At 37.9% G+C, this 72,089-nt stretch overlaps 1 protein-coding gene across 5 annotated transcripts; it reads right to left on the minus strand.

Annotated features, from left to right (window-relative positions):
- Positions 1-1,418: 1,418 nt before the first annotated feature.
- Positions 1,419-54,568, minus strand: BCHE (butyrylcholinesterase). 5 transcript variants are annotated; one of them, XM_030495704.1, is made up of 5 exons: positions 54,367-54,568; positions 29,131-30,649; positions 12,348-12,514; positions 11,865-12,059; positions 4,010-4,095 (listed from the first exon to the last, which is right to left on the minus strand). In XM_030495704.1, exons 2-4 carry the CDS (start codon positions 30,642-30,644, stop codon positions 11,881-11,883), a joined length of 1,860 nt encoding a protein of 619 aa, XP_030351564.1. In that variant the 5' UTR covers positions 30,645-30,649; positions 54,367-54,568; the 3' UTR covers positions 4,010-4,095; positions 11,865-11,880. The 5 variants fall into 5 exon arrangements, with proteins under 5 accessions (XP_030351563.1, XP_030351564.1, XP_030351566.1 ...); XM_030495706.1 differs by lacking the exon at positions 54,367-54,568 and adding an exon at positions 39,118-39,183; XM_030495702.1 differs by lacking the exon at positions 54,367-54,568 and adding an exon at positions 36,801-36,870.
- Positions 54,569-72,089: the final 17,521 nt, after the last annotated feature.

The following is a 72,089-nucleotide window of genomic DNA, read 5'->3' on the forward strand; positions in this document are numbered from 1 at the left end:
TACAGAGGTTATATTAAGCTTACGCATCATGAAATATATATATGATTTTCAGACAGTTCCGTCAGTTTTTCCATAATCTAACATAATTTTCTCTCCAATATTCTACTTCATAACATTCTACTCAGTAATAATAAAAAAGGACTTGTAGTCCTTGTGTTGCAAAGATACCTTTCCAGCTATGAGGTGAGAGGTTTACCTCTACTCCTTGCTATTAAGAGGGGCATATAAGTTGTCTACTTGTGAAGATCTAAACTGGGCGCATATATCTATGTGTGTATACAGAAGTAATCTCTGTTCTATAAATAGCCTAAGCTTCTAATGACTAAAAAGGGCCAAAAAATCAGGCTTACACTTAAACAGAAATCTGGCTTTATCAGTATGATAAACCTAGAGAGATGGCCAGGGCTTAGGATAGCAAGGCCTGAGCACTTGTCCCAAAAATCCAATCTATGAGTGTAAAATCTGCAAGTGGGAGGAAACCTGGAAACCTTGGAGGATGTGGGTGTGTGTCTTAGTTGTGCTAGAGAGAACTTTTGGGGTCTGAAGGCCCCTATTCAGAGCCAGGAAGCTTCAACCTTGGTTGGTTCAGTTACTCAGACCAGCCCTAGACCTAGACCAGGTACCTTGAACTTCCCAACTTCTTCAGTTGTTGATACTCCAACAGGAGCAAAGATTATGTTTCACTCAATCTTTCAGCAAAGTATTATTTATCTAACCTAAATTCCTTTAGAAGATACTTTTAAAATGCAAAACTTGTTGGTTTTATTTTTTGCTGGGAAATTTCTGACTTCGGTCATCTTATGACTATCTCTAAAATATGTGTGAAATGTCTGTAATTTACTCAGTGTGCTGTTAGCTTATAAACCTAATGACAACTGATTTAATGCCAACATTTTTGTTGACACTGCAGTTCATTTTATTATAGTCTTTCAGCGACTCTGGGACTAAATTCAGAATTCTTGCTTTGGATATCAAGAATGGTAAGAAAGAATCAACACCTTTTCTCTGTTTTCATAGAGAAACCTTGGTTTCTTGCCTCTTTTGAGTAAAAGGAAAACATTAATTTACAACAGTACATCTTCAGTGAGGTCTGGGTGAGATATCCCTCTAATGTGTAATCATCACTTTAAGCAATAGCACTGTATCCTCAAACGCTTTCCAGTATAAGTTTGTTTGACTTTTAGTTTAAAACTACCCACAATGGGGACTGGTCTTTTTTCACTCTTCATTATCTTAGCCACTTATATCCAAGTACTTAAGGCTTTCCTATTTTTGCATGTGTGGGATATGAATATATGACTACATGATATATTGATTTCATATGAATAATAAATGAAGACATTATTTCCCAGCATATAAAAAAATGTAATAAATAAATAAAACAAAGCTAGCAATTTATTCATGAAAATCAGTAAAACCACACTTAAAAAATTGGTTTAATATTTATTTTCTTCTGCTTTTCATTCCTCTTCCCTCCATCCTTATTCCTTCTTGAAATGTCACAAGCATGGTATGCATACTGTGGAAAGGATAATAGTCTTCAAATAAACCTTATCCAGCCTTGCTCACAGCACATACAGACAAAGCACACCTTCCCAGCAAAATAAACTGCTTTGCAACCAACCCTTCCAAAAGCATGTTTGTGCATTTTAATTACTCAGATTTTTTTCCTTCCCATTGATTAAGCTGATTAGAGAGATAGTGAAATACAGGTAAGAAGAGTATATCAAAATAAAAAAAATGATGGTTTTAAATGTACTTAGGTGATATGAGTGCTGTCAAGGCTCACTGTGTCAGATCAGCACCCATTATGTCTATGAAGCATACCACATAAATGAAATCGTGAGTGGCAGGACTGGCTCAATGAAGGACAGGACGTTCATTCTTCTGTGTTTTTTTTCAGTAGCTCATCACTGGTGTGAAAAATATTTGATAAATACCCAATACACTGTAGACTGACACAGCTCTCAATGCAACTATTAATAGTAGTAACTGTGCTAGTGTACATAATGAGCTAATTACCTGTGGTATAAACATGAAGTGCTGAATAAAGAGAGCTTTTTAACCCCAGACAACTTCAAGTTTTAATCAGCTTCCTCAAAAATAACCATCTTTTTTGACTGTACTGGTTTGATTGTAGTTTTGGAAATACCATGCTAAAAAGTGGTTTTCCATAATTTAGTCAGGAAATAATTGTATTATCTTAGAAATAACTGAGAAGTTGATAAGCCATCATGTCTTGCAGTATTGGGCCATTCTGCAAAAAAAAGCCTTTTCAGTGTAAGGTCAAATTCTGGTCAAACTGATTGCCAGAAAGAGAAAACTGTGCATTATCTAGATCTCTTCAGTCTACTCGGATAAGAAATTTTGCAAGAGCTTTCAATCGCTAGAACAGAAAATAGATGCACTGAAATGCTATTACATTTACAGAAAGCTTCAGGATAATTTATTTATGAGACGGATTGTTGCTTTTGCATACTCCTTATGTTTATCATTTTTTTGGCATTTATTCTTCCCAGCTGGGCCAGTGAAAACCAGCCAATTAAGGTGTTATTCAGGCATACAACTTGCAACCCCATCCAGAAATACGGAAATAAGAAGATGAATTATCCAAAGGTTTGGGGTTTTTGTGTGTTTGGGGGTTTTTTATTTTGTTTTGGGTTTTTTGTGGTTTGGGGTTTGGTTTTTTGTGTGTGTGTGTGTGTGTATGTGGTAGGTTTTGTGGGGTTTTTTCTTTCCTTTTTTTTTTTGCTTGGGTTTTTTTGTTTTGTGGGGGTTTTTTTGATTTGGTTTGGTTTTTGGGGGGTGGTTTTCCTTTTGGTTTTTTTTTTTTTTAGAAGCTTTTAAGAGGTTCACATCAAGTAGGTAGAAAGGGGTCCAGGAGATGCCTACTTGCATGGCAACTAGAGCTTAGTTGACCATGTCGAGGAGCTGGCTCCTTCCCACCAAGTTCACAATGTCCCTCTGCAGTGGTATCCTTCCCAGCCTTCCTGAAGGGGAGCAAGGGCTTTGTTTCACTCTCCTGCAGAGAGCTGGCAGCTGAGGAGGGCTTTCATGGCTGATTTCTGATGAACCTCTTGACACGCAGATTGCTGCTGCTTTTCAGCTATAAAAACTTGTCTGTCATGCTCCAATAAATGTCAAATTGGTGGACCAAAAAAAAATTTAAAAAAACATAATTGGAGCCTACCTCCATAGCAGAGACATTTACCGGTTGAAGATGGTGGGTGCATGAGCAAGGAAAGCAGTGAGTTCGTTGTCTGTGAATCTGTAGCTCTTTACTCCTTGAAAAATAAGGATAGCAGAAGCAGAGGCATCAGTTTTTCTGATTTGTTTCACCATTGCACTTGCACACAGAGCTCCGATGATTTAGGCCTTCAATACACAGTTTGAATATTCTCCTACTATGGCTTTGTCCTGCAGATTTGTCCATAAATAAGCAATTATTCAGCCTTTAATAGCAGTTTTAAAACTTTTTGGTCTAGCAAGAAAATACCATTTGGTGTGTCCAGCAAAGTTATGATATTTTTATGTTTATATCAATTAAATTATGTCTGAAGCAAGCTTTAAGTGCTGTGGCATTGCAGTTAAAGATCAGAAGTGATTGTGTTTTGCATGCCAATACTGTAAAACAATGCTATTTCTATTAAAAAAAATCTGTTTTTTCTATAACAGATTCCATTGTTTCTTTGAAGTGTGAATTCAAGCAGCTAGTGTTTATAATATGTACATCATTAATCTTCAGACTTTAATCTCTATAGTCCTATTTAACCCAGTGATGTATGGGTGCCTAATATTGTTTATTGAGATATGAGGTAAAATATAAATTAAATATCTGGGGAACCAAAATTATGTTCATAACACTTTCTTAATCTGCATAACATATTTAATGCTAGATGTGTTAGAAAGCTACTTGTATATTTCCCTTATGAACAGTAATATGGACATACTGGAAAGGGTAAACATATTAATTAGAGCCTGCACATCTCTCCTTCTTGCTAGTGTAATCATTAAATTGATTTTTCCAGTCTGACATGTAATTGTTCCAGCGATGGAATCCTGCTTTCCATTCTCGTTCTGCTTCATCAATATTTCCTGTAAAACATGAAATGGGTTACATTAATCTAAATTTGAATCTCTTTATATGCTAATTGAAAAATAATTTTGATTATCAATGTCATTTGCTCCAGATACATTGTAGGATGGTCTTTTGTTGCTTAAACCTGAAATGACTGAAAACTCAGTGATTAACACTTTGTCTTTACATCAGGAATGAAGGATATCATTCTGGCACACTACAGGATATATAAAAATACTTATATATAGCCTTGTTGCTTTTGGATAATACTTCTGTCCATCAAATTTATCATTTTAAAACCACATTTATTTTTTTTTTTAATCCTCAAAATATTACTTTGGTTCAGCACAGTCTACACCGGCATATCCCTAAGACTGTGTTATGCAACCAGAGACAGGAGCTTGTAAAGATACAGTGAAATCACAGCTTTGTTCAAGCCAACAACAGTATTGCTGTTAGTTTTAATGGATTTCAATGGATGGCCAGGATTTCACCCTACCGTGGAATAAATCTGCAAGTTTCAAGAGTAAAGGGGCACAAGTTTGGAGAAGGATACTGTAAAATGCACATTATGTCAACATGGAACCATCTTCTCTTTTTCATTCTAGCCTATAAAATGTTTGCCAACTAATCCTGTGTCCCAAGGCAATATTTATTGCCAAATTTGTTATAGGCGTTAGGGCAGAGTGTGAGAATGACAAGAGTAATAAGAATATGTCATTGTACAAGGTTCCCAGAGTATTTTACGGACAGGGATCGCTTCCTCCAGTCCCAAACGGTAATTAACACTAAATGCAGTGACCTTGCAGGAACAATCCATACAACAACTAAAGGAAAGATAATGTATGTAGGCTCCGTCACATACTGTGGCTTATTATTTTAGATCAGTTGTAGACTTTAAGGAAAAGTTTAGAAACTATTTATGATCTGTGAATGCTTTATTCATTCTGGACCTAATTATCTCAGTCTCCCATATTGTCATAGCTCACTTCCAAAAAAATTGGTAATTGTGTTCATGAGAAATGAATTCCATGGTTTCTTTATGCTTTTTTGACTTTATGTTCTTCTGCTGCAGTAGAGCATAGGCCCTTTTCCTCCATAAATACACCCTTTTTTATGATCTGCCAGCATTGCAAGTTCAACTGGTTACATGAAAATGAAATATTTTTGTGTTTTGCACATCAGATGAGAAAATATTCTGGAAAGAAAGTTAGCCGATTCAGAGATTTACTTTGGAGAAGCATCCAGTATTTTGGTTGCTTATTTGCAGTTTAGCTCAACATTTGCAAACCTTTTTGGTCTGGAAATCCAGATGGCAATTTAATGAGACTTTGAAATGAGATTTACATTGCTCCTTGGTTTCAGTGAGACCAGAAATAAAACCAAGATATTTTTTCTTGGGGAGGTTTTGTACTGCTGCTTGTAGTTGAAAGGGAAATTGTGAAGAACAAATATAGGAAAAAATATTAAAAAATAAACCACACTCCTCTCCCTCAGTTCAAAGATGTAAATAAGCCTGGTTACATTGGCGATCAAAGAAAAGTTCAGATAATTTTTAATTATAATTGCAGCCTAAAGAAAAAAATTAAAGAGGATGTGTAAATGCAGCTGACAATAAAACCACATTTTGATTAGTAAGCTATGCAGGTATCAGAATTATGGGGAGAAGACACGCACAATTTATTACTTTCCTGACTCTAAGAACTTGCCTTTGCATGTTTCTTAATTTAAAAATGTAGCCAGGGTCTCTGGTAAAGACAGATTTTCCACATATTTCAACTAGATCAGTATTTTACTGTACGAACCAGTACTAGTGTTACTTGGAGAAAAATGCCTCATCTGTATTTCTTGTCTTGATTATGGGTATGCAGTTTTGTTTATCCAGGCAATGCTTCTACTTATGAATTAAACACCCTTGTTCCTCCTTTAATTTTTCAGGTTTAGATGTGTTTGAAGTCTGCCCAAGGACTTTAGAAACTGAAATACTTCTACCATACACACATCTTCACTAAAAATCACTGTTCAAGAGTGTAAATTATAAAATATTTTGGTGCTTCTGAAAGATCACAGTGAGGAAGTGAGTCAGCTAGAGAAAGCAGACAACAAGAAATTCGGAGTAGCCACCATTATGAATCTAAAAGACAAAAGGGGAAGTAAAACCCTGAAATAAGAACTTGGATTCCGCTTTGTTTGCGTTTTCCAATGATAAGATCCAAATTGAAGTCACAAGTCAATGCATACCATTATCACCAACAGCATCAATCTCTTTGAAGCAACCACCCATGACTTAGGTGATCTGACATCTGTAAGGCAAAAAAAAACCAACTAAAGAAAAACCCCCAAACCCAACAGGATTAGAGAATTCAACTTGACTGATAATGACAGTGCTCAGAACACTGAGTTACTACAGTGCGCTGCAGCACTACAGAAGTCAGTTAATAATACAGTGAGGTTATTTTGCTATATGCAGTCATTTAGGCAATCCCAAACTTCACACTAATACTGATTAGCCTAGTGCAAAGGCCAGTGAAGTTTACAAGAAGAAAAGGAGATATTTCAGTAGTCAATGAATCATACCTCAGTCCTCAGAAAGGTCCCAGTTTAACAGACCAAAAAATGAAAGTTGTTTTTTTTTTTTTAATCTGTGGCCGTGTCAGTGCAGACAGCTGGCATTTCTTTTATTTCCACAAAGGCATACAACCTTTACTTTAATGGCATTATAGCAAAGTTAAATTTATCTCCATACATCATTTGCCAAACTGCTAAATGTGCCAATAAAGTGGTAATCTTAAATGTATTTTTGTGTATTAATATTAAGATTGGGACAAAGGCCATATAGCTGTTATGATATAGCATAATTAATAAGGGATGACAAGCTAGAATTAATTTTTATGTCTTCAACAGTCCATAAATGTGGGTACCTGCAAACTTCTTGATTCATTAGTATGATTAATGCTAGAAGTTTATGCTGTAGATTCTCATGGTGATAGTTTCTACATAAATGTTCAGAAAGAAGAAAACAAATAGTATCTATACTTCAGTATATCTATTCAGTGTTCTTTAATCACACACTCAGAATATCAATGCTTTTTTTTTAATCACAACATGTGTATTTCATATGTATTTTTAAGGACTTCAGGTTTTTAAAGTTTTATTTCTTTTTTTCTTCCAAAAGTCAATAGAGCTCTCTGGGAGATGAAATGTTGTAAGGGCTTTCATATGATCCAGGATAAAAGGTACTGGAGTTAGAAAGAAATCAGATTAAGGTACGTAGCTTATTGCCCATAGGTGTACTGAGTGAAATCTTTGTCGGTAGGTGTGATAATATGGGTGAGGTTACTTTTGACTCGTCCACTTTTCTGGATGCATACTAAGTGTAGCATCTATCTCTGTGGAAGAGACAGATTCTGATGGTGAATTTTCTAAATAGTCACATTTTTAATATTCTTACTACCCTGAGTGTTTAGCTCTATAGAATCCAGGTACTGTTTGGAGTACCATAGCAAATATATTGTTTTGTTATTCACTGGTTGAATTTTTCAAAAAAGTTCAAAGGTTGAACTTTTCTCTGCCTCCTCATTCAAAATCTTTTTAGGGTAGTTTGAGCAACCTGCTCCAGTAGAAGTTGTCTCTGCCCATGGCAGGGTGGTTGGAACTAGATGATCTTTAAGGTCCCTTCTAACTCAAACCATTCTATGATACAGTAATAAAATACATATAATACATATTTTTCTATTTTGTTAGGCACACAAAAATAGTAATGGAACAATAAATGGAAAGGTTGGCTGCCTGCAGCTTTCTATAATCAAGAGGAAACAGGCATATATAAATAGTTAGGGCTCTAGATGCATTAAAAATTGTGTTAAGGAGGTAGAGTCTAACATAGATGATTTTACAATTAACATATGATTGCTTTAAAAGCTACTTAAGAGTCACTTACTGTTTACTGTCCTTCTGTGTGTTTCTTTTAGAAGCACTCATTAGAAAAATTTCTGGTGATTGCCCCAGCGCTCATGCCCTCAAATGAAATATTAAATTCTGAATGTTCCCGGCTTGTCTTGGGGTGCGTAGGAACAGAGGGTATTCTTGGTGCCTCTGCAATAAGGTTGAAACCTGTGTAGAAATTGTGTCCAGTTGGAACTGAGAGCCCACGCAAGACATGTACAGGTCTGGCTTACCTGTCTAGTGATTGTTATCAAGCTGGACACAAACCCACAAATTTTAACTTGTCTTCAATTATACTTTTATGTATTGAAATTAAAGGAGAAGATATTGAGAAATCATAGAATCATAGAATAGTAAGGGTTGGAAAGGACATTAAGATCATCTAGTTCCAACCCCCCTGCCATGGGCAGGGACACCTTGCACTAAACCATGTGGCCCAAGGCTGTGTCCAACCTGGCCTTGAACACCGCCAGGGATGGAGCATCCACAACCTCCCTGGGCAACCCATTCCAGTGCTTCACCACCCTCACTGTAAAGAACTTCTTCCTTATATCTAATCTAAACTTCCCCTGTTGAAGTTTGAAGCCATTACCCCTTGTCCTACCACTACAGTCCCTAAGGAAGAGTCCCTCCTCAGCATCCTTTAGACTCCCTTCAGATACTGGAAGGCTGCTATGAGGTCTCCACGCAGCCTTCTCTTCTCCAGGCTGAACAGCCCCAACTTTCTCAGCCTGTCTTCATATGGGAGGTGCTCCAGCCCTCTTATCATCCTCGTGGCCCTCCTCTGGGCTTGCTCCAACAGCTCCATGTCCTTTTTATGTTGAGGACACCAGAACTGTACACAGTACTCCAAGTGAGGTCTCACAAGAGCAGAGTAGAGGGGCAGGATCACCTCCTTCGACCTGCTGGTCACGCTTCTTTGGATGCAGCCCAGGATACGCTTGGCACTCTGGGCTGCAAGAACACACTGCCGGCTCATGTTAAGCTTCTCATCAACCAACACCCTCCAGTCCTTCTCTGCAGGGCTGCTCTGAATCTCTTCTCTGCCCAACCTGTAGCAGTGCCTGGGATTGCCCCTACCCAGGTGTAGGACCTTGCACTTGGCTTGGTTAAACTTCATAAGGTTGGCATCGGCCCACCTCACAAGCCTGTCAAGGTCCCTCTGGATGGCATCCCCTCCCTCCAGCGTGTCAACCAAACCACACAGCTTGGTGTCGTCGGCAAACTTGCTAAGGGCGCACTCAATTCCACTGTCCATGTCGCCGACAAAGATGTTGAACAGGACCGGTCCCAACACCGATCCCTGAGGGACATCACTCATTACAGGTTTCCAACTGGCCAGCGAGCCATTTACCACAACTCTTTGCGTGCGGCTATTGAGCCAGTTCTTTATCCACTGAGTGGTCCATCCATCAAATTGATGTCTCCAATTTAGAGACAAGGATGTCGTGCGGGACAGTGTCGAACGCTTTGCACAACTCCAGGTAGATGACGTCAACTGCTCTGCCGCTGTCCATCAGTTCCGTGGCTCCATCATAGAAGGCCACCAAATTGGTCAGGCAGGATTTCCCCTTAGTGAAGCCATGTTGGCTGTCACCAACCACCTCGTTGTTTTTCATGTGCCTTAGCATGCTTTCCAAGAGAACGTGCTCCAAGATTTTGCCAGGCACAGAGGTGAGGCTGACTGGTCTGTAGTTCCCCGGGTCTTCCACCTTCCCCTTCTTGAAAATGGGGGTTATATTTCCCTTCTTCCAGTCATCAGGAACTTCACCTGACTCCTAAATTCGTACAAAGTACTCTAGAAATATAAAAGCCAGTACTTTATAATAATGACTGTTACTGTTGCATTAATGTGTAAAGCTTATTTTTTTTTTTTTTTTTAATTAGTTTTCTCAATCCATAACCATGACAATTTTTTTGGAACATGTCTAATTTGGTTGCTTAAGGAAAATGAAAAATATCCAACCATAAAGATGGCAGGGACTGAATATTTTCCTCTCTCATATATTTAAATGCCTCAAGGAACTTGTCTTACCCTGCCTGTCATGGTAACAGGCTTACTCAGGTGCTGAACACGTTTGGAGCTGGCCATTGCATGCCAAGAAGACCTCAAGGGTGTAGCAAAGCTTGTTCTAGGAAAGGATCAGTAACTAAATGTGTGGTTCATTACCAAGCACATTCACGCCAAATTCTGACCACTTGGCATGAGAAATTCCCTTGCAATTTCTCCAAAATAAGTTCGATTGTCTTCTTCAAGTTCTACCTGATATAATTCCACTTTGTCTATCTGAACCCTACTTGCGATAATGATAGCATAAGTTTGCCTTACTTCTTGTTCTCTGTCATCTTATATCATATCATGTTAAAGCAGCCTTCTTTTTCTAAGAATATTTCAATGGAAGAAGTAACAGAAAAGATAGAACCTCAGAAAATTAGGAAATACATATATTTATAGCGTGCACTGTCCTTTGTGCATAAAAGGAGATAGGAAATGCAAAATAATATTTCAGTGAAGAGAATTATTAAAATATAAGATATTATATGATTATTATAAGCAGAATCTTAAAGGTTTCTTTGTTAGAATTGTATAAGATTGTATACAGAACATAAATAGAAACAGATAATATGTCCGTTACAATATTTCAAGGACTGACAGATGTAGATACATGACAAAGCAGCGCTACTTCTCGACAATATTCTTGTCTCACTTCTATGTTAGGATCCAGGCATGATGATTCTTTCGTTTTGCTAAAAATATGCTCAGGAATTTCTTAAATTATGTAATTTTATGTGGTAAATTACTGAATCTGGCAAAGTGCTGTATTTGTCTCCTGGCATCTCCGGAGTGTTGCTTTGTTGCCTTGCACCACAGAACCATGTAAAGCAACTCTGCAGTCCTGCCAAGATGTGTTCAGCTGTGTCTGGTGATGTGCTCTCTGTGTTCCACCACAGAGCATTTGGGTATGCACAGTCCATTTGTACGATGCACGTTAATCAGTGGGGGTTCACAGACAGGTCAAAGAAATATGTAACATATTCCAGTTCTCCTGGCTCAGCATAAAGGGATTGTCAGAATTTTTGAAATCTCCCTAAAATGTATCCATAATTTGGCATGTTGTGTTTTTAAAATAACTGGGTAAGCTTTATAAATTATTTATTTTACCTACTGATTTTGCTTCCCTTGACTTAATTGAAAAACATTTATTGAGTTGAGAGGCACTAAAAGTTGAGCCATAATACAGTTACAGGCTCAAATCAGGAAGGAATAAATTATTTCAGAAATAATCATCTGTGCACCATGAAAGTTTATATATTTTTAAGACTAACAGTCAAACTGAATCTTACAGAAAGCTTGTAAATTACTGATTAACATTTAAAAAGTGTATCTTATTTTTGAAATGAGATTTTCCCTTCTTACCCCCCAGTCAAACAGCAGAATGCTGTTCCAGAGCTGCAAAATCACTTTATAAAACCAATTCCTTTTGAAGTCCAGAAGCACAGAGGCTTGGTCTGTTCGCTGGGCTTTGCAAAAACAGTGGCTTCAGGCTTCTAAAGAAAATCTGAGACTTTTGTCTTCAACTGAGCTTAAAGTTTCAGAGAACATGTTATATTTTTTTACGTAGTGGAATCTCATAATTTTATTGTGTACAAGGTCAGGCACAAATATGTCATCAATGGTTGACACTCTAGAAATAAAACACAATGCACTCTCCTATGAGGTGTAGAACAGAATCCCCTCTTGACAGCAGCTATGTACTTAATATCTTCTGTGTATTAGTTTCATAATAATATAAGCCCATAAATAATAGATAATATCCCAATATAACATCCCACAACCTACCTCAGATGCATGAAGTTTACACAGAGCATCTAAAGCCTCCAGAAATCCCAGGGCAAGCTCCCCCTTCTGAAATGTCTTTCTTCCTCTCTCCAGTATCCCAGGAATCCAGAGCCAGGCAGTGTCCAGACCCTTGCATAGGGTAGCTTGAGGACGGATCATCTGAAGCACTTTTGATGTCTCCTATTGTGGCTGCATCTGCATTTTGAGGCAGAGAAGCTCTATGCTGCAGAAGTCCTGGGCCTTGGCCTGTCCTCAGGTTTTGCCCTAATATACAACGGGGTGCTACAGGGTAGTGAGCTGCTGGCCTGAAGCATAGGACACATTACACGCCACCCCCCTACCACAGCATGGGCAGTTTTGTCCAACATCTGAACACCTCATGGAAGTTAACTCACAAACAGGAACGTAAAGATTTAAACTCAAGTATCACATTAATATCAAGCAAGTGATGCTTGTATGAAAGTTATATAAAAGTATTTTTACCTGTCGTTTCCAGAACTTTGGGAAAAAAATTATTCCAGAATCGACACTGCTGAGCATGTAATTTTGTCAGTATCTCTGAAGTGTCAGTATTTAATGTCAAATATTTTTGTTCAGTACTAGTGAAGACTGGCCATCTTGTTCCATTTATCAGGGTCCCGTTTGGAGTTCTAAATGAGAAAAGAAACATTTCATTTGTAATGAGAAATAACCTCAGCACATCAATAAAGCATTATGTGTTTTCTATCTAACAGTTATTTCAGCCTCGATATGTTAGTTTAGAATTACTGAAGTATACTTTTGTAAGTAACGGGAAAAAAAGGAAGGTAAATTTGATTTAACTTCATTTGAAAAAAAAAATTATATTACCCTTTTGGGCTGTTCTGCTAAGGGGAAAAAGCTAATAAATAACCGTATACAAACTACATTTGGCAAATTTGAAGATTCTCGCAGAAGCTGTAAATTATTTTAGATAACTTGAAAACAAACCAACCAAGCAGTCTGGGAGGTTGAGTGTTTATGTTTTAGTTTGAATGTTGCTGATCCCTTCAGACAGACAAATAGATTGGACTAAATAGCTCAGATAAAAATGCAAGTAAAGGTACATATAATGCCTAAACTTTGGATGAGAGCTGTACTGGGAGAGAAAACAATTATTCCTGATTAAGAAGAAACTTCCTTCCTGAAGTATGTTGAGCCCCTTTAGCCAAGTGCCGAACAAGTACAATCTCAAATCTTTTAGAAACTGGGAAGAAGTACTGAGTGCTTGGCCCTTTACAAAGCAAGCTCTTCAGGTTAAAGGATCACAGCTGTTAGTTTTAAAATAGTTGTAATAAATATTTGCAATACAACAGAATTCATAAGGCTCTATAGACGGGCATTCAATTTTTCATCTCCATAAAGGACTAGACATAGTATCTATATGACTAGAGAGAAAGAAGTAACTGGTTTAAGTATGCAGAACAACAAAATGGGGAGCATAGCATTAGGGAACAAATGAGAAAGAATATTATTTTCAGAAAAAAAGTAGTAGATTTACACTTTAAACAGTCACAAATCACCGTTAGCTCAGAAGAGGTTAAGAATACAAATTAAACAACTTATTGCAGTGTAATCAGAAGAACTTTTTTTTTCTAGAAGTTGATATCAAGGAAATCTGGGGTCTAGGGCAGAACAACAGTATTTGATGATTCTTAGTGGGATAAATTAAGAACACTATTAGCTATATTAATTTGGTTATCTCTATTTTATTTTTCACTTGGACTCTTTCCAAAGGCAGTAGTCAGAGAGGAGATCAGGGTGTGAGGACCCCACTTGAGTTCTGCTTGCCAGCAGTGGGAATAAAGTACTGGGTGTAGGTGGAAACAGAGCACAAGATTCAGCTGCTCAAGTAATACCTATATCTCTTAGTTCATTCAGAATGAATCAAGTTTCCAGCCCATGTTTTAGTACTCTGGAGTCTTTGGCAATTGGCTGCTTACAGAAATGGTATTAGAGTAAGAGATTCAGCATGTCACTTCCTGAATTGCTCACTTCTTTACTGATTTTTCTTTACTAATTCAGCTCTGATTAACCTATAGCACCCTTTTTATCTGCACATCTATTTGTGGCTCATGAGAATTATGACTTAAGCAGAGCTGACTTGCACTTCAGTTAAAGATCAGAACACTAATGGTGCTGTCAGTATTCATTTAACAGCTTTGAATATGCTATGAATGCTATGAAATAAATCATGACATTCCACATTATAATTTACAGGTGTGGGGGGGATTACACAATAGCTACAGATGTATTTTACTAAAAATGATTGAAAGCACTGTCAGGTGAACACAGCATTTTGAAATACATGAACCTGCTGATTATGATATTCTCTCTGCATTTCTGGGAAGCTTACTGTTCAAAGAAATGTCCAGTAATTTCCTTCTTAGCTCCATTGCTGAAAATTTGTTTCCCAAGTTAAAAAGAATCTCCTGTTTGCAGCAAAACAGAGTTCACAGGAGTATAATTTTGAACAGGTAAGAAGTTTTTATGACTATAACCTTGTTCTGTCACAATTGCTGTTCATTCCATTTTACTAATTAGTTCATGATGAGAATTGCAGCGCTAAGAATAAGCTATAAAATTTCCTATTCTTTACACCAAACTCAAAGTTTAATAATATTCATATGGAAAAATAAAAGAATTGTGATAATATCCTTAATGAACAGAAAGGAATTCAATACACCTCACAAACTTGTCTCTGTCCTTCTATGTTTGTATGGACAGTCTTTGCTGATAGATATAGGAACTTGCTTCTACTGACACAAAGCTCAATTCCTATGGAAACCTCCATCTTATCATCTTTATCAATTCCTCAAACCTCTGCTCTTTCATCTTCTGGTACTACTCAATCATCTTTTCTTCAATACATTCCAGTTTTGCCCACCTCAGTGCTGTCAATGGGGCCTGAAGGTGCATCCTGAAAGGGCTTGGGACATGAAACTCCATGACAGAACACTCTCATGTGCATCTACCTTGTCAAACATTAATCACCTTTCTTAGACTTCTGTCCATATCTGTAAATTTTAGTTAGGGAAAACCTTCATTTTGTTTGGAGAAAATGTGAGCTTCTTCACTGAATATTTTAGAAAGAAGCTAGCTCTTCTTCTACATGCTCTTTAATATTTGCAGGAGTAAGTCTTATGGCAATTAAGAAATACAATTTTTTGAATTGTTCCCAGAGAAGAAATGCAAGAGAGGGCAGGAAAAAACAAAAAAACCAAACCATAATAAAAAACCCGTCTGTGTTTAAACTTTGATGTAAACAGGATTTGTTTTGTTACTTCAGCTATTTTTTTTTACTTTGCATATACCCTGAAGTTATAGGCTGAACTCTCTCTACTCTGTGATAGTGGTACAGCAGCTCATTTATAGTTAATTATTTCATTAAGATATGTCTTTAAGGCAGCCAAACTTATTTTCTCATTAATTTGAAAAACAGATTATCTTTGTGGGTTAAGTCTCCAGTAAAGCTGCTCTCACGTTTGACCCTTATACATATACATGCTCTCATTGAAGTTCATGAGCCTTATTTAATCTTGTGCTCAGTGGAAATTGCTTAGTATTACTCATTATTACTAAGATCAGGTTCTTCCCCCTTTGGGTGTTGTATGTCAATAACTGTCAATAACATTATATTCTCGAGACTCATAGTACATATACTCGATTTGACATAGGAGTGAAGAGGGTTTTAGAGGAACTTACTTATTCACTGGTCATTTAGATATATTTAATGCTAATCTTCAACAACTTTAGAAAGAGAGAGTTAATTTGGTTCAGATGGAAAATGCAACAACATGAACACAGTTCTGTTCATCATAATAAGCATACATACATTACCATTCTCATTAATATAATCAATATAGCCTGAAATAACAATATTAATTCCCTGCATATTTATTAACAGTCACATGGCATTACTTTTACAGATGGTTTATCGTACACATACACAACAAATGTAATTAATCTAACATTTTATGGCAAGTATTCATGACATAAAGTACCTGTAACATACTTTATATTTGTGAGGTCTGAATAGTTTTCACTCTTCTGTGGTATCACCACTTAACAGAGAGGTTCTTCTTCTAAGTCTTCTGAAAATGGTTTTAGGCTGTTTTAGGATTTACCTTCCTAATGAGTGTTGTAAATGCTAATTGTACCCCACGCCAGCTCAGATTGTCCCAAGCTTTCACCGTGTTCCTATTTAGCTGCTCTACTTGTAAATGGATCAGGTTAACATGCTGTGTGTATTTCTAGAGGAAAAGAAAAACAAAACCCATGTCATTTTAGCTGTCTAACACAGATGAATTATATCCACCCAAGCTCACTAAAAGATTCAGAGGCTGAAACACAATTTTAGCTTCAGTCCCTTCCACCAGACAGACAAATAGTTGTTCTGCCTGGCTGAAGCTGTTCGTAGAGATCTTGTTCCCTGAGAGGAAGCATGCACTGATGTCACCTGAACAGTGTGTTATTGCTCTTAATTGTCTTTTCAGTTGCAGCTGGCTACCTTCTGACTTGCTCTGAGAAGAGCTCAGCAAACTTGTCTGCCTATGGTTCACTCAGTAGAGGATTTCCCACCCTGCCCATTGTGCAGAGCAGCGGGAAGGTGGCCTCTCTTTGCACAGCCTGCCTCCCTTCTCTCAGCAGGATAGCAACCCTACCAGCCACAGACACCAAGTATGCTATAAGGCAATTTCTTCCTCCGTGCCTCCTGCGGGTTGTCACCAGACTGGCATTCTGCTGGTGTGTGTCCCATTAGCTGAATGGGTTGCGCACTGAGACTAATGAAAAATTATGATAATGCCGCTGCACCCTCAGTTTCCCCCATGCAGTAAGAACTGAAATCAAATGGAGACCTGATCCTCCTAGGTGTGACTTTATTGACTTCACACAGGAAGTAAACAGTGATGCTCATTTCCAGTTTGCCCTTTTTCCTTTAAATGACTGGTTTAAAGGGAGGAGAGAGTGAATGTGAATAATTTTTATTCTCTTTCATGATTCCTTATAGCTGACAGGCAGCACTGGCAATCAGCTATTTTTCATAGGATGGTGTTTTACAGTGCATTAGTTACCATGGGCACAACATAGCAGGGAGAGGGAATGGCCTTAGAACACATGCAACAGCAGCAGTAACCCCATCTCTCATTTGCTTTCTACAGTTGCATTACAAAACCTTTAAGAATTACAGAAATAGCTCAGCATCAAATAAGAGGCATGCAGTAAATGTTTCACCCAGGGGTAGCTCTGGGAGTGATATATGGTTCTGTGTGTGTCTGCACTGCAAACAAAGGGAGCTGGTGAAGCTCATGCAGTTGTACCCCAGGTCACTTCAGAGCAGCTCTGCAAAGGCTGCCAGCAGCATAGTGTGGTCTCCAGCTCTGCAAACACTCATGCAGCAGGCCAGCACAGGTATAAAATCTGATAAGAGTGAATGTAGTTAAGATGCTTTGAGTTTGCGCTTGTTGAAGTATGCAATTAACTGCTTTCTCAGTGGCATTGTAAATTTTGGTTGTGTTGTCTCCTATATGCATTTTCTGTTAGGTGAAAGGAAGCAAGATAGCACGGGGCAGAGAAATCCAAGGTTCAGGAAAAATGAACAAAAGAATGAGAAGGCATCAACTGGGCTGTAGTATCAACAGTTGATCTTCATGAGTAAGGGCTTGGAAGCAGAGTTATGTGGTTTACAACAGAAACAAATATGCCAAATTAACAACCAATACCACAGACTAAGCTGTCACCACACCACAAGTACACATGCCTGCTTGCTTAATATGATGGTTAGGACTCTCGACTAACATCATGCGATGGATGCCTGTCAAAGTTCTGGACTCCAACTCTTTGCTCCTCCAAGGGATGGGCTATGCCGGCCTATTTTGTGTCTTTCTGCAGTCTTTCTACAGCCAAAGCTCAAGTCCCTCCTGTTGATGCCTCAATCAGTGAACAATCCTGTTTACTTCAGGGGAGTCAAAACAGGGATATCATATGCTTTCAGGAAAGGCCACAGAATTTTTATCTTAAAAATTTCTTTTGATTTTACATTTGCTTTTAGTTAGTTTACATTAGTTAGTGGTTGTGTCATGTAGAACACCATTAATCATGCTGGCACTAGACAACACACCCAATCAAAATATATTTATCTAATCCAGATGGACAAACTTCCCCATTTACACACACACACACCCCCCCACACACCCCCACACCCACACCCACACCCACACACCCACACCCACACCCCCACACACACCCACACCCACCCACCCACCCACCCACCCACACACACACACACACACACACACACACACACACACACCCCCACACACACACACCCCCATACTGGAAGAAAACATACTGTTGCTTGCCCTCTTTTCCACTTGGACAGAAGGGCACTCCCAATTAGAAGAGGAGCTGACAAGGAGCGCCAGGCACACCTGTGCTGCCTCAGGCCTCCAGGTGCTCTTTATATATGATACTGCGTAAAAACTTATCTTGCTAGTTTTCATTTGAGACAGCTCTTCAGATTATTCCTTAATATCAGCTAATCACTAACCATCCTATTTGCTGAACTGATGGGCCCTCTGTACAAATACACTGCCACACTTAATATTTTTTTTTTTTTTTTTTTTTTAATATTCTGTTAAGGTCTTTATCCCCTTAGACTAATGGGAAAGACAGCAGCCATCTAATCTATCAGGTGAAAAGGGTGAGTGGTGCCATTTATGATAACCAAGCTCTAAAAACTACCATACCGAAAGGTGACAATTCAGACAGGGGTATTGTCAGCCTGTGCAATGCTGGGTGATTGGAAAGCATCCATTGTTATCTGTTTCATACGCTAAGCAGCCTTGTGGAATCAGTATTCTCAAAGTATCAGGCCTGCGCTCCTGTGGCACTATAAGAACTGGGGAGCTTAAAAACCAAAACAAACAACCACCCCCTACCTCACTGTTTTATTGGAATTTAATTCTTGTGAGAAAATACTAACCAGTTTCTGAAAATCTATAGTAATTAAACCTTTCTCATTTACTTGTTCCTTAATAAGATACAAAAATCATTGGTCCTAATTCTGTGACATTTGAGCCTTACTCAGATTCCTACTGTAATGAATGATTGAGTACTACAAGTTTGAGATAGGTTGCAGACTTCGATCCTTCAAATTACTTTTCGTAAGGAGCTGTTTATGAGAAGTTCATTATATTCTGCTGAGCTTAGTTCTTGCTTTCAGATCACACATATGAGTTCATAGTCTAGTGACTATAAAGTGCCCCTGAGCCATAGCAAAAGGAAACTGCTTTGCAAGTTATATCATAGGTAAATATTATTTCTTCTGCTGATCCCTGAAGAAACCTGTAGGATCCAACTGGCATGCTTTTTAACTGGCAGAAATTGGAGAAGGACTTTGCAGCTAAGCTTTCTTACACCTTCACAGGCTAAATAAAGCTCAGGATATTCCTTCCAGATTCCAGCTTGGTGACAGAAGTTGTGTGTTTAAATGTCTTAAACTATAAATTATTGTGGTATGTACTATTACAACTGATATCAGTTTCAGGAAATGAAGCAACAAGCTGTTGCTTCTTTTTTTGTCTTACTGTGTTCTGCTCAAAACATCCTCGTGAAGCACCCATAAAGTTGAAATTATTCTTGCTTGTGCATGGCTTGGTACTTATTTGTGAATTCCTGTTATATATAAACGATTGATAAAGTAGGTCTTAAGGTATTTGTCATAAATAATACAGTATTTGAGCAATTTAGATCCAGAGTGTTCTGCCTTAGCTTTTGGATATGCTTGCAATGCATGTAGGAGCTCAGTGCCTCAAATCCCTGGCTCCTGGATTGGGATTTGCTCTGGTAACAGGAGCAATAATGAGCCAGGTCAGCCAAGCCAGAGCTAATGAGCCCTTCAGACCCTGCCTGTGTATATCTAAGCTCTTGGACCTGCAATGGCACTCCTGCATGTAGGTCTCCTCCACTATGAAAATGTTCCAGCAAAACATGGTGCTATTTCAGGAACCCCTGTCCCAAACTCCACTATCTTGATAGCATGTGATGAGATGTGATTATCATATAGGGTGTGGAACAGCAGTCCCACCATTCTAAGAGTCACTAGAAACTTGAAAGTGAGTTAAAATGCCGTTTCCCGAGCAACTGGTAAAATTAAACATGACCAGACCTTTCTTTAAATTTATCTCTGATTAATACTGAGGATCCACATTGATTTAAATAACAACATTGTCCCAATATGCTCTGGATCCCTCTGATTGAGAAAGATCAGACTTGTGTCTCCTGTCCTCTCAGCAAACCTATACTATAGTCCTAAAGCCTTGACAGTCAGAGATCCCTCAATATCTCAGATAATACATTCCAAATATGTGCACATTCAGCACAATTTTGAAGAGGGTGTAAAGAAGAGAGTGAGATCATGCTGAACCTCACAGCTTCCTCATCACAGAGCACCATTTCTGGCCAAAGAAACGAAAGAAAACTCTGAAAATGGAAAGGTCCTGTGATGCTGCAGGTTGTCAGAGTGAGAAGAGTGATTGGCAAGAGGAAAATAAAAATAATAATAAAACCTCAAAACGCCTTAGTGAATAATCTTCAACCTAATGGTATAACTTCAAGAAGACAAGAGATTTGAAGTCAAATTGAGTTCAGGGAAATGGATGAAATTTTTATATTAATGTGGAGATAATTTTTAACCACCAAAAATGTTGGTGGTTAAATGTTTTTATCGTGTCTTAAAAAATACTTACCATTCAGTGTGATGCTTAGAGACACACTAAGACAAATGTGACAAATGTCTGATATAACATACCTACAATATATAGTTGTGGTCATTTACACATTTAGATTTTGTATTGTGATAAAGCAGTAAAGAACTTTCAAAAGTATTTTATTCTTTCTGCTTAACATGCCTTGCATCTGGTGAGTTAATTTACATGGTGTTTGAAGACCAGCCCAGCACCTTCTTAGGTGAGTCAACTTACTAGTTAGGAGCTGATCCACATCCAAACAAATAGTACAGATTGATTGACTTCAAAAGCTTTGGATCAGGTCCCAGCTGGAGAAAGACCTGTAGCTGTTTACAAAAGAAGCTTCTCTCCTCCTGGACAGAATTCACAGTGATGATTTCACACCTTCTCCAGGACTCCAGGTTCTGCTGTGAATATTCACAGTTCATATTTATGTCACTTTTGAATATATGTGAGAGGCAATACTATGGCTTAGTCCTTCTTTATTCTAAAGGAACATTTTTGCACACCTCGCCCATTTTTTTTAATGATGTTCCAATAAAGTATTTTGTAAAGTCCTTATGCCCTTTCTTACAGTACAAATTTTAGCTTTCAAAAACTGCTTTCCAAAGCTGTGGAGTTTTTTGTTTTGGTTTTGGTTTTTTTTTTTCTCACTCGGCTGCAGCAAGAAATCAAATGACACTATAGTTTTTAGTCTCACTTGTAGAGGTTGAAGAGGGCTATTTGTAAATGGAAGAAGGTGCTGAACCCTACTGACACCTTGGAGGAGGAAGTCACTTCTATAGAAGGTAAATAAAAGAATAAGTAGACAGGAAGGCACATGGCACTTGCCCTTTTACTCATCCTCTGAAACTGTCTTATCTCTTCTACAACCTTACTTCTCCTCTTGACCTGGAAAAACATAAACTTACATAGAATCTTAACCAGAATTGCTCCCTAGGACAAACCTAAAGAGTGTGTGTAAAGGGATAGAAAAATGTTTTTATTGCTGTGGAACTATTAATACTGTGGTTTAGATTCCCAGTGGCTTTGGTAAAATTTTTCAGCCCTGTTGGTCATGAAAAAGAGTGAATACCGTGCTCATATATATATGGTTGCTGTTTCCATCTCTTGCTTTCTCTCCATTAATAGAGTTCTTCCTGGGCACTCAGAAATTGTTAGATAAATGGATTTAATGCTTTCCTTATCTGTAGAGAATAAATTTTCAATACAGACTGTGTAGTGGATACCATTCTAGGACATAATGTTTTGAGATTTGTTTTCAATTGTAATTGCCCTAATCATGATATCTTTTCAAGATGGATGCTTCATATAGCCCTGCACCAAATAGAATAATCTAGATTCATTGTGTCCTGATAGACTTGATCATAGTAGCATTTTTCTTGATATTTTCCACTACTGACACTGTTTTATTTCTGTGAATAGTAGGAAGAACATGAATCACAAACTTCAACTACCATATAATCTAGGCCAAATGAAGCAGTCCTCTAAATTAAACTATTAGGTAGCTTTCAGTAGTGTGTATATGTGTTATTGATTCACCTGAAACAGAAACACTGGTACTTCATGATGGGGAATGTAAATAAGAAGATATTGTGTCCGTAACTCCCCCCAGAAGATCTTTAAAATAAAATAAAAAGATTAAGTTATTTTCTTATCTCTGTTATAAATTCATTGTAGGTTTGAGTTTTAGAAGTGGAAGTTAACTGTAACTTTCTTTCATAAACAAATTCAAATTATATCCCAGCATTAATAACATCCTCTGAATCTGATTTGAACTACACCAAGAGGATGATCTCCAAATACCAGAAATTTGGACTGAGAGTCATGAAAGGCATGTTCTGAAGAAGAAATAGTATGTAAAGAGGGAAGGATATCTGAAGTCATTCTCTTTCAAAATTGAAGGTGCTTTTGCGGAAATTATGTTATGCAGACTACTTCAAAACTAAGAAGAAAAACCCAACCCAACTGTTAAACCTCTCAGAATTTCCAGTTGTATAGAAAATTCACTTGGAGGTTACTCCTTGAGAACACCATGGTGAATAACATTCATGAGAGGCAGATATTTAAAACTTCATTAGTTAAAACAAGAATTGCAGTATTTGAATAGCAGCAGCTCCAGTAGAAAAAGGATCTCTCTGGTGTAAACTTGAGGCAACATTCTTATGAAATTTTCTTATGTTCCCTCAAGGAAAGGTAGAGAACACAGATGGCAGCCAGAGATGTCTGGGAAAACAGATGATGGCAGCGTTTAATTTTACATCTGTGCTAGCATATAGTTGTGTAACATCACTAATCATCATGAAATGCATGATTTCTACTTATGCAGCTTCTAGATTTGTGGGGACAGAATCTCACAAATCCTGTGACTAAATTGCTAACTACATGTACCCACAACTGACTTCTCATGCAGCTGATTGAAAAAAATTAAACACCATATTGAGCTACCTTCAAAAATATGGTGTTAGGTAACCTCTACTGCTCCTCATTTCCTCTTTTCTCCCCTTTGCCACTTCCCTGAAACAAGCCAATCTCTTGCGCTAGGGAGTAAATTAAAATGTGTACCAAAAGGTTTCCATTCTTCATGTGAAATTTCTCACTAGGACTTCATATTAGAGTTCCAGAACCACCTGGAAAAATAGGGTTTGTAGACCTTTTAAACTTCAATTTCTGTCTTTCGATGCTGAAACAAGGACTAAGCTTCAGAAAAGCAGTACAAAAGAAGAGTGCCCTAAAAAGAGGATCAGCTGTGGGTTACCATTAGTTAGAATTTCACAGTGACTTTTACAACCACATGTTTACATGCCTGCAAAAGTTATGATGTTGGGAAAGTAATCCTTAATCCTAGATTATCTCTGGCCGGCGAGAGATAGCTGCCAAATTCAGCTCTCTAGTTGCTGATTTTTAACATGATGCACTATTTCCAAATAGATTGCTAGAAAGATGTGTCCGTTACTGCTTCTGAATATAACAATATGTGTGGACCCTGGAAAGATGATGAATCTCTTTTAAGAACCCCAAAACCAGAACTGAAGGTGGAGAAATAGGAATAATATATTTCATGACTATGATTTCCGCAAGTTTTTTTCATGGCTCAAATTATTCCCGTGAAAGAGTGAGCATGAGAATGCATCTGCCTTTTTGGGTCAAAATTAGATCATTGTTTTTTCCTAAAATTGGAAATTAAGGCTTTCCATAGATCTTTGTACTTTTCGAAAAATCTCTAATGCTTCATTTATCCTTCTTTGGTTTTTGCTTCATACCCAGAAATTTTTGCTTCTGGATTCTTGACCTGATCCAGTCAAATCACTAGTTAAGATGACAAATGACTTATTCTAGATGAACATGAGATGCCAGAAGCAGTAGCCTCAGGGAAAGTCTGGTCTTCATCCCGCTGTTCTACAACTTCGGTGCGTTTGAAGACCTGGTGAGGACCAGCACCAGGTCTCAGCTGAGTGTCTCTCTGTCCTGTGAATATGGGCTAATCTTAGGAAGAAGTACAACCCACAGTAAATTTCTTACCTTGAAATGGCTTAGTGGTACGTAAAACTTCCCAGTTTCAAAAATATTAGAAAATTAAAGTGGTTGGAGCTTTTTACTTTTTTCTCCCACTATGTTCACTGCTTTCCATAGCTAGAGTATATAGGTCCCCAGTTCAATGTGCTGTCTGGACTCTATATGAGGCTGTTGTTTTTGTTCTCACTGCTCTGAAACTACTCTCTATAAACATGTTGTGATAAGCTGGTAACAAAAGCACTGAAATTTATTATATGTCTACCAGTGGAACATCAGGGAAAGGCAATAATAACCAGGAAAGTACTTCAGAGCTTTAGTGGAACAATCAAAGCCTCACAAATTCCCCTAAAATACAGAAGAAAATATTTCAAAGGCTTCACTTTATAGAAAAAGCTGTAAAGATTTGTTTCAGCAGTTGTAAAACTGACAGTGAGACAAGTTTTGCCAGTTTCCTTTTAGCCAAAATATTTTCTCACAAAGCCTTAAAAATATTATCTTTGTATGTTCCACTACATTATTGTTTGAGTTTTCATCTCATCTGATTTGTCTGTCTCCTTGTCACTTTATGTCACTCATTTCTAAGGAGTACAGGTACCAAATCTAATGAATAAAGTAATGCAAAAGGCATAACCTAGCACCCACTTATTGGGATGCCATATATTTTTTTCATGATAAATAAAACTTCCACTCACTAGAGTTAGCAGAACAATCTGCTGCTTATGATTGATAGTACCTGTTAGTGCCACTTACTTTCAAAAGCTTTCTGAAGAATAACAAAAATGCAGCAGAGAAATTAATTTTAAAAGTGTTTAGAAAGAGAAATTTAAATTCTTTCACCAGTCATATCACTTAAAATAAAGTGTGACAGAAAGCATTCAGAAGGCCGCTGCAAACTGACTTAATATTGTTAAAATGAACTTTACTTATACACAAACATAATCTTGCTGAGCCTGAATACCATTTGACCACACCTCTTTGCCTGTCTAATTTTAATGACATCTGGAATTTTATCAAATCATTTTAAAACTAACAATTGATATTCAACTGCCAATGTTCTTAAATAGAAGGATCAGCTGGGGAGTGTATAACTGAGGGTAAGTTACCCATGCTGCCAGTGTGCTTAAGCACATATCCATGGTGGGTGCTTACCTGTGTCCTGTGTTCTATCTTTGAGCGTTATTAGCTAGAAATAATCCAAAGGGTTGATCGTAAACATCACTACTGATCTGTACTTTCTTCAAGCCTCTTTGTGTTAACTGCTTCAGCAGCAGATGAAGTAATTTGTTTTATTTTTATTTTTATTTTTATTTTTTCATTCTTCTCAGATTATGCGATATGAAGTAACATTATTTACATGGGCAAATACTGCAGACAGTGATTAGCAGCCTGTCACTGTGTGCAGTAACAGAGGCAGTTACGGTATCCATAGTTCCAAGGGGTTCCTAAGCTGCTGAATCCTATTCTGGATAATGAATCTGCAGGGAATCTCCTGACTGAAAAGCTCATTGCCAAAGAAGAATATTTCCGGAAGGTCTTCACGAATGTTACAGACCTCATAAATATATTTCAGATTCCTAAAAAATGACGCTATTCCCTTGGGTATTGAAGAGAGATGTTTGTGTATAAAGTCAGCATCTAACTTCAAGCATCACAGGTAAAATGTCTGTTCACATCTCCTGCTGAATCATCTATATTACCCATTCTCCATTCATATTCAAAAAGAGAAAATATTTATCCCTTTTCCAGCAAAAATAGACTGTTATCACTAATACTTATTTTTAGCAAGGATGTGAAATAAGAAGAGCCTAGAGACTTGGAAAATGGCATCAGCTATTGATAGGTATGGTGGTCGAGGGGGAAACTCTTGGACTGGCTGACGAGTCTCCTTTTGTTTACTGAGAAATGTAGAAATTAAGAATTTCACGTACACTCTTGAGATCCTTTGAAGGAGCCAGTTCTCTTTTTCTCCCTAACATCTTTTCTTTTGTTCTTACATGTCATTATTTCTCATGAGTTTTCTCACTTTTACTCTTCCAATTCTCTTCTCCCGTCCCACTGTGGGAGGGTGAGCAACTAGTTGGGTGGTGCTTAGTTGCTGGCTGGGGTTAAACCATGACAGAAACAGAAAATGCTCCTATGGGTAATACCTTTGACTTTTCACATCACCTTTTTTATTCCTAGTGCTTATGTTAGAATGAAAAACAGAGATCATTAGGGTCAAAGTATGGCCTTGAAGACCCTTTGTGAGAAACAGCTTTGCATGTGGTGAGCTGAGCTGCCTCTCGGTCTCCCCCAACCAGAAAGTACCAGAAGAAAACCAATCTCTTCCAGTTTTTCTTGACTCCTTTGTATCTTCTTTCCTGCTCTTCCCTCCCTGGTACTTTTGTACTTCTGCACATTAGAATATTAGGTCAAACACCCTCACTAAAAATTATGTTGTAAAATATTTCTGATTTTCATCTTTTTGCTTGATTTTCTCCTCATCTACTGGAGGCATCAATGATGAAATAATTTTCCCCTCAGATGCTTGCCCTTTGATCATGCTAGAATTTACAATAAACAGTATGTCAAATGGGGCTTCCCCATTTCTTTGTAAATGTTTACTGTGTGGTCAAAGGTGTCAGGAAAACAAGGATCACCTATTATGTTACTTTTGGAATTATTAAGAATTTTTATTATTCCCCAACTTGTTATACACTATGAGTAAAGTGTTACAGAGCCTTAGGGGTCTGTGTTCTGAATGATGAGGAAAGTGTCACATGCTGAGTTAATACTGATCTGATCTTCTATTGTTACATAAATTGCATGATTATATTGTTTACCATAATACTGATGGTTTTGGTACTTAAGGTGGAGGCAGAGGGAAGGATTATTTGCTGTTTGCTGTGGAAACCACTTGAAATTCAATCTGTAGGTTGATCTATTATGCAGATGATAATCAGACTAGATGATGGGACTGTCTGCTATAAGCTTAAACCTGAATGTACCTTATGTTGTCTCATTTTAGCTAACTACAGTGACAGAGACAGTGTACTCTACTTTGCACAGCAGGTTACTGAGATTTTAATATATATATGCATACATAAAAATTATATACTTATATACATAAAAGTTAAATATATCTATATAATCCACTGGAAAACAATACTTCACAGAAATGTAAATATTGTTCTGCAAAATCTAGTATAGACTAGAATTTCTGTTTTCCTACTAAGAAATAGTTCTGTTTAATGGAAAGATCTGTTGTTTCTGCTGTAAGATCCTCATTGTAGACTCCTACAGGACAGATTGTAAAGCTGCAGTGTAATTAGGAGCCTTCACTCAGTTTGCTCTCCATTAAGGGCCTAATGACACCAGGTTCAAAGCAGTGTTGTCATAGCATGTCTTCGTGATGCAGGAGTTGTTACCAAGCTTTACCTGACCTCTTTGTGCAGACTTCATCTTGGGAATCTATCAATCAGATGCATTTTTGGCATTGATAAATGAACCACACAGCTCAATTCCAGAATGTACACGCCTGCTGAATGCTTTTCTCTGTGCTACAGTCTTTCATACCAAATTCATATGGAGTGGTGTCATCAGATTCCGAGTAAAGACGGAAGCGAGAAGAGCTCATAGATTAAATTTTAGATTTAATTTTACAAGAAAACCTGTATCAAAACATTATGCATTGATGAATATAGCTATCTGTATAGTCATTTTCTGAGTTTTAATGTGCTCACCACTGAGTAAAAAATGTATTACAGGCTCCAACAAAGAAAGGGGACAGAAGCTGTTAATTGTAATTAACATTCCTACATATCAAGGCAAACAATCAATCACACCTATTGAAAAGCAAATCTGTTTAAAAAAACCCAACAAAAAAAACATATAAAAATAAGCTGTTAGTTCACCTTGGAACTTTGTTCCAAAGTTGATTTCAGCCTTTACAAATCTATATGTCCTTCACAAATCAAAAGAAAAGTGCACCATGGAAATAAAAATAAGGCAGGATTTAAACATTTGGGTTAATGTAACAAGTTAAAGTGTGAATGAAGTATTTGATTGTATGTTCTCACATGTACAGATTTTTATATATATAATTTTCTCAGGAGAGAGCACAAACCAAATGTCTGAGAAGATAAGCTACCTTCCCATCCCATCAGGCTTTCAGCCTTGAGACTAATCATACATGACTGTAGTAGTGGCTGTTTTTCTTACCACACTGAAATGTTTTCATTTCAGACTGAATATTGTGTTGAGAGCCCCACAGCCCTGCCAAGGAGAGCAAGGGCTGTCTTACTTCTCTTGGATGCCAGCTAAATAGACCTAATGAGGAGTTGTATTTAATCCATTTCAAACATCCAAATGAAATATGGTTATTTGTTTTTTATACAGGCTAGGACATATTTCACTTAAAGATTAGTTTAATGGAATAGCAAGTGATTTGTCATCTGCTTCAGGGAAACCCAGATTTATATTTACAGTACACATGGGAAGATAGGCTTTCTGAAAAGAATATCCTGCAATCCCAATCACTTCATGTGAACATGATATACCTCCATACTATACACATGCATGTTCTCACCAAGTACTTAAAGGAAATTTCTTAAAGGAAATCGGGCTTTTTGCTTTTACATCTACTGTTGGAAGTTATTCCTAGAATTTAAAATATTTTATTTCTAAAACTTTAAACCATCAGCTTCCTTTGTAACAACTGGTGCTATGGCAAAAAAAAAAAAAAAAGGTTTGCCTTTGCTTTTATGGGTGGATACACATTGTTTCCTTAAGCTCATCCAAAACAGTAAGCTATACATCAACAGTTTGTTTTACTAAGACAGTGTTTTTATCAGAACTAAATTAGGAATTCTGGATAGCTGAACAATTAATCCTTTCTCATCATTCTCATCATGCTTAAAATTACCACCAAAACAGTTAAGCTTTTTCTGCCTGTGAAGCAACAAGCATCTGGCCAATCAAACAAACTTCCACAGTAAACTTACCCAGTTTTTGCAAAAGTTGCCCAGTATCTCAGCATGGACCGGCTTAAGATTTCTTCAGCTTTGGTGTAATTCACTCTTCTTTCTAGGGGCAATCCGAACACAAACTCGATCTCATAACCGTGCATTACTCCCATCCACTCTGGCCAAGGGAGCTTTGAGGATCGATGTTCAAAGAAATAAAAGAATGCATTGTGTCCTAGTTGTGCAAATTTTTTTGTGAATTCTATTGCAGGACATATTATGTTGTAGTCACCAATAACATCATCCATGGCATCACGGTACTGTTCTGGCTTTTGCTCATTTTCCCAATCTGTGTACTGAAAAATGATCGATTCTATTGCAAGTTGGCTTGCTTCTGGGAAGGACACAGTTAAAGCTGTTTCAAATTCTGTTTTATTGATCAAGGCGTCACTATCCTTGCTGAACCCAGGGACTCCATATACTAGAAATGCTGATCCTTCATCTTTATTAACACCAACTAAGATCTGTGTTTGTTTGAAATGGCCATTCTCAATCAATGTTTCTGGCATGTCAGAGAGAAAATCACCATCCACAGTTGGACAAAAAAATATTTGTAAAAGTGAGTGATATGTTACAACAAAAATTTCATTCTCCACTATATCCTTTGGGTCCTTGCCTTTGAGGCAGAGAATTAGCTCTTTCTCGTTGCTATTGGGACACTGGAGTTGTTTAGCTAAAGCTACTGTTCTGTTTCTGGCTTCAGATGCTGTTATTGCAGCCCAAGGGGCATTTGCAGATCCACTTTGCATGATGGCTCTTGTGAATAAAGGATGGCTTTTAGGAGAAAGGATATGATAGCTGACAGAAGCTGAGCCAGCACTCTCTCCAAATATAGTCACACTTTTTGGATTGCCTCCAAATGCTCCTATGTTCTCCTGGACCCACTGAAGTGCTAATCTTTGATCGAATAAACCTGCATTTCCAGGGGCTTCCTTGTTTCCTGGCAAAGCCAAAAATCCTAATGCACCAGTCCTGTAGTTCATGGAAACTACAATGACTCTTTCTACTCTGGCCAGAAACTTGCCATCATAAACTGGTAGGGAACTTGACCCAGTCTCAAAGCCACCACCATATATCCACACCATGACAGTTGCATTCTTGGGTTTGGGAGAAGGGACCCATACATTAAGGTATAAACAGTCTTCACTTAGGCTAGTTTTTGGATTCCACATCTCTGATCCAGGAAATCCTGGATAAGTTGTATCTATAAGCTGGTAACAAGAGCTTGCATGTTTTGTGGCATCCCATACATCTGACCACTTCTCACGAGGCTCTGGTTTTTGAAATCTCAGTTTACCAATGGGTGGCTGTCCATAAGGTATTCCAAGAAAGGCCGTTACAGTTCCCCCCAGTACCTGCAGGTTCATCCCTCTGACTCTGCCTTTCTTGGTTGTAATGATGTTATCCTCAGGCATTACCTTCCTGACAAACATATACAGAAGAAACCACATAAGAAATCTGACATAGATACTTGTGCCATTTGTCCAAACCATGATGCCTGAAACACAGGAAAAAGAAATTCAGAATTAATATTGCAATGTATTAGTACCAGAGCCAAAACAGTTTGGTCAAAAAGTGTGTAGATCGTCCTGAGGGCATTGAAAATAAGGTGGTGCTGCTGCACAAAGCTCAGAAGTCTTTAATCATAAATGTTTCTTAGTTGTGTTGTGAAGACTGCATTTAGTATTTAGTATTTGTTACAGTACTTCAGATAAATTGTTGCTAAAAAACCCCATAGAACTGAAGAAGACAGACTAGGGAAGGTAAAGTCATATAAGCCAATTCTGACTACTTCAGTTAGATGGCTTAACCACTTGCATTTCCACTGGCATGACAAACAGGACATTTTATGATCTGTGAGAGAAAATGCCATGCCCGACTAGCCATTATTCTGTTAGAGGTTACTCTGGCAATTTGTATTCTCAAATCAATGAAGAGTGATAATAAACATCATTAGGCAATTTCCACACATAAACGCTCATGCCATGAACACTGAAAAGAAACTTGAAGCCCAGTTTTAATCCAAGGATTTCAGGTACACAGAAGTTTTGAACTATATGCCTGTGTCACAGTAGATGCCATTGAGATGGCATTGCTATAAACTCAAAGCATTGGGTGATTTCACTGTCCTACTCCTATGCCGCAAGATCTGAAAGTGCTTTAACAAATGAAGTACATGAAGGACTTCTGAACTGAATGTTGATGTCCAGAGGTACACCAAGACCTAAATGAAATATTTCTTTCAAGATCTTTTCTCTCTAAAGCAACTTAATCAAGTTTATAACCATCATAGTAATGAAAAGTAGTCACACTTCTACTGCTTAGAATGAACATTAAAATGCTAAAAAGCCAAGGTTTTCTTTAATATATGTAGGTGGTACCCAATAATTTAATTATGGCCTGGTGTTTGCTTCCTGAGAAATTTCAATGATAATTAATATTGTAAAGCTAAGAGTATAAATGTTTATTATGTACCACATTTAAGCATGCTAATAGTCCTATTTACGCCAACATTTTCAAATGCTATAAAACCACCAGTATCTTCCCCTTGAAAGTGAAAACTCAGAAGAAGACTATTTGCAAAAACCCACTTCTATGGCTTACATATTTGAAAATGCTCAACAAAGCTCCTTTCTATTTTTTCTTGTTGCCCTGTCGTACATAGTGTACTCTGTCCTGCCACTTTAAACAGGCTATTCTTTGTTAATGAGAAGCACTTGTGTCCTTAAAAGGAACTAGGCTAATTTATGTGGAAAGTACTGCTGTGGCTTAATCTGAGCTCCTCCTGCTTGTTTGCATATTCTTGGAAATGAACTAAGAAAATGGGGGGGGAGAGGGGGAAGAGGAAGGGGGAAAAACAAAGATTGTGCGCAAAGAAGTTCCTAACTTTGAGATAGCATCAAAGGAGTAGGAAGAATCTTCAGAGGAAATATTTTTATCACCGAACAGGTAGAAAATAGATAAATTTTAGAAAACATAAGCATTTATGCTCTTGTCTTTTTATTAAAAAAAGAAAAAAGATAAGGTGGTAAATGAGGGCAATAGACTTCAGAGCTGGTCTAACACTCCACCTAGCCTTCAGCTTGACTTTTAGAAACAAATGCCCTCACGTATGCTAAACTTTAGAGACACGAGTAGTCAATCAGGATGACTCACATGGTTCAGCAGCTCCTGATGAGTTTGGGTAAGCAGAGGCTTGCTCTGCCAGCATGCAGTAGCCTCACAGGAGCCTCATATCATTTAGTGGTATTTAGCTCCTATCTCTATGTGCCAGTCATTTTTGTTCCATTCATTCCTGTAATAAAATCTTTTAAAGGCTGGGTGAAGAATGTTGTGTAAGGATTAGTTTAGGGCTAAACTCTTTCACCTTGACTCACAGTCAACCAAGGCAACTGGGGTGGCTGTGAGAAATGTGAGTGGTAGGCATCTGGTACTTGAGCATCCAATGCACAGGACTGTGAGATAGGAGAAGTAATTTCTGTAAGTCTGTTGTTTCGCTGACACTGGCTTTCTTCATATATTCACTTCTAAAATACCACCCAGGACCAAACTACAAAACCAAGCTGGAAATAATAAAATTTCAAACTTCATCACTAAGAAGAGGAGAAAATGACCCTAAGAAAAGCAAGAGATGTTGAAGTTCCTAAAGCTTTCAATATCTAAATAGTAATTAAATTAATTCCCCTCTTTACTTTCCTATTAATTAAAAAGGAAAGGGGTGGGAGTAAACCACTGTAGGACTGCAAAAGACAGAGGCATAAATTTTCACCCTAAGAAGTTTTAGACAAGAATTTTTGTAAGAAAAAAAGACAAAAAATTAATTTTAATTAGCTCTTCAAAAGAACAGGTAGCATTTTAAACAAAAAGTTTTAAATAGATCAAGCCTGAAAAATGCAGAAGTTTTGTATTGCTGAACGAGAGCACTTGTCTCAAGTTACTCTGCTAATATTAACAAAAGTAGAAAGAGACAGAGGATTATTATTACACCTTGTATGTATGGCAAATATTACATTTAATAAGGTTTTAATGTTACACTAAAACAAATTCAACATAAAGCACATTGAGCAAAACAAACATTACTTGATTATTACTATGGGAATAAAAGGGTCAGCAGATTGCTTTAGCTCATCAGCGTTAACCGAGCAGAGATATATCACATAATGTATTTGCATACTTTAAAAAGCTGCTGCTGTAGTACTTTCCTCCAGCAAAAGTTAAACAGATTATACTTTTGTATTCTTATTCAGCAAGGGAACACAATTTATTTCAATGACTATTTCTTCTCCTTGCAAATCTTTACCCAGGCAAAAAATCTATACACAAGACTATATAATCACTATTTAAATAGAAAATATGATTGAATTAATAAGTGATTTCTAGTTTAGCTTAATTTACTTAGCCCAGGATCCCTTGGATAATGCCAAGGTCTAATACACACGCCTGCTTACTCGTTCCATTTGCAGAGCAGTTTTCCCAAGAGAGCAACAAATGGGCAGAGCTTTTAAAAGTTCCCAATCCCCATGCAAATCAAGCTGAACTGTAAATTAATCTGGCAGACAGAGATGTGTAAATAGAGAATCACTTACCCACTTCTATTACAAGAACTACAAAGTTTTTAAGAGTCAGGATCTCTGAATACTTCAGGGAAAATGCAGTGTGCAGCTGCTGCTTCAGCCCGTAAATTGGACAGTACTGACATTATAATCAACTGTTTCTGACTCAAAGCTCGCGAGAGTTGGCAGCAGCAACTTGGTCTGCAGGCAGCCGTTCCTTACAGTCTGACATCCGCTCAAAGGCTAATGGTATAGTTGTACAAATACTACAGAGAGAAACCCCTTTTGGAGAAAGTAAGGAATGAGCTTCTACAGGAAAGGGGACAGATAGTGATTTGTTATTAGCACGGGGCAACACTTTTTAAATCTAGAAAGATAAACAAAATTATAAATATAATAAAATCCTGCCTCTCTTTCCTTCATCTTGCTTAGAGCACCAATCTCACCTGTACTTTTTTGCTGTTGTACAGCTCGAGGTTAGCACCATTTTAAAGTACCTCAAACTTTTCTTTTCACTGTAAGGAGTTATTTTGGGGTTTAAGCAACTGTGGCAGATAAAAAAGGAGTATCCTCTGCACGGACATGTCAACAACTGGCAAGCATCAGTTGCATTACTTGATTCATGGCCATCTGCAGGATACAACAGAAAGCTTCATTGTCCTCTTCTGATGTTAGAGTTAAAAATGGTACCCATATGGTGTCACACGCTGTTTTCTCCTTCCTCTTAGGCTTCAAATATGAAATCACCCATGCTGCTTAGTACACTTGATACCCTCCTTTTGCCTGAACCTTTTAAGCATTGTTTCCACTACAATTCAACACTTCAGAAGCAAAACCAGTCTAAACTGCAGGTCAGAGGTGTCGGGGTTGCAGCTACAGACATGTCCCGTAACGCAGGGGGAATATTTAAATTGCAAATATTTTGGGGTACAAATGAAGGCAGAATAGAGAAGAAGGGTGGAGAAGATAAATAAATTGCATACACCCCCTTGCAAAATGTCTTGTCAAACCCACATCCCTAAGCCACCACATGAAACCAGAAGACCACCCCTTGGTGATGAGGCTGCTGGCCCCCAAGCATTGTCGCTCTAGTTCTGCTCTGAAAAAAAGAAACCTTTTCACTGTTTCAGGTTTACTTCTACTGAGAGCTTTTGCTTACCCCATTAGAGCTGAAGACAATTACATTCTCTCTGTTTAATAATCAAACTACAGTTCTGTTTCAATTACACAAAAACAATATTTGGCAATGCATAGAACACGAATAAAGCAGAAATAAAAAGTTAAGTATGAAGTTTATAGACCTTAATATGGAGACTATGAGTTATTTTTAACAGCTAGCATGTGAAAGAGTGTTTTCATAGAGAAAAGCTTAAGAAAGCATGCGCATTCAGTTTCTCCCAGTAGTTTTACTGTCTACCTTTAGGAGCAGACATTCAATAGGTATATTGTAGGGACATGTCCATTGGAGATAGTATGTCCCAGTCTAAGATTAAACCAGGTTATAAATCCTTAAGCTTTCAGTATGGAAGTATCCAATATAATCGCTAGTTGGGAATTCAGAATCCTTAGCCAAGATTGTTATCTCAGTAATATAAATAGAAATATTTAATAACAAAATAGGATTTGGAATCATTCCTAGTGGCAACTCTTGCTGATCACAACTTTTCAAATGCAGTTTCCTGCAGGAAAAGCTAAGTTGCGCTCTTTAAATAAAGGCAGTGTTCAATGTTCTCTGACATGTGCATTCACTGGCTTCGTCTAATGCCTCTTGAACCCATTTGGAAATGTGGCCAGGTGACACACATTTGCTTCATTTCCATGACATCAGAGGAATGAATCATAAGCCCAAAATCATGTTAGAGGCCACTATTAAATAAAGAATTTATGATGCTTGTGGCAAACCATTGTATTCTCAACCCTCATTACTGCCTTGAGCAGTAGAGAAACAGTAGCAGACTCAAACACTAAAACTGCTGTTTCAGGTTTCATCTGTTTTCCAGCATTGTCCATGTTGTCCTACATCAGCTGTCACCGCTGCTCCCCTTCCCTCTCTTCAACCCTCTCTGCTCCTCAGTACAGTGCTGGGGGCACCTGAAACAGCTTCCTGCTCTGATGCAGACATGGTTACTAAATGCAAAATGTGGAGCATTTCTATGGACTCCGACAAGGTGGCCCTGAGATAAGAGAATTGACTGTTTCAGACTGTTTCTCAGGTGGTAGAAAATACTGAGTTCAGCGTTGGGTTTACATCTATGTCTTCAGGGAAAGGGGGCATTAGGACAGACTGTTTAGACTGTTGCACTTCTTGACTATTGTACTTCAGTCTAATGTTAGACTGTTCTCGTGCACTTTTAAAGAAAACTAAGCCCTTTTCTATAATTTTTTTGTTTAATTAAAAAATTAACATACAAATTAAAGTTTTACAACTGTGTGCTGTGAGAGGAAACACTTATTTTAGTTATTACTTAGCTTACTAAAAATACCTGTGTGAAAATTAGAGATTAAACACATTTAATGCCTTTAGTAATTCTGTGTAGAGTGGTCATTTTCTCAGTTTTTCTTTGGGAGCTTGAGAGGAAAGGAGGCACAAAACAGCAGGTATAACGCCATACATATATATGTGTGTGTATATATACATATATAAATGCTGCTATACATATATACATACGTATATATATGTACATATACTAGTACTTTTAGATAGCTCCATCTACCTACCTATGGGGATTCTGGGGGATTATGTAAATTTTCATTGAAGGCAAGGTTCTTAAATATCATCACCAAAGATAAAAGTGTCTTTTCAGTATATAATTTGTACATGTACATATGAAAGAGATGTCACACTGATGTAGGAATTTTTATATGAGAGATGTCCAAGTCTCTTAAGAAATGAAAGCAAAGGCCAGCTTTAGGAAAGATTGTTATTTAGTAGGCTAAGAAGTATAGAGAATTTAAAAAATACATACTATAGAATTATAAAACTTTTTTTTTTTTATGATTTAGTTCATTATTAAACTGCCCTTTAGGATATTTCCTGATCTTTACACTTATTAATATCCTAAATTATGCACATTCTGGGTTATCTTCAGGATTTACCTAATCGAGCTGAGAAATCTGTGAGAGATTCTGAGCTTTCAAGGTCTACTTGCATGTGGAGAGTCCCATTCCCCAGCTTTGATCCTGCCCTTCCAAGACAGCTACAGCCTCACAAAGAGCACCTGGGCTCCTGTAAAGGTAACTGGGCTGAAAAGCTTTGCAAAAAAGTAAAGGATATCACATATGAAGTGTGTGCATGTGTGAGGAAATATTTACATGCTAATAGCATGTAAAATCATAGAATCATAAAATGGTTTCTGTTGGAAAGGACCTTAAGATCGTCTAGTTGCAACCCCCCTGCCATGGGCAGGGTCACCTCACCCTAAACAATGTTGCCCAAGGCTCTGTCTAGCCTGGACTTGAACAATGCCAGGGATGGAGCATATTTTAGTAGCTGAGGGGAAAATCAAAAGGCAAATTATAACTAAACTATATGAAATATCATTGGTATGAAAATGTGGGGAGGTTTTTAAAAAATCCGGTCTTGGTAAGATCCTGAGGGGGAGCTTGACTGTCTCTCATCCCTGGCTGAGTTTTTACGCTGAACATCTGCGTGACCTTGGCTCAAATCTTTGAGAAAACCACTACATTGTGAGAAAAAGCTGTGGGGAAAACAAGCAAACTTAAGCTGTACAAGATATGAAAGCTAAAACTGCCACAGTTATAAGACTGTCAAGATGGAGACAGTTAGCAGCTCAAGAACTCAGAAGAAAAAACAGCAAAGCTTCAGGCTGTGGAATCACCATGTGAAAAACACAAAAGATGGGAGTTCAGCAGCAGTAAGTAACTGCTGATGCCCAGCTTTGAGGCTTGCATTCATGTTATTCTACTGTGTATATTAGAAAATAAATAATTTCCCTTACTTGTAGAACATCTTTCCATGCCCAAATACAGTGACCCCAAAAGGTTACACCTTTCTCCTCCTTCTGTCTTTTGCAAATCTCATACTTGGCACTGCACACACCACCTTTAAATATCCATGACTGTAAAACAGGGACACCTTAAATAAACCTGGAGAGAGCTTAAGTGTTGCTACAGGTGATTGTATCTGGCTGTCAGACCTGTCTGAAATTCTGTTGTTATTCTGGTTATTCAAAGAAACCTCACTCCAGAGGAGCTTCCAGGACTAGCAGAAGTTCCCAGCAACAGACCTGAAGGGTAATTTGATAATATTAGGAAAAGTGTCTTAGATACATACCATGAAAATGGATACCAATTTATTAAGTATACAGAAGACACTAACACTCATATAAGCCATTAAACATGATTATATTTTCCTCTTACTGGTTCAATTATGATCTGCTGTACCTTTTTCCTTATTACTCTAATTATAGGTATAATTTCCTCTTTAATAGCACAATTATGGTCTGCACTTTTATAAAATTCTTGGAGAAATCACAGCCAATGAGAAAATACAGCCAGTTAAAAGATAAAAGGTATTATCATTGTTATTATTTCTTTTGAATGTTCACTTGCTCTTAATGCTTTATGGTACCTTTATATAACTCAGTATTTTGTCTCATATAGGGATCAGATTCAATAAAGAAAGTAAAAAAATAATGAATGTATATACAATATGTCTTGCATGATGTTATTTTAGCCTGCTCTCTAGCTTGTAAGAAACCAGGCAAAATTGGAGTATTAGCAAAGAGCTGAAATCTTGTGTGAGCGTGATAAAGCTAATTAAATATAAGGTTTCACAGATTTCTGCAGAAGATTAATTAATTTACAATACAACTGTTTTTCATTTCTGTTTCCTTTTACTTTCCTACTGGTAGTAAAGTCTAACTGTTTAAAATTATGTAAAGACATCTAAATAACCAAGCTGGGTTGCTGGTAATCACCTACTGACAGTGTGAAGTTCTCAAGGATAACATATCTTCTAATACCCAAACTCTATGAATAACTTAGAAGTTTGATGCATAAATGAGCTCATTTGAATTTGTTAAGTAGAATTTGTATCTGGAAGGTGGGAACTCTTCCCAATTCCCAATTCTCTCAATTCTCACTCTTTATTTTAGGCCTTATCACTAATATGATCCTCCATCTTCCAGTTTCTGCATCCACAGGAGGGATACATATCTCTAATGAAAAATGCCATAGAGATGTTCAAAGGTTTATCTTAAGCCACTGCAGCTTTCAGATTTCAATTTCATCCAGCATGTTGAAAATAGGAATGAAAGAATTGAGCCTTACTTACATCAGGACCTGCTGGGATCTGCGGGTGGGAAGTTACAGAGGAAACAAGTTAGAGAGGAAACAAGTTAGAGAGGAAACAAGTGCCCCAGTCGCATCTCCAATAAATGGGTTACAGCACCTGAATATGATGCAGCTATGGATTTCAGTAGAAATAATAGGTGTTTGCCATGAGATAAAACTTCAGATCCACTTGTGCCCCGTTGTTGCTCTGCGTGGGTCTGAAGCCTGTGAGAGAGGAGGTTTGAGAGGTTACTGCAGCCCACATGCAATGAAAGCAGCTGGGCTGCACCTTTTCAGTAGCTGTGTTTAAGTAGGAGGAAGGAAGAGTAGATGTTGGTCAACATCGGGTCACATGTTTTATTTTTCCTTGCTATGACTACCTCAGGACAAAACTGAAAAATATTCCAGAGCTCTTTTTCCTTTTTTTTTCCTATAATTCACAGCTGGTTTGATCTCTTCACCTATGTGTTTCATGAAAGAAATATAACTTTGGGAAAAACAAATAACCCTGGAAAAGGTTGTGCTCATTTTGTTACCACAGTGGCACAACTGATCTCTGCCATAGGGTCATGCCCAGAGACCATTCTGCTCATGAAAGCTCAGACACTGCTGAGCACTGTTGTAGTCCCATCAGAGAAGCAAACTCCCTGGCCCCTTCATTCACTGGATGTGTAAGTGTTGTGTAATCATGAAAATCTCATTATAAACATCCGTGCAAATTTTTCAGGAAGATGCCATGAGTGGTGAATATCAGGTAATTCATCACAGTGCCATCTGCTTGAAAAACAAAGTTGTCAGAACAGGTGGCTTAGTGGTAAAGTACAGTAGACTCCCTCAGGTCTTGCTATATGTCTATATATTAAGTACATAACATTAACTTAAAGGTAATATGATGTTCAAAATATGATGCTCAATATGAAGTTCAAGGATACAAATAAAAATATTAAGGGCATATTGATTCTGACAAAACATTAATAATGTATAACTATGAGAAAACATTATTTTGTAAAAGAGAATTATTCTCCGTCAGTAATCTTCATGAGTTTATTAACACTGCATTCTGCTCATGATTAGTCTGCCCTATGCAGATCGCTGATAGATTAAACTACCCCATAAACTCATCTTTTCTTCCTCTTACCTTTGTTTGCACAAAGGAAATGGTACAAGCCTGAAACAACACTGACTTTTTCCAGCCCTTTTCTCCCTATGATGTAGTAGCATTTTAACATTGAAAATAATCCATAACGGTATTTTTCTTTGGCAGGGGTTGCAGCAAGTTGAAACAGGGAACGAAACTTCAGTACACTGGTAGAGAACATGGCACCATGGAGCATGGAAAATATTCATGGACCTTGAGGACCTTGTCTGCGGAGTGAAGGCACTTTTAGCAGTTGCAGGAACATTACAATTCTCTGCTCATTCTCTCACTTTTGCCTGAAGGCAGGTTCAGTCCACAATGCACAAAGACAGCCCATAACCTGAAAGACTTTCTATTTAAGTTATCAGACCAAGGATGCTGGGAAACTGAAAGATGTGCCCGAGATCATAAGAAAGACTGACTTGCATTCACACACCCAGAACTTTAGAACACCATCATTCTTGATTTGTTTTAAATCCCCCAGTTTTATAGGTGCAGTTTGGTAGGTTTGCTCTCAATATATTACTAAAGACTGAAGACTTTTTGATGGTAATCTTGAATAAAAGCAGTATTTCCATCCATTTTTCACAGTGAACAGAAGTCAGCCCCTGGGATTCAGAGGTTGTATTTTGTAAGTCACATTGGCAAAAATCAAAAGAAGTTGCCGCAGAATATTCTTGGGCTCCTGAGCTGGTAGACACACCATGGGGAAGGAAAGGCACTTCAGAGCAGTCTGCCCAGGAGCCGCCAGTGCCTCTTGGAGCCACCACCACAGCTGTGAATATTTGGTGCACAATAATTGATCATAATAAAGGTTGTAGTGAGGATTTGGTCTGGAAATGGATTTAGAAGGCACAGATGGAATGTCATTGCACAAAAACATGTGCCTTCGTTTTTGCCAAAGCACTGACTCACTTGCATTGAGGAAAACGCACAGGTAGGCATGCAGGTGCTGCTAAGTAAGTTTTACACGGTTTGCTTTTCAGTGCCTATCGAGCAGGAACACAGCTTTAATAAAATGTCAGTCTATTTACTGGTGCCACTGGAGGAATAAAGTGCAAGACTTGCTAAGACTTGCAAAGATTTACTCAATGAAAACATTCAAATAATTTTAAATTTTGTGTTCATGCAAAAAACTTTCATCACCAGCTGATGAAAACATCGAAGATTTTGCATGTCACACAAAGAAATGCAAGTGCTTGTGGTATTGCCTTTCTGATTAAGCACACTTGTACTTATATATGAACTGTCCTCCCCAATGAAAGGACATGTGCCAGTGTTCAGCATTTAACCATGTGAAAAGTGAGAAGCAATTTGCTAACTCTCTTACACTGCTTTTTCTCTTCTCCTCCTCTCATTCCACCCTTCCAATTTTCAGTCAGCTCTTCTCAGTGTTGCAAAAAAATGTGCAGCAACATTCCTACATGCAGAGTATAAAATATAGTTTTTCTAATAAATGTTAACAACAGCCATAAAACAGCAAAATAAAATAATGCTAAGGAAAACAATTAATAAAATCTCTACAAGAATTATGTATTGATGCATGAAATAGGAAAAGAGCTGAATCAAAAAGGGCTTTATAGAGAAGCCTGGAAGCTATTTCAAGGGACAATGGACAAGAAATAAAATTCATCAAATATTGTTGAGATAATTATATCAGAATAGACAAGAAACAAGATGTTTGACCAAAGAGAATCCAAGTGAACAGATCCAGCTCTTTTCTATGCTTCCCAAATCATTGTCTTTTGGGGCTTAAGTGATGCCAGTGCAAATGATTTCAAGCTAATGCTGAGACAGATGTTTCAGCAGTGGGTGCCTGGACAGTAGCAATTTAGTTCATGCTAAACACCTGATGCATGGGCAATGGGGATTCAGTCTATGGGATCAGTCTCAAGCTTCTACAAACTGAGGGAAAAAAAAAAGAGAATAAAAGAAATAAAGAAATAAAAAGCCCTGCAGTGTGTACATCATCACATCCTCTGAACTGGCTCTTCTGTTGCTCTCACCAAGTTGCTCTACCTGCTACTGCAGCCACAGTGTGTCCATGGGTAACTTCCCATCCCAATATGTACACCTACATGTCCAACTCATCTCTGCAAACAAACTCAAAGACCATCTGGTCTGCCAGCAGAAAATGGGACTGTGCACAGCCAGTACCTAACAGCCTTCAGAACTGAGCCATAGTAAACATAAATATGCATTTATTTTGGATGGTCAAATAAAGAGTCAGTAGGATATAAATACATATATGCACCCCCAACCTCTGGTATCTGCTGTGTGGACTAAAAGCTTTTTACCCCTGAGCAATGTCACGTAAAAGATGGGAAGTCAGCCCCTGTCTTAAGCAGCTCTTCCTTTGGTATCTCTGGTATTCTGGATATAGGATTGCTATGGGATGAGCTACCAAAGGGCTGCTCAACAGGCGAATGATGTCTACCTAGTATGCTACACTTGAGCTAAAATATGAGCCAGGATCCCAAGGATTTTTGGGTATTAAGTGGAGATTTTCCAGTTTAGTCATTTCTGCTCCACACACAGATTCAACAGCAGAATGTACAGAAGTGCTTCCTGCGCCTCAGTGACATTTATTCAGTAAAGTGGCTGAATGACAGACATATTACCTCCCTCCTCACCTGAACATAATGAGAGGAAAAAACAGCCTGCTAAAGCCAACAACCTCACTTGAATAATGGGCACGGGATTCTCAAAGAATAGTAAAATCCCAAACATCTATTGGAGTTGTTAAGGACACTGCAGTGAATGCACAATCCAGTGATGATAACCAGCATTCAACACAGCAAACATCCAAAGAGCAACCTTCATTTACTGATTGGTGACACTTTCTAAAGTGTTCTCTCTGCCCCATTACTGGGTTAAAGATCTTTAGCAAGATCTCTTTGAATTTATTGTATGGAAATTTTATTGTACATTTATACAGAACAAACATTTCTCTCAGAAAGTGCTACCATGTCTTCTTTCCAGGACTGGAGTTTCAGTCATGATCAGGACTTCTCTTATAATAGGGTGTGCAGAAAGATCGGCTATGAGCAGCTTTAGTGAAAAAAGCTTTCAATTTAAGATAAGTGGCATCTAGTGGAAGCAGAAAGATGAGACGCGCACTGAAAACCACAGAGCAACATAGAGCATATAGCACATGACTGTAAGGCAATAGGTAACAAAGTTGTGTGGAAATGTTTATGGGAAGTTCCTTCCCATGCACTGAAGAACAGAGAGGTGTTTGTCAAGACACGGTCAGTCAGAAATGAAGTGTGGAGTTTTTGGCAGAAGCTGGCACCTCAACAGCAGTGAAAATAAGAGGTAGGATGAGGGCAGGCAGTGAGGACAAGTCGTTCAGAAGAAAGCGGGAAGGAGTCTGGTGCAATCACGGTGCAATATGCCACTGCCTACTGCAGTTATTAACATGTCTACCTTTGACAGGATGCCATAAGAGTTTCTCCACGAGACAGCTGCTATGTCACATCATGTGAGTACACAGGATAGAGCTATTAATGACCTTTAATGCGATACTCTGTATCCTGACAATGTGTGCTATTAGGCAGTCCTTAATCACCAGATCATGGATATTGATATGCCAACCCTAAGATCTCTAAAGATGTACAATGCCAAAGTGTGCTATCCACATCTGCAGCAGTATATAGTAAAACCATTAGGCAAAGACTCAAAATATTATCTAGATCAAAGGAATATTATGAAATTTCAAGCCTAAGCATCCACAGATCTAGGGCATGCTAAAAGTAATCTGAATTTTTATTTTCCGGGTGCCCACCTATTCTTGTGTTACTGACTGAGTGTTACAACCAGCTTTTCAAATATAGCAAAAATACTGCTGCTCATTTTCCTGCCAGACTGCTTGCATCATTTTAATTTAGGAAGCAAACCATTTTACAATATTAACAGACATGTAAATGAGTCAAAAATTGTGTTTATTTTGTTGCTTTCCAAATATAAGCTGACCTAAATAATTTAATACAAAATTTGTAGCAATAAGAACACAATTTGGTGGACATGTATGGGAACACATTAAATTTATACTACATAATTTTTACTCCTCTGAGTAAAAGATGGTTCACCCTTTAAATGTACTGCAAATGCTGATAGAGCATTCACTTTGTTGGCATGAATGGCACTGTGAAAACAATACAGACCCTCTCTATTTCACTACATTTAACATGGAAAAATGAGAGCTATCTCTTGCCCAAGCATGAAAACTGGGTACATGCGTATTCTCTGAAGGCATGTTAGATACTCAATAGTCAAGATTGGCAGATGTCCCCAAGTGGTATATTAGGTTGTTTTTGACAAATTATTTTTGCTAATATAAAAATATGGAATAACTTCAGCAAACAGTAAGGGAAGCAGAGTAGAGGACTGATCTTATCTGTGGGGGGGTGTGTCCATGCTGCCCCAGACACTATACAGCAGTTATGACAGTAGATGCTGAGGGAGATATGTCAGCTCAACCCAGCTGATTTGAGGTTCTTCCTCCAGTAATCAAAACTGTCACCTACTCTGAGAGCAAAGTGAAAAGCAGTGTCTGAACTGATGAGTTATAATTATTGAGTGATGAAAACATACTAAGCAGGTAGTCCTGATGTCACTCTGCTCACCAATAGTTTTTAACAAGCTGAAAAATATTGTGGAGTTTCTCCACTGTAAAGCAGGGTGCGTGGGAGGCTGGCACAAAGGCATTTCATCTCAGATGTGTTTGTTTTCTGTTCATAGTTATGGCTAGCTGTGGCAGAACAGAGCATGCTTCCAGTATCTGCTTCAGTGGGGTGCAGGAATGCTGGAATTGCATCACCTCCTTGTGCTTCAGTGGATTACAGGGAAAGGCTGTGAACAACAGGATTTGGTCTATGACATTTTGTCTTCTAACTCAGCACTCAAGGAAAAGAAAACAATTATTTCTTTTCTTCCTTTCCCTCCCTCCCCTCCCCCCCTTCACTTTTCCAAAGCTCTTTGTATAGTTTTTCAGAAATATCATCTGGTATTCAGAGCATTTTATCATATTTATGTAATGATGTATTTCTTCTATAATAAACTAAAGCAGAATAAGAAGCTTTTTCATAAATTTCAGAACACTTTACATTTCATATATATTTGATCACAATAAAGTAAATGAAACTTAAGTGTGAGCTGAAGTTTAAATGCATTAATCATACTTCCACGTGGACTAAAGTGTTTTTTTGAACCAAGATTGTGAGTCATACTTCAGCCAAGAACAGGACTAAAGCACAAAGACGAAGCAATGAGAAACCTTAGCATTTCACTGACAATCTTACAGAAATCTTCACTGCATAAAATAATGCTACTTTTGTCTCAAAACACTTCAGCATTTCAGTGCCTCGGTAAAGGTCTCTTAAGATCCCTTTCAAATCCAAACCCACACAGGTTGAAATCAAAGATTCTTTCCATCAAGTTAAGCAAAACTGAGGAAACAGTGTTTTGGGCATGTCCTGAAGACAAAAAAGGCTTGCACAGAATCAGGACCTGCCTCAGCATCAGACTGGCACCAGCTTTCTAGTTACAGCTAGTGGCTTTTGTCCCATTCTATATGATCAGTAAATGAACTGCATATGTAGTTTGTAAGAATGCTGTTCAGCAACTGCACCAGTGCCAGCTAGTAATAACATAGCCCATCTTCAGAATCAAGCAAAATAGAACATGTAATTAATTTTATTTGAAAATTCTGTCTGAGCACATTTGACACCCATTTCATTTCACTGTCACATAGGAAGATACACTCTGAACAACGTCACATACCCTAAAGACACAGAAGAGAATAAATATTACTATTGGTGTTTGAATATTCATTCTCTGTAAATGTATTATATGCTTTGCTTGGCTTCATCATAATAGAAAAAGAAAGCAAGACAAACTTGTATTTTTTTCTGCACACACTTGCGTTTTGTCTTTTTTTTGGGGGGTGGGGAATTTTGCATAGTGCATATTGCAAGCTTTTTCTAGTTATATGCCTCTAGCTATTATCTTGGAACAAAAATTCAGACATATTCAGCATAAAACCACAATAAATGGCTCATCACAACAGCGCCTCAAGGTTTCAGAATCTTAGATGTTGGAAAGGACCTATTAATTTATCTTTTTGCGTATACCCTTGCAGTTTAGTCTTTTCTATTTATTCTGAAAATCTCAGGTAAAATGGTATCTTACAAATGAATTAATGAAAAACAGCTTCAGTTCTGCACAGGCAACGAGTTGGTTTCTAGGGAAAGGAAATTCCTGTGTTTTCTTCTGCAAATACATGATCTGATGCATTAAAATAACCATAAACCACCAGGTTGTGCTGTTGCCCTTAAGCAATATACATCACCACAGAACTATGCAACTGTGCTCATCTGATAGCTGTTTTTTGTCTGGGAAGACCCTAAAATCCTAGAAAAACAGAAAGAAAACAAGTTCCTCAGACCCATTTTCCTTTTAGTTATACAGATCAGAATTTTTTATAGGACTTTGGCTCACTTTCTAAGCCACTAGCAGTGTTTTCAGGCCGTGAAATTCAGGTAATAAAATAAATAATCCATCTGCACAGGCTTAGGTTGCAAACACTGCAAAGCTAACTCAGGAATTGGTGTTAGTCAGTGCAATTTCCAACAAACCATCCATTAATGTTCATCACTGCAGTTTACTTTTACTACTATTGCTCCCCTCCCAGCATAAACCATTTCAGTATTTCTAAACAATATGCTATTTCAAAAGTCAGGAGTGTAGTGAGGAGACAGCTCAGAGGATGCTTTGAATAAGTAAAGATTGGTGAAGATGTTGGACAACATGGCCATTTGCAGTTGGAACGTCAATGTTTCGTGCACTAGACTAACTCTTTGAATCTTACGAGTGCCTCTGACATGCTGGACTAACCCATAATTTTTACAGAATATCTTTCAGATTACCCTTTTTCATAAATTATACCTAGGCTACTTTATTTCTTGTTTATTTCTGAATAGATTTAATTATTTCATGTTCCCCATTACACAGTTTCTAAGTAAATCATCACTGAGCTGAGCAGAATTTTTTTTTTTTTTTGTGCTACACAACCTATCACCTCAGATTGTGCTGTGACTTAAAATTACTTTTCCATTATGTATGACTAAGGAGATATGTTAACTGCCAACAAATAGTAACATCTTCCAGAAATTTTGCATAAGAAGAATGTGTAAGAATGGCAATGCTGAGTCTGACCAAAGATAAATCAACAAATGCCAGGGAAGTTTGCAAAAGTAAAGTAGAAGAGCAGGCTAAACCTATAAGGGTACAGGTGAAACTTTCCAGCCAGCAAAAAAATAAGTCTCAGTAAGGAGATGGTTTTGTATCTTATTGCCACCTAGAGATTCTTCTTCCTTAAATTTGTCCAAGCGCTTTTTGCAACCTTGTAAACATTTGGTATCCAGAACATCTGGTGACAAGATCCGTTGCAAAAGTACATGAGCCATGAAAAACTGTTCCTTTTAGTCTGTTTTTGAACTCACTACCTTCTAGTTGTACATGGGATAGTAAAAAGAAAACTTGGCTAAGATTCATGCCTGGATCCTGATACTTTCTCTCATGAAACTAGGTAATTAAATAAGACCAGTTTTAGGGATTTGTGATGCAAGACAACACAAAACTAAACTAGGACCCCAAATCTTTAAACCTAGACAAAATAACTTAGAGTCACATTTACTTGAATTTTAACTTCCATATCACTAAGCATTTGACTGTATATTCTATTTTTAATATTCCCAAACCTTTTAGGATACTTCCCCAGCTGCACTTGGTGCTGGAGTAGCTTGGTGCTGGAGTAGCTTTTCTACATGTGCTTTCCTCCTCAATTGATGTAACATAAACTGTCTTCTATCTTCCTTCAAAGTACTCTAAGAAAAACAGCTTTTAGCTCTATTTAAAAAGAAGAGGGGAAAAGGCTCCTCTTTCAGGCACCTCAGTGGCAACACATCAGATAAGGAATTGCTACAACACAAGAAACATAACTCAGGTTATTCAGCTCCCAGTGGGCATCTAGTACCATCCTAGCTTGTAGATCGCACTTTAGTTGTGAATGACATGCTGCACAGTTGCTTTCTCTCTTAAAACAGTCTCCCAAAGAATACAACCAGATTTTTAGCTGTTGAAAATCACAGTAGCACTATTATATAGCCTGCTTCTGTACATCTGAGATGTGAATCTATCAATTCAGAAAGAAAGTAATTATATCTTGGACATTTTCAGATTTCCTACTGTCCAAATTATTGGGAAGAAACTACTACTATGATGTGTCCAGTGTTTTGGATGGGGTAATAAATGTGAATATAAAAATCCATGATTAAAAAGTGGAGATCATTCAGTTGTAGTTTTAGAATGCTTATGACAGAATCCATCACCAAAACCTATTACAGAAATTTGAAAACTACAGGGTAAAATGTAGATTTCTACCATGGATTAAAACTATTCATGAGATAGAGAAAACAAAGGAGAATAAAAGAGATCTAATTCTTGACATACGGAGAGGTTAATATGAAGTGCCCCAAGACTTGCTGCTGGGACTGATTTTTGTCCCTTTAAGTCCCCAGCATAATGCAAAAAGTACTAGCTTACTCAGCAAATATTCTACACTTCTCTATTGCAATAAATACTTGCTTGCTTTAGATCAGGCTCACAAGTCTTTATGCCTTAACTTGTAATAGCACCCACAAGACTAGGTGCATGCAAAGAGGAAGTTTAATCTTGATGTGGTTACACTTCAGCAGAAATGTCCCAAGGGGAGAATTTGTGTTACTGGTGGCTGCTCATAAATCAGAACAAAGACAATTTTTCTTTTATAGTATTCAGTGAGTCTGAAGCTCTGTAAGGCAGATAAAACATATTTTTCCTTTGTATATTGAAAAAATGTGGGAACCACAGTGCTGCTGTAGAAAGCATTGCTATTATGTCTGAATGAATGGCATGCAGCATCTAAAAGATTCTATAAATGCGAAGTAAACTCCATCTTAAAGGTTTAAGTCAGTCTATATGCAGATGTTCATCATGGAAGTAAATGGTATACAATTATTTTTCCAGTAAATGTAGCTAATTGGAAAAAGTGGTAGAGGAAATTTCATGCAGATGAAGATTCACAACTCTATGAACACAGACACTAATGATTTCAGACATGGTGGTTTAACTCTCAAAAAAAAACCCCTCTAAACAATTCAGTAAAAATGTCTGCTTATTTTTCAAAAGCATCCAAAACTGGATAATATGTTCCAAGCAACCACTAGCAAAAAGATAAAATCCAATTAAAAAATTTGCTGTTATTTCACATCCTCTTGATTTTGAATTCAATTTCAATCACAGCACAGAAAACATGGAAAATGTTCAGAAGAAGCAAACAGAAATATCTTCTAGGCAACAAGAGCTTTTAAAAATGTAAAAGCAGTTTGGCGCGCAGTTCTGCTTCTTTTTTGACCAGAAAAACAAGCAAAAGTCTTTCAACCCTGCAGTATCTCAAAACATGAAAAGCTGCCATGGTCGCACTGCTTAGAGAAATCTGACTTAATTATCCTTTGCACATATATCAAGATAAAAATACTAAGTACAATGAATACTTCTAATTCAGAACATAAATTGATTAGCAGTTGGTTCAGCCAAAATGTCATCTTCATGGTGTATTTCATAGGCATCCTGGCAGGAGGAATTGGCAGAAAACAAAGTTAAACATTAAATTTCCATTGTCAGCTGATGAAGCAATGATCTCAGAAAGCCAGTTGCCTTTTGCCAGCATGTATTGATATATGTGATTATGTAATATTTTCATTTGTGTTATGAATAATGCCGCCTAGTGTAGGCCATCTAAAATATGTAATTTTTCTAAATATGTGGTTGGAAGCCACCCCAGCTTATACAGTACATTTTCCTTTTTGAGAATAATGTAGAACTGAAGTCAATAATAGTATTTTATCTCAGACTGTGTCTAGGACATGCAAAGCATTCGCCTTCAATTCACAATGCAAGATTAGCAGTCGTGAAGTCTTGATGGTCCCCGTAAAAAAAATCACCAGTTGATATCCACCTAGGAAAGAATTCAGAATAAAACCTGATCTTTAGAGATATTGCTAAAGAGATCTACAAATTTTAAAAATTATGTTCACAATATATTTTTAAAATATGTATTCTCCAGTGTCTCTTTTTCCTTTCTCTTGTCTCAAATGCATGGATTAAGGTAAGACTGAGGATACTAGTTTATTTTGTTAGAAATGTAGCATCTCAGTTTCCTTAGATGCCTCAGTGTTACTTAGCTGATAGGAACACAGTTGAATTAAGCTAGAAGGCCTACTAACTGTAATAATCCCAAAAGCATCTGTTTGCTGGAGCAGGCTGATAGCTTCTACCCACTTTTTCCCTTCTGAACATGTTGTTTAATAAAAACCTTTTTTATTTTTTTTTTCCCCACAGCAAGATTCCTTAAGACTTCCTGTTCATCAGGTCCAGACCTCTACTGTTATAAGAAATCATTATATATTATTTCATTCATTGCTTTATTAAGCATAATCTTCTATATTCTTGGCCACTTTGCTTCTAATGGAAGAGAATTGACAATCTCAATCACTTGTGATCAGAAACCTTATTGCCCTTTCCAGAATGAATGTACATAAAACTATATTTATTATGAGTGCTACCATTTCCTCTTATGTTTTCCTCTCCTGCATATTTCTTTGTAGTTAAATCTATAAGAAGAAAATATTTGCATTAGCTTCATCATATTTCTAAGCTAAGACAACCTGTTTTAGTCTATCAGGCTTTTTGGAGATAGGAAACAATTTACTTTCCCCTCATCATCCAAGTAAACCTTGTCTACCCTTTCCCTATTTGAAAGACTCACTCTCAGCATGGAGAGATCAGAAATACATTCATCATTGTTGGAAAATACATCAATATCTTACACCTTACGTTCTATTTCTGTACAGCCATTCCAATGAAACTGTCCTAGATTAACCAGAGCTGTCAAATTCTACTGTTTGCTCTGGAGTGCATGACTTCGTTGAATTTGGCATTACAGAACCAAATAAGCTTGTGTGATAGTTTGAGATGAAAACAAATGCAGGAATACCAGAAAGTCATCCAAGATGTAAATTTTGCTTTCTGACTGCTCTGTCATGTTTCCTTGGCTGCCCTGAGCCAGTACAGGGCTCGCAATCTCAGGTCTAGAAGTCATCAACAACAGCAGTAAAATGTGTGCTGGTAACTGTGTTATTTTAGTCTTATTTGAAAAATAAACTGCATCTACAATGTTTTCAGCATTGCAGAATGATGTACTTCTTTGAAAATATAAACCATACTTTTTCTACCCCAGCCTAAGTTATAAAACTTTGTCTTGTTTCTTCGAAGTCAGGCTGGTAGAGAGCAGGCCATCAAGAGCAATAGAGCTAAGACATAATAAAAAAAAAATAAATACTTTTTGAAAAGTAATTATTCTATACAGAAATGAAGGGCCACTGGACTGTCCAGAGTCATTCCTTCTGCCTCCCACACTTGATTTACAGGAACCCAGTGCCTATGCTTCCCTCTGGGCTCACAGACCCCATCTATTTTGTAGCTTTGCTTTGGGTGAGAGAAATGAGGAAAGAAAATTTCTTGAATCAGAGAAACTCTGGGAAAAGGGATAAAGCAGCAAAGGAAATAAAAGCATGGCAGATTGTACAAAGTAGGGCTGGGATAACCTGGAGTGAGTGTGAGGACCTAATCTGTCCATTATTTGTAAATGAGGTAGTAATTAAACACTGTCACTAGATGGTCTATAAATGCACCTCTTTGCATGGAACTGAGACAGGAGGAATTGGGTACCCAGGTTTTTTTCCACAATTTTGTCCAATTTCCTTCTCACTGCAGCTTTGTACCAATATTCCCCTCTGCTAGGTACAAAGTAAACTGCTTTGGCTCGAGGCGGGAAACAAACGCGTTCCCTGTCCAGAGCATGCACTCCCCCACGCAAATACACACACACCTTTCAGTGGAAATGTCTTCAGATATTTTTATCTTCAGAAAGGTGCTTTCTGTATTTTCGTATTGACTGAAAGGATTTTCAGGGGAAAATACATCCAAATTAAAATCCTTCCCTTTAAAAACATGGAAGAAAAATTGCAGTATAACAATAGGGAAAATTGAAAGGGAATTGAAATTGAAATTGAAAGGAAATAGAAGCCTTTCTAAAGGTTTTAAAACTGGGAAAGCCTGGGAATTTTGGCTTTCAGAATTCCTAGAAATGCAATGATTTGCTGCTATGGCTCACTAATAAAGTATGCTAGTTATGGTAGAAGCGCAGAGATGTTTGTGCAAGGACAGAAAGCAGCTCAGGGACCCTGGAACAGTCTGATAGACCAGTCCTACAGACCAGTCCGACTTCTCCAGGATCCAAAGACCTGAACACAATGCTGCCTGTCCAGAAGCAAATCTATAAATGGGATTAATCCCAGGAGGAAGAATGAAGAGATTTAACTAACCACTACTGCAAGGTCACACGTGTTAATCAGCTTAGTTACCTACAGAATTGACCTTACCACTATATCAGCTAATGATTAACTTCATCTGTGCCACAGCCTCTCATTGCTGCAGATGGCCTTGGGGTAAGCTGGGAGGGAACAGGGAGGCAATAAGGAAAGAAGCTAAGCACAAGTCATGTGTCATGAGGCAGCTGAAGAAGAAGGAATAGCCACACCTCAGTGCTTGGCTTCAAGAAGCAATCCATCACGCATGTTACATTAATAACTGTAATTTTTAACTGTGAAAGTGCGGTGATATCAGCACTGCCTGATGAGCTGTGACCAAGGATTAGCTGCAAACACCCTCCTTGCACAGGAGTTTCCCCAGACCAGAAAGCATAAAGCTTCCCCAGCAGAAGCAAACAGCGCTTTCGAGAGGCACCATCAAGTGATGGTAAACTTCAGTGTCTGAGATTTGCTAATCTCACAGCACAACTGCAGTGCAAAGAAAAACACATTTGAGCTATCAACCTTATTGCCACCAGTTATGTGCCAGTGGAGTAGCAGGAAATCAGCTCAGATGTGTTTGCTCTATTTTTTCTGTTTATAACATGCTTTGCACAAAAGACATCTGACAGCATGATCAGCTAGAGAGAAATAGTTGCAAACTGCAGTAGAAGTTTAAGTACGTTTGTTATGGCTGGATTTTTGATGATTGGAAAATTCACAGTGGGATCTAGGAGATGGAAGAAACTGACATTTAAAACATTTTAATTCCACCTTGATGTCCCGCTAACAGTTTAAAGAGAAATGAGTACATGGAGTTTCATTCCACACTGATGTATAATTTTATCTCAGTTTATTCAACCTCATGCTAATTCTCACTTCAATATTACTGTGCAATTTTAAGGCTGACATTGACTTTTTTTTACCATGATAGATTTAGATGTTTTTTTCGCCTCCACAGCACTGCTGATTCCTGCACCAGTCTTCGTTGCACAGGGGTGACCCCACATAAGCTGGGTACCAACCATCTCCTTGCCTTTAGATGTGTCTGTACATACCATAGAGTCACTCAGTGTCCCCCCAGTGTGACGCAGAAGTGTCTATATACCATTTTTGTGGTTGTCTGAGACTATTTCGTAGTAAAATATAATAGTAAAGTATTGCAATACATTTAGCTGCCTATTCATTCTCCTAGAGCTCATTTTGCATTTTCAAGAATAAAGAGTATAGAAAGGACCAACCACATGCCATTTTTAGTCATCAGCAATTAGTTAATTCGCTTTTGGGGTGCCCACAGAGGAGAACCCCCAGTTTCCTGCATACCATTTTTCGTCTGTGCTCTGTGCACAGCTAAAAAAGCACAGGGCAAGGTAGGTCTAGCAGTCTGTTCAAGGCTTTGGGTGCAATTCAGTTCGTTTTCCTCAAACTGCACTTTGGGATTTGCATGACTGACTGCAGTTTTGAAGACCCTGCAGCTGTTTTGGTGTGGTGCCAGCACCAATCTGCGCAGGACTGTCAGCCACCAAAGGGATAGTCCAGAGTTCAGGACTAAAGGACACCAAGGACCTGGAGCCCCCCACCGTGGAGCCGACCAGTCAAGCTAGTGCTGTTCTCATCACTTGACTACTAAAATGCTATACCCATGATGTTGGCAACAAATTAACATGGAAATGGAGGTGGGAAACAGCATGTATTTATTTACTCTAATCCTGTCTGATCAAATCAGCATTTCCTCTCCTGCTTTTAACACTCTTACCTGAAAAAGAAGCAGAAAAGATCAACCTCGAAAGCTGATTTTCCCGTCTTGCTGATTCCTTCTTTGAATAAAAGAGCTTTCTCAGGCCAAGAACCAACTAACAAGCAGCCAAACTGCTTATATCCACAATTGCTGGTTTACCTGCTGTCAGATAAGCATCAGGTAAGGAGCCAGGAACATCACATGACTCAAAAGATACACTACTCTTTATATGTAAATAATGTACTGAAGTAAGGACACTTTGGCAAACAACTGAAGGAAACATGCATTTCTGCTCACTTTGTTTACATATCTGTGGATTTCCCACTTTGCTGAGACCTTTGGCTATTATAATGTGTTGTTATAGTTGTTGAGAGGACTGGAATTTTTTTCTCTGTTTTGAAATTCTTTCCAGGATCCAAAAGAAGTACATGTAGATTTTTTTTTTCTTCAACTTTTTGCAGTTTTAATTCACAGGATTGATTTGTCATTTGATTGGAGTGTGCTAGATTGCACATCGCTTTTATTAGAAATAAAGTAGCATTAAAATCTAGTGTAACATAAAGGTAGCCATCCAACTCATTTATTTAATTTTCATATCTGGTATTACTTGGCTGTATGAGTGTGAGATGCCAACTCAGTGCTTGGGACTGAGAAAAAGCTCTCTATTCTGGTCAGCTAGCTGCTATGGTGTTGAGCTACTTTCTTATCCACTTCCAGTATTCTGATGGAAGAGAAAAGAGCTGGTTTTGTTTTGATTGGTTGGTGTTTTGGTTTGGTTTTTTTAACTTTTTTTTTTGTGGGGGGGAGGTGGTGTTTATTTTTTTTCTTTTTAATAGTATTTTCTGTATTTTAATTGAATAAACCCCCAAAAATTTTACTCCAGAAATAAAATGTCTGAAAAATGATTCAAGTTTTGAAGAGACTGAGCATTCAGTTCTCAGCACATCAGCAATTTTGTCACTCGATTTTTTCCTCAGTCCTGTATGTATTTGTCATCTGTACTATAAACTCTTAAACCATTTATTTTATTTTAGCCCCCTAAAACAACACAAGGAAGTTAAAGTGGGTATAACATTTGACTCACTCCAGCTGCTCACATGATCATTCCCAGGTTGAAGAACATGTTGCTGTTATGCTTTTTAATCCGTAAGGTGAAACATTAAGCATCTTGAAAGGTTCAAATGTGACCATGTCCTAAGGTGCAGAGAGAGACTAGAGCCATTCTTCTTTCAGTAGTAAACTACAAATGGATGTTTGCAGCCAAAGCAGGCACGGCTACACCAGCAGCATGTTTAGTTAATTAGACTAAAGCTAATGATTAAGTGGTAACACCAGAAAATGTGATGGTAACAGGTGATGTGAGTGACACAGATTATGAGTATTTTGAAGGAGAGGAATGGTGAGACCTAAGTGGGTTTTCTGGTTTTTTAACTTTAGGTCAATGTTGCTAGGTTTTTATTGATACCTGTTGTTCTGGGACCCTTCATGCAGCCTGGTTAAAACAGACAGTCTTTTCCTGCTCATGATAAGTTTGTGCCTTGTTGTGGCAAGCAGAGCTGCATCCTAAATGTAGTGTTTCTCTGCTCAGTTTCTGAACATGCCCACTCATGATATTTTCTGTTCAAGATTCTTCTCAGTACCAGAGCATCTGATCAGAATTTTTGATTTAAATGTATGTATATTTAAGATGTAAGCAAACAAATAAGTGAATAAATAAATAAATGCATTTTTAGCTGTCAGTGATATTGTGCTGAGAAGAGCTAAGGGATAACAAAGGAGTCTCCTATCAGCAGAGCCCTGGGTGAAACTCATAACTGCAGCTAGCAAAGATATGAGTGTGCTTTCAGAGGAAAACTGGACTAGGGAAATAGTTTTTAGGTTGGGAAACTCATTAGGAAACTAGACTGGAGTTTCTGAGTTGGAGGTTCTGTTTATTTCCATAATATTTAAGAAACCATGGCTTGGTTTATGTATTTTGTAAATAAATAATATTGCATCTAAGAAATACTTTGCCAGAGTCAACAATGTATTATTTTATAGAAGCAGACTGCTGGGGTTACTTATTCTGATTATTATTCTTTAAAAAATATTCACTGAGACCATGATATTTCACCTATGGATATTAGACCTATTGTATATATATTAAGATAGCTTTGGCTTTCAATATTGTAATTTGGAAATATAATCTACACACGTCACAAGACTTTACTGGCACTTTTGATCCTTGACCTGTTTATATAGTAATTATTAACTAGCTTAATTCTGAGAACTGTGTTCATGTTATGTTTTTACACAAGATATTTTGGCATGATAAAATGATGCCTATTACAAGTCAAGGTTGCTTTTGCTCAACCGGAACAGCCACATTAATTCTAAATTCAGTGTAAATGAGAAACAGAATAAATGTTTTCCAAGTAGAATAACAAACCTGGCAAGGAATAAAACATATTCATGCCTTTAAATGCATGAAACAAGGGTGCAGAAATACAGAATTTCAGTTTTGAAGAATGTTAGAACATCTTACAATCTGTGCTTTAAGTATTTTTTTCTCTTTCGAGTTAATTCTTCTTTTTATCCAGCCTTAATCTTTAATCTGTTTAATTTCAGGTATTTATAATTTGTGCGTATATCCAAGTCTGAATTTTATTTGAGTTTGAATTGGGTTTGATTCTGAATGTCTTTTCAAACAAGTGCAAATCAGAGCAGCCACTGACTCAATTTACCTGAGGATAAACTACAAACACAGTAACCCTCCAATACTAACTTAATCTGGCTCGCATAATAGCAAGACTCCATTGATGTCAATGATGCTATTGTAATTTGTGTAAGAATCAGAAGATTTATCGGTTTTAATATCTTACTATTAGATTATTTTTCACATCAGTGCTTCCTTGACTTCAAATCAAGAAAGTAATCTAAACGATACTTGGATAAACCAAATACATTCAGTTTTATAACTTTCTCTCCATAAAACACATTTTCCAGACATCCTACCATCTTTTTTTCTGAACATTTGCAATTTTCATTATTGGTTTGGAAACTAGGCTGCAGAATTAAGCAGATCATTCCAATAATTGTATCACCAATGCTGCATGGACATATGCCACCACTTCTCTGCTTTTTCTTCTTCCTGTCCTTCTTATGGCTTCAGGTTTTGTGTCCTTTATCTTTCTTGTAGCATCGTGCTAATACTTCATATTCAGCTTGTTATCTATGATTTTTGTTTCTCCACTGCAGGATATGTTGATTTTTAGAAGCATAGATATATGACATTGCAGATGTACAAAACAGTTTGTTTATATTAAAACTTACATGATTTACACTTAGACATGGCAAGCCTTCCCTAGTATTTCTTTAATCCATGATTTGTTTTACATTATTACCAAATCAAGACAGTCTCCTTCAGAAATAGCCAGGAACTATTTTTCGATGTGTTTTAACATACATACAGTAGTGTGTAAAGTTTAAAAATAGTGGTTTAATGTTGCCTAAGTCTATTGCTGATCATTAAAAATGGTACTAGTGTAAGTGAAGTCCTACACTTTAACACATACTGAAATATGATGTGGTATAGATCCTCCACTAGTGTAAATAGTCATGCTGAAATTTAAATAAATGAACTTGTGATCATTTATACTGAGTAAGAACTGGTATTTCCTGAGTTTACAAATATTTATCTGTATTTTAAATTACCTTTTTCACTCTGAAAGAAAAAAGCTTCCTTATTTGTCATCTTGAAATTTGTCTTTGCATCCTACATTTGGTAGAGAGCTGGGAATCAAAATACAGAGGGTGGAAAATGGCAGAAATTGCTGAATAGAAATAGCTATCTCCCCTATCATGAACTGTGTTATGGAAAAAAAAATAATCATCTTTTCTTTATAAGTATATTTCTAGCAGAGTACGGTAACCTAACACAAATCATGGCAAAATATTTCCTCAGCTAAAAAATCTTTGTGTTACTGCTACAGACATCCCTAACACAGTAAAGCCTTATTTGCCTTTAAGTAGAGAAAATAGTTGAAAGATATTTACATGAATAGTAGATTTGAGAAAAGACTATCTTAGTCAGAGAAAGGTGGAAGTAAAGAGATTACATGATCAAAATATATAGAGAGTGTTTATTCATTATATGTGAACTGTGTACAGTTCTGGTGTCCTCAACATAAAAAGGACATGGAGCTGTTGGAGCGAGTCCAGAGGAGGGCTACGAGGATGATAAGAGGGCTGGAGCACCTCCCGTATGAAGACAGGCTGAGAGAGTTGGGGCTGTTCAGTGTGGAGAAGAGAAGGCTGCATGGTGACCTCATAGCAGCCTTCCAGTATCTGAAGGGGGTCTACAAGGATGCTGGCGAAGGACTCTTCCTTAGGGACTGTAGTGGTAGGACAAGGGGTAATGGGTTCAAACTTAAACAGGGGAAGTTTAGACTAGATATAAGGAAGAAGTTCTTTACACTGAGGGTGGTGAAGCACTGGAATGGGTTGCCCAGGGAGGTTGTGGATGCTCCATCCCTGGCGGTGTTCAAGGCCAGGTTGGACAGAGCCTTGAGCCACGTGGTTTAGGGCAAAGTGTCCCTGCCCATGGCAGGGGGGTTGGAACTAGATGATCTTAAGGTCCTTTCCAACCCTTACGATTCTATGATTCTATGATTATTAAGAACAATTTATCCTATGTTATTTCTGCATCTCCTATATAGGCTTTAGAACATATGGAACTTGCACAGGAAGAGGCTGGAAAAAGATGCCAGTCTTTTTAGACTGGTAAAAAAAAAGATACCAGATATATTTTACAGCATCATGGGGAATAGAAAAGATTACTCTCTGCATCTCAATATCTGGCATTCAATCTGATTTTAAAATATCCCAAACCATATGACTTCCATCTCTTCTATTATTCAACAATTTAACATGCTGTGTTTCCTGATATTTACATCAAATGTCTTTCATCGCTTATAATATGTTCCCTTTCCCTGTTAAAATTGTACTTCCATGTAACAAAGTGAATAATTATTATCCTTTCTATAAGCTTATGTCCTCAGATGCTTGAAAGCTGTTACGTTTCTGCTTATTCCTTATTTAAGCAAATTATAACCACTTAATTATCTTCATTTTTTCTTCCTACTTCAGTTCTCACAAAACCCCTTAATTTTTTTTATTCTGTATCTTCTCTGATTTTCTTCCAATTTAACATCTTTCTCAGAAAGCATTCCTCATGGTTGCATGCAGCGGCCAATACATGGTTGCAGAAAATCCTTGCTTTGTGATTGCCATCCCAGTCCAAAACCCTTTAAAGTCCATGGATGAACTTCCATTGGATGCAAAGGGCACTGGATCCTAAACTTGCATTTTACTTTTTAAAATTCTTGTAACATCCTCCAACTCTCATATCCATTACTACTGTTCCATTCCCTACATTGCTTATTCTAATGGTTCATCTTCCAACAGGCTATATGTTTCATCTTGGTTTTTTTGTTTGCAGTAAAATATTTACTCCCTTGATGAATCTAGTTTGTCCATGCTTCATCCATGTTTCTTGTCAGTCCCTATTTCATCCTCCTTATTGACATTTTGAATCTTCTAGAATGAGCATAATCTGCATTTCATAAAGAACTCGTTTATGTCTTTTTATATCTTCATTAATGGTTTAAAAATTTAAACCCAGACTAATAACCAGTATGTGTTACCCCACTGGACGTTTCCAACCATCTTGTTACACAGCTGTTTGTTGTAATTTTTTTTCATTTGTCTTTTAGCCAATATTCAATCCACACACAAATGTCTCCAGCCAAGCTGAATTGAATTAATTTTTCATTTAAGATTTCAGGAGGCAGTGTCAAATGCTTTACTAAAATCCAAATATCTGTCAGCTCCTATACTGATCTTTTTCTTTTTTCTTTTTCTTTACTTATTTTTCTCCACTTCCTCTGCTTAAAGCTCATTCCTTCAAGTGCCTCACACAGAACAACTGTTCCATGTGTGGAGCATCTTAAAATTGTGCTTGTCAACAGTTGTGCTTGAATTGCCTGTTTGCCTAAGGACCATTTAGCTCAGGGTTTGCAGACCATGGAAGAGACATCTATCTCCTTGACTCTTTGCAAAGTGACTGGTGTAAGCTCAAGGAGTTACAGGGTTGTTCTAACTCAATCCACTCTCAGACTCATAATTCTCTCCATTATTTTAGTTTACACAGCTTGAAAATACCTTCTGTCCATTCCTTATCATCTTACAAAAAGCAGCAGCTGAATTTGTAATTGTGTTCACTGATTCTTATGCCGATAAGGGGAAATTTCTTTTCACCTAAAGCCACCATCTGGTGTTCTTGGTGTGCCGAAAGCAGCAAATGAAGGCTTCTTAAATCCAGGGTGCTCTTCCCCAAAGGGTCTAAGGATTTGAATTTTTATTATTTTATTGCTGTATATTAATCCTCTGGCATTCCAGTAGCTTTCAGAGAGACTAATCATGCAGTGAAGTGTTGCTTATTGTTTATTTAAAAAGCCTGGACTGGACATTTTAGAGCTATTCTCTTTCTCTCTTTGAAGGGAGGTGAGGAATAGATGGTAGCCCATTGTGTTTACATATTATTTAACATTTAGTTAATTCCTCTGATTCACTGAAAACAGTCATGAAAGTAATTGTTCTTATTAACTATATTAACTCACTGTATCCTGGATCTTCACTCATTATACATGAAGTTTTACATGGTGAAAGTGACTAGCTTTCTATGAACTAACATGTGTCATTTAGATCTAAGCCAACAATAAATCTTCACTAAGATGGCTATCAAATGAATTCAGTGACTAATTATAAGGTTTCTTCCTTAATTCTAGAAAAATATTACCAAAAAACCATTTTATAATCTATTCAATCTCCTGCAAAGTATGGGAATTGAAAAGCAAGTTTTTGAAGAATTAAAATGTTTTCTCATGGAAGGAGAAAAACACACAAGAACCATCAATGCCTACTTTTGCAGTAGCCAGAGACTTAGATTAATTGCTGAAGGATTATGTATTTAATTTTAAAAATCACATCTGATTCTATGAAAGATTTAAAAAGGCCTTTGAATAATGAAGAAAACCATTGAAACTAAAGAAACCCAATGTCTTCTATTTTATTGCAAACATATTTTAAGGCTTGACAACAGTTGCAGTGTTCCCCTCATTTTTGCTGTAAAAGGGAAGTAAACCAACAGTTTATTGTAGCAATACTTCATACTGCCCTACTTCTGTAAATTGTCTTTAAGCTCTAGGGTAAGGATAGAACATTCATGTTTTTAAATTGGATACAAATGCAGTTTCTGTGCTGTGGCTGCTGTAGCATAAATTGCTATACAGAGACTACCAGATATATCTAAATATACTGATGCTCAGCAAATTGTGAAATTTTTTTTGCCTTGCTTTACCTGCAATGCTTATAGCTTGTGCTCCTTTTAAATGCTTTCTAATGTTTGGAATGTATAACACAGACATTGAAACACTGAAAAATGTTTCCTCCTTGTAGGAGGTTGCATAATTCTCCTTGAAATAGACCCCAAATTATCTGAGCTGTGCTAAAGTTTTAAAATGTTTTATCATAACTAATTTATAATATAAATTGGCTGACCAGTGTGAACCTGGATCTTACACTGCAGTTTTTTATGAGGACATAATGTTCTCCACACAAGAATGGAGAGAAAATAGTACTTATTAAAGTTTCATTTGAGAGCAGCAGTGGGTCATGTACTATGTCACAGGGGTGATGCACTCTGCAAACCCCACGGAGCAGGGACTAAAGGGTGGCCTTGCCCCATACAGTCTGGGACAGGTAATAATAAGTTGATATATTTGGCATGCTGGCTAGGTGGTGTGATGGCCTGACAGTCACCCAGTGGGAGCAGCTTCAGTGTCTGAAAAAAAGGTCCTGCGACTGCTTGGCAAGCAGTTGAACATTTTGCGGGTAATAGGAGGCTGCTCATATCTGTTAAATATTCCAGATGACATCTGTAATAATTACATTTAGTAAGACAGCTAGGAAGAGAACTGTGCCTTTAAGAAGCCCTTCTGAAAGCCTGCTGTATTTTCAGACAAGTACATAATGTGGTACTGAGCAATTGGACATTGAATTAGCAATTAGGTATTGAAATGAGTAGATCACTGACGTAGATGCCAACTGTCTCTGTAAACTCCTTACTTGCTTGTACTTTCATTACACTTCCTTTGCTGTTCATTACAGAATAGACTTGTACATTCTCTGTAGGAAGGAAAATACATTTTACAGCTATTAAGTGTTAATGGTCAGATTGTAAGATCCTATTACTTTTTTATTTATCTTAAGATATTCAGCACATGAGAGCAAATGAGCAGCACAGCTTCTACAGAAGTATCTTTGAGAAGTTTGGGTGAGATTAGTGGGAGGCTGTTTGCAAGAATAGGCATGTAGCTTTTGAATTCACAAAGGGCAGGAAGGCCAGTTGTTAACTGTAAGATTAGTATTGCAGTCATCTGGACTGGACAGTTTTAATAATATGAGAGATCTGAAACATGAAAACAAATTAAGCCTTGCTATGGATGAGAAAACATTACCTGAAAATATTCATGTATTTAGAGCTTAGCTACAGCAACAGATCCTGAGTCTGGAAAAAAAGGTATTTACAAAGATGTACAAAGCTGCCTTTGCATCTTACATCCAAACTGCTATAAAATTCACAATAATTACAAATTAACTTTTAAGATGATAAATGTATATGCACACAAATAAGCAATGTGAAACAATTTTTTCTTGTTTCTGAAATTAACAAATATATGGAAGTTTAATTGGTAAGGATTTCTAAGGAGAATGATTGTGAAAGTAATATAGCATGTTCTTATTTGGTTTTAGTACTTTAGTTCTAGACTTCTTTTTTTTTTCTATCTCAAACTGATGTTATGAAACCTTGAATTTGTTATAATAGGAAAAATGGCAGTTTTCTTTATTGCTGTTTTCTTGTCTTAGAAAAAACCTGACAAATATGTCTATCATCCTGTTCAGTTCAGAAGATGCAGCAAAATCTGGATGCTGTGGAAACTCATATTATTTTGAGGTAACAAACATAGTTTCCGTATCTCCAGACTAGTACCTTGTTTAAAAGTAAATGTTAGATTTACAGCAAAATGTTCAGATTACTGTCTGGATTTTAAGCAACTGCACATGTTGAGTCCTTTGAAGTCAACTGCAATTTCAGCCCACTGGGTGGAATATGCGCGTTATTCATAGTGTTATCATTTTGCCTGCTTTCCAAGCCATCTCCATCTCTGGGTATTAACCTTTGGTTTTGTCAGCTCCAACATTTGCCATTTTCCTAACTGGCCTCTGAGATGGAAGTAAGAAGGCAGTTAAGGTTGATGCTAAATGAAATGAACTGTCTTCTAAGCAGGACCAGACTTTTGATAGATTTTCTTTTGTTTTATTGTTTGTTTGTTTGGTTTGTTTGTTGGTGGGGTTTCTTTTTGTTTGTTTGTTTTGGGGGTTTTTTAACCTTCATTTATAAAATCTTTAAAATTCTGCTCTGCATAGAAAACTTGGTTGTCCTTGATATTAATACTGTTAAAAATTTTTTTCCAACAAGACTGAAAGTATTCAGATATAAGTATAGAGTCATAGTAAATAATAATTGGATTGTGTCTTGGGCTTTCTTAGAAAAGACAGAGGAAGAACACTTTTTCTGAGCTCGGCTTACAATACATTAAACCTCAAGGATAGGTCTAAAGACCTGCTGTGGCAGGTGCAGCTTTTATCACCCTCTCAAAAGATAAGAGCATACAGGAAAGAAAGAGGTGAGGAGGTGACACCTACAAATTAGGCACTAAATATGCCACCTTTAAAGAAAAATAATATCCTATTTCTTAAACTAAAGAAAGAAAAAGTTATTTTTATTTTTATCTCTATATTTAAATAAGATGTACTTTATAACTTTCCAAATCTTCCAAAGAAAGCTAACAATACTATGTTTCTGTAAGACCTAAAATTCATTACAGAGTCCATTTATTTATAATGCTATCAAAAGTATGTGAATTATGGGCAGCATATGTACCATCAGTACATTAATCTTCCAAAACAGTTAGAGTAGAACTGTAAACATTGGTAACTTATGACTTTGTGTTAAAAAAAGTTCTGTCCAAAATGTTATAGAAATGGTGTACTGCAGCAGGGTTTGGTTTTGTTTGGTTTTGCATGAGTAGAATGATTTCCCCTCTATTGGAAGCATTGTAGAAAAATGTATTCAAGCAGATCTGTTTGCATGCTCCACTCATCTAGAAGATGATAATAGGGTAAAAGATAATGTTACTTTGATGCTCTATCTTTGGGAATTTCACTAGATAGATATCCTCATATGTTTGTGATGATCAGGTATCAAATAAATGCTGTTATCTAATTTTGGCTGCTTTTGGTGGATAAAATGGGCAAAATGCAGAGAAATAAGGCTTCTTTTGCAGAAAAACTCGGCTAGGTGGTGCTATATCATCCCAAACTTACCACAAGACAGGCATTTTTTGCAAAGCTTGTTGGGAAGAAAAAGAAGTTTTTACTTATGCATCTTATTCAGATGCAGGTTCCATGAGAGATTAAGTGAATAAAACAAATGTGGGTATTTTTAGTCACAAAATGATGATCCTTATCTGTTTGTCTCTAACATAACAGGAATTCCCAGAGGTTCATCTTATATATTAAAGCTCATTCTTGATCTATCAAAAGTTAGTTTCCAAGTTCTGGATGACTTGTGAAGTGTCCCATAAAACCGCGGCAAAATCAGAATTATCCCTCTCTCTAGACTTCAGCTGGAGGCAGAGTATTTCCTGATACCTCTGCAGAATGGCAACCAAATACTGAAGTACATTTGACCTTCACAGTTCACAGGAACACAAATTCTACATTTTCATGATAGCAGAAGGCACTCAGGTAATGCTCAGACTATACCTATGTATCAATCACCTGGGAGTGCAGAGAGGTAGTGAATTCATTCATATGTTGTAGGCAGCTATAAAGTTCTTGGTTTATTTGGTGCTTTCAAAATAATATCTAAAAAGCAGTTAGCCCATAAAGAGGTAATTTTATGTTTTATTTTGTGTGTGTCATTTTATCTTTCTGTTGTGATATTGATTTATATATTATGCCAAAAATAGAAAATCTGTACTGAAAGAACAGCAACATTACACACAAAAGCGCTTAGTTCAAGCATTCCTCAGCTTGTAAGGTTACCCATGGGATTTTAAATTGCCTCTATGGTTTTTTTTTTTCCTCTCTGACATTACTTTTCATTACATTATAATTTTTTCTACCATATCCTGCCATCTTCAATTGGTATGATTGTCATTAGTCTCTAGTATAGCCGTTAAATATTGTATTTAATCCCTGCTTTTTAGTGTATGAATTGCCAGTATTTATTGCATATTCTTCAAAACTGAGGTTGTTTTCCTAAGTACCCGGGGGGGAAAAACCCCTCTTATTACATGAGTTAATTCTAGGTGCTGCCCTTGAGGTGTTATGGACCATCATTTGTCCAAAGGAGAGCTCTGTTGACTTGTAACATGCCCCTTTGAACATCAACAGTGCAAATTTAGGTTTGTCCGTCCAGCAAAAAAGGAATATCTTTGAGAGGACTTTTTTTTTCAACATGAAATGAACATGCTCTTTCATGCACACTCACAGAGAACAGTTTCCTAAGGGAGACTTGCATGTCTATTTAGCAGTACATGCAGAGCTGTCCAAACACAGCCAGCTTGGCAGAGCGGGACATAAGAGGAACTACAAATGGGATGCTTCTGTCTCTCAATCTGCAGGTAACGTAACCTGATGAGCAGTCACAGGATCTCTACAGGATAAGGCTCTGTGCACAACACAGACAGGGAAAGAGGGAGTTCAGTCTCTTCTTTACAAGTTAAAGAAGTACCTGGGATATGGAGAAAAGTTTAATCCCTCCTTTTACCTTGTTTATAACCATATCCCTGCCTCCCCATTGAATACTCAAGCTACCAGCCTATAACTTGCAGGAACGGGCAGGGAGAACGACCAGTCAGAAAGAACAGAAAGTAATGCATGACATGACAGGAGGCTGGATAGAGGGAAGAGTAAGTGCTTTGCTGACAATTTAACTTTAGGAAACCTACATGGAAAGCTGTTACCTTGTCTGTGAACCTGCAGTGAAGGGTGATGTCAATTGGCAGACAGATCACAGCTATTTGCTAAACAAATAAGAACACTAAAGCTCAGGAATAAGTTGCCTGGTTCTTGTAAAGATGCATGTTGCTGTGGCTAAATGTCTTTTACTTCTTTACTTTAGTTGTCTCTAATCAGCAGGGTTTTCCTACATTAAAAAGAACTTTATTACATTAAATAATCCCTTTCTAGCTTCCTATGCCTGGAAATGCTAATTTAAAAGGTCGTAGATTTAGCAATCACCACCTTTCCTGACCAATGTTACTTAAATGCAACATGACTAATTTCATTCCCTGTGCTGTAGTGCTACATGGCTTCTTGTCAGGAACATCATTCAGCTGATATTGGCTTCAAGAAGTACTGAATCATACAGTGCAGGTATCTTTTTATCTGTATATTTATATCTGTATCCATATCTATATTTACAGCTCTTTCCAATGCATAGAAGTAGTATTTCTTCATAAAGCAGCACTAAAACAGTTTCCCTTGTAACTCACAAATATTTGGGGTGGTTTAGAAACCAGATGCTCCCCCTCTGACCCATAATTTTCAGCCTAATGTAGAAAATACCCCTTAATGACTTGGTTTGCAACATTAAAACCAGACTAAAGAGAGCCCTTCCAGTGAAAAATTCCAGGCAACCACAACTGCGAGTTACCCAGAAGAGAAAACCATAAAGTTCTTTTTGAACTCTGGCTTACTGTCCAGTATTTTATTACTACATGTCATCTTAGATATTTTTCCTCTACTTAGCGTTGCAATTAATAAAAATCATTATACAAAGGTAAGTAGGTGTCAGATTCATTTCCAGTTAAGACTGTCTGCTGATTAAAAACTACTTTACAATGACATTAAGCTGCTAGGAATAAGTCAAAAAAAAAAAAAAAAAAAAAAGGAAAAAAGGCACTGCCAGTCCCCATAGATTTAAATTTAATTAAATGAGAAAACAGCAGAACTTCTTTTGTTCACACAGAGGATTCCCAGAGCTATCCCACAAACGTTATTCAGTTATTGCAAGTCATGAGCCAAGCTTGGAATATTGTTCTATCATTAATGCTGCGTGTCATTCCCATTAGGTCTAGTATCTAATATGCCTTGCTGCTGCAATGAAAATAAAAGGCCTTGGCCTTGTACTAAACATGTTTTGAGGATGAAGCCTATGTAATCACACCAGTAAGCTGATTGTTTTGGACATGATATTCAACGCTGAAGCGCTGCTATTTTGAGAGGTGTTAACCACCTGCTGCTGGATGCAGCTGAGCCTTTCGTTTTGTAACACCTAATATGGCATTGTCTCCATTTAAAATCAGACCTCCACAAAGTGTCCTGGACCCCTGGTGAGGTGAAGTAATGCCCTTTGTGTAAGCCTAATCTTCCCCCTATACTGGAGTAGACACCCTCCAAGCAATATGGAAAAATACTATGCATATTCCCAGTAAATCTCGTATTTTTTCCCCAAAGTATGAGAAAGTACCTGACATTGCTTCCTAACCCCTGCAAATCATTTGCTGTCCTTTGAAGTATGGAATTATTCATATAACATTTTATCTTGTCTAGCTACCAGCACCCTCAAGTCCAGTTTTCTTTTTTTAAATTTTAGCTTTAATATTTGTAGGTTTCTGTTCTCAAAGATAAATTAGGAAATAAATGAGCCCACAGACAAAGCTGAGAATATATGATATAGCAGTAATGTACAAAGAGGAACATGAAAATGTCATCAGCAATCAGCATCATTGCCAGATAAGATATGTTCTTGTTAGTTAAGTTTTAGGGTTTTTTTTGTTTGTTTGCTTGTTTTTTCCCCAGAAAACTGGCTTATAGTGTTGGGGAGAGAAATAAAAAGAAGTTGAAGAGATGAGAAAAGATGGTACAAACAAACCTCTTACTTGCTCAAAAAAAAGGGCATTACTGCCTTCATAATTGCTGAATTTCTTAAAGAGGCCTGTTCTGTGCATGAGGAGCTGTTCTTTCAAGCAAACACTGTAACTTTTTGAGCTTAAAGGGCTAAGCCATGTGTTCATGAATTTTAATGTAAACAAAATCAGCTTTTTTTTTTTTTTTTGTCCCCAGTTTTTAAGATCTCTCTTTTCTTTGTTGTGTGGGGTGAGGGGCAAAAGAGCAAAATGGCCAAAGGGTGAGATGCAGCATGCTGGTACACATGTTTTCATCTCCAGCAGAATCTTATCCTCCATGCTCTAAAGATATCACATTTACAACAAAGAGACCTGAGAGACTGGGACCATATAAGTAATCGGAGCACAGCTTTTCCAAACCACCACAAAGAGAAAAAGAATGTGAAATGAGATTAGCCCTTCTGACTCTTCAAAGGTTTGTCTGAATTTGCTGAAGTACATGCTTCTACTGTATCAATAAGCATTAATAATAATTCATTTTCAAAGCATTTTTCACTTATTCTTCTTAATTCCAGTGAAGTAGGTAAATATTTCTGTCTCTGTTTTGTTACTTGGGAAGAAGCACATAGAAGGCAGAGCTTGCTCCTTGCTCTGTAGCAAGGTATTGATAGACCTTTCGCTAAAGCGTGGTAGCTCCAGCTCCATACCAATTAGCCTCAGCAAATATTCAGGCCAAAGTGACCTGTCAGAGGAGTTCAAAAAGGAGTCTTGTAAAGTAGCATCTGCAGAAGGTAGCAACTATTTTCTTACATCTTTTCTGTCCTGTGGATTTCTCAGTCACAGAAGGGAATGTGTTCCTAGCATAGTTATTTTGAAGGAAAGCTGATTTTGCAGGGTGCCTCCCATCCCAAAATCTTTACTTTTGAAGCTCTGCTGCTAACTAATTATGTTGATGCACCAAAAATACCATCTGCTATTTCAGAACTGACACCTGCCCTGCACGTAATTTTGAGCATCTCATATGGTAATCATAGAATCATAGAATCATAGAATCGTAAGGGTTGGAAAGGACCTTAAGATCATCTAGTTCCAACCCCCCTGCCATGGGCAGGGACACCTTGCCCTAAACCACGTGGCTCAAGGCTCTGTCCAACCTGGCCTTGAACACCGCCAGGGATGGAGCATCCACAACCTCCCTGGGCAACCCATTCCAGTGCTTCACCACCCTCAGTGTAAAGAACTTCTTCCTTATATCTAGTCTAAACTTCCCCTGTTTAAGTTTGAACCCATTACCCCTTGTCCTACCACTACAGTCCCTAAGGAAGAGTCCCTCCCCAGCATCCTTGTAGACCCCCTTCAGATACTGGAAGGCTGCTATGAGGTCACCATGCAGCCCTCTCTTCTCCAGGCTGAACAGCCCCAACTCTCTCAGCCTGTCTTCATATGGGAGGTGCTCCAGCCCTCTTATCATCCTCGTAGCCCTCCTCTGGACTCCAACAGCTCCATGTCCTTTTTATGTTGAGGACACCAGAACTGTACACAGTACTCCAAGTGAGGTCTCACGAGAGCAGAGTAGAGGGGCAGGATCACCTCCTTCGACCTGCTGGTCACACTTCTTTTGATGCAGCCCAGGATACGGTTGGCTTTCTGGGCTGCAAGCGCACACTGCCGGTTCATGTTAAGCTTCTCGTCAACCAACACCCTCCAGTCCTTCTCTGCAGGGCTGCTCTGAATCTCTTCTCTGCCCAACCTGTAGCAGTGCCTGGGATTGCCCCTACCCAGGTGTAGGACCTTACACTTGCCTTGGTTAAACTTCATAAGGTTGGCATCGGCCCACCTCACAAGTGTGTCAAGGTCCCTCTGGATGGCATCCCTTCCCTCCAGCGTATCAACCGAACCACACAGCTTGGTGTCGTCGGCAAACTTGCTGAGGGGGCACTCAATCCCACTGTCCATGTCGCCGACAAAGATGTTGAACAGGACCGGTCCCAACACCGATCCCTGAGGGACACCACTTGTTACAGGTTTCCAACTGGACATTGAGCCATTTACCACAACTCTTTGCGTGTGGCCATCGAGCCAGTTCTTTATCCACCGAGTGGTCCATCTATCAAATTGATGTCTCTCCAATTTAGAGACAAGGATGTCGTGCGGGACAGTGTCGAACGCTTTGCACAACTCCAGGTAGATGACGTCAACTGCTCTGCTGCTGTCCATCAGTTCCGTGGCTCCATCATAGAAGGCCACCAAATTGGTCAGGCAGGATTTCCCCTTAGTGAAGCCATGTTGGCTGTCACCAACCACCTCGTTGTTTTTCATGTGCCTTAGCATGTTTTCCAGGAGAAACTGTTCCAAAATTTTGCCAGGCACAGAGGTGAGACTGACTGGTCTGTAGTTCCCCGGGTCTTCCACCTTCCCCTTCTTGAAAATGGGGGTTATATTTCCCTTCTTCCAGTCATCGGGAACTTCACCTGGCTGCCAGGATTTTTCGAATATGATGGACAGTGGCTTAGCAACTTCATTCGCCAGCTCCTTCAGGACCCGCGGATGGATTTCATCAGGTCCCATGGACTTGTGCACGTTCAGGTTCTTAAGATGGTCTCGAACCTGATCCTCTCCTACAGTGGGCCTAAGGTCTTCATTCTTACAGTCCCTGCATCTGCTTTCCAAGACTTGGGTTGTGTGGTCAGAGCATTTGCTGGTGAAGACTGAGGCAAAGAAGTCATTAAGAACCTCAGCCTTCTCCAAATCCATGGTAGCCAGTTCTCCTGATAGCTTCCGGAGAGGGCCTACATTGTCCCTAGTCTGTCTTTTATTTGCTACGTATCTATAGAATCCTTTCCTGTTATCTTTTACATCCCTTGCCAAACTTAATTCTAGCTGGGCCTTAGCTTTCCTAACCTGGTCCCTAGCTTCTCGGGCAATGCTCCTATATTCTTCCCAGGCCGCCTGTCCTCGCTTCCACCTTCTGTAAGCTTCTTTTTTCCCTCTAAGTTTCCTCAGCAGCTCCTTGTCCATCCATGGAGGTCTCCTGGCCCTCCTGCTGCACTTTCTTCTAGTCAGGATGCAACACTCTGGAGCACGTAGCAGGTGATCCTTGAATACCGACCAGCAGTCTTGGGCCCCCCTGCCCTCTAGGACTGTATCCCATGAAACCTTACTAAGGAGGTTCCTGAAGAGGCCAAAGTCTGCTTTCTTGAAGTCCAGGGCAGTGAGCTTGCTGCATGCTCTTCTCACCGTCCTGAGGATCTCAAACTCAACCATCTCGTGATCACTAGAGCCAAGGCTGCCCTGGAGCGTCACATTTCCAACCAGTCCCTCCCTGTTGGTGAGCACAAGGTCCAGCATGGCACCTCTCCTCGTCGGCTCCTCTACTGCTTGAAAGAGGAAGTTGTCTTCCACACAATCGAGGAACCTCCTGGATTGCTTGTGCCGGGCCGTACCGTCCCTCCAACAGATGTCAGGATGGTTGAAGTCCCCCATGAGGACCAGGGCCTGCGAGCGTGAGGCTGCTCCTATCTGTCTGTAGAGCGCTTCATCCACAGAGTCCTCTTGATCAGGCGGCCTGTAACAGATCCCCACCGTAATGTCCCCTGTTGCTGTTTTCCCTTTGATCCTGACCCACAAACACTCTGTTACCTCATCACCCATCCCCAGACAGAGTTCCATACTCTCTAGCCTATCACTGACATAGATAGCAACACCCCCTCCCCGTCTGCC

The sequence above is a fragment of the Strigops habroptila genome, chromosome 8 (assembly GCF_004027225.2).
Source record: "Strigops habroptila isolate Jane chromosome 8, bStrHab1.2.pri, whole genome shotgun sequence".
NCBI classification, from domain to species: domain Eukaryota; kingdom Metazoa; phylum Chordata; class Aves; order Psittaciformes; family Psittacidae; genus Strigops; species Strigops habroptila.

What these genes read in the sequence shown, in the direction of transcription:
- BCHE (XM_030495702.1), bottom strand. Translation starts at nt 36,855, where the DNA reads ATGCAAGTAGACCTTGAAAGCTCAGAATCTCTCACAGATTTCTCAGCT. An exon ending in AGATTTCTCAGCTCGATTAG is followed by an intron (nt 30,650 to 36,800) that starts GTAAATCCTGAA and finishes CCTGTGTTTCAG; the next exon opens with GCATCATGGTTTGGACAAAT. An exon ending in GCAACTTTTGCAAAAACTGG is followed by an intron (nt 12,515 to 29,130) that starts GTAAGTTTACTG and finishes TTTCTCATTTAG; the next exon opens with AACTCCAAACGGGACCCTGA.